Source organism: Lissotriton vulgaris, chromosome 7 (genome assembly GCF_964263255.1).
Source record: "Lissotriton vulgaris chromosome 7, aLisVul1.2, whole genome shotgun sequence".
In the NCBI taxonomy this organism is placed as follows: domain Eukaryota; kingdom Metazoa; phylum Chordata; class Amphibia; order Caudata; family Salamandridae; genus Lissotriton; species Lissotriton vulgaris.
Window position 1 is genome coordinate 657,059,415 of NC_141695.1, and position 72,089 is coordinate 657,131,503.

Consider the following 72,089-nt stretch of genomic DNA (forward strand, 5'->3'; position numbering starts at 1 on the left):
GCACCATCCTTTGTTGGTTTGCCGGGTGTTCAATTTACCCCTCTAACCCTTGACACTGTACCTACTCAGACTAATATGTTATCTGGACCTCCCTCTTCTTTGACAAGACTATCTATGACACCCACAATATTGTCTTCAATATCACCAAGGAACGATATTGTTGAGCAAGAATCCTTAGTTGATAAAGGCTTAGGGCAGGGGAGTGTGACTTACCTTCAAGCCCTATCACTGTATCCCTGCTAAGCTCGGACAGTGACAGTTCACATGTAAAAACTAGAGGTCAAAAGGCGAGGCGAAAGCCAAAGCATATGAACAAGGAAGGGCCTTTTGAAAAAAATACCAAAAAGAATTGTGTGCATAAACAGCGTAAAGTGGTTGTAAATCTAGCTGGAGTAAAAGGCAAAAGCCAGATTGAGAATATCTCAGACTCAACCAGTGCAGGCAACCTGGCAGCAGATGAGAACTTCTGGGGAAGAATGGAGATTTTGCTAACTTCACATCTTGAGCCACTCTATACAAAAATTACCAACATAGAAACTAGGGTATTGAGTTTAGAGGAAATATTTACGACTAAAGATCAGTCTCTGCGAGAAAAATCGCATAAAACAGTTCCCCTATCAACCTTAGTCAAAGTAAGCAATAATCCTAAAGTTACCCCACAGGATTTGGTCATACCAGTCCAGCATAAAAATAAAGAGACTACAAAAAGGTCTGAACCCGCAACCCCAGGGAATAATACTGAAATGGGAGCATCTGACCAAACAGGGTCAGCCCAGGGATGTAGTAACAATAATATCACTACAAGTAATAAAAGAAGAGATCAGCCCTCCCAAGAGGATAATGCGACCACATCGCTACCAACCATAAATTTACCCCTTGAAGCGACACCATACACAGTGTTCTAGCTAATATCCCACCTCTTCCTCCCGGTAATTTTCAACATTGGTCAACTATAAGGAACAAATCTCTTCACTTCTTATCTACAAAGCTTGGTTTAAACAACTCAATATTCTCTGAATTCAAAATGGTCAGAAGGATCAGATGGTTAGGTACGTCAAGCAAATCGTTGGGCGGCGACTGTGTAATTTTAACATTTCGGTCTCCGCCACTGGTACAACACATAACCAAGAGGGGTTTCAATGGGCCAGTTGATAATGAGTACGTTAATATTCTCCCCTTGGATTCTTCTACTCCCCCCCCCCCCCGCATCCGGTCAGGTTTTCAGGTTCTCACTGTCCTGTATGAAATCATGTGGGCCTTATTGGAGGAAGATATTGTGTCCCGACATCTAATTTTTTTGACATTCTTTGCAGTCTAGAGAATAATGATTGACTGCAAACGGTTAATTCTGCAATCTTTCCAGGCGAAGCGATTGACCCTATCCCTGTTTGTAGTTATGGGGATACAGCAGAGGAAGGCGTGGAAAAAGTTGATGATTTGTTTGAAGTGGAGGATAACAAAGAGGGGATAGAGGTCCCTGCAGCTGGACTGGAGGTAGTAAGCCCGAATAGGATTGAGTCATTATCAGCAGGTGCTAGCCCGACCACTCCTGTTTTACCCCCTTCGGTACCCATATGCAATATTACCTTGCTGGTATTAAATCTAAAATTGGCAACCCACTCTGGGAGGACTTTATACAGACACAAGATCTGATTTGTTTACAGGAAACCTGAAGTGGGGAACCGGTCCATTTTAATGGGTTTAAGACCTTTCATACACCAGCAGTGGAAGTTATGCATCGGAGAGCTAAAGGGGGGTTGACTGTTTATCTGTCAAATAAATTGAACACAAAAAGGGTGATAGAGCCTGTTAAAGACATTTACTTCCAGTTCCTGATTTTGGTATTGGATTCTGATATTTCACTTGCCCTGGTTAATTTTTATAATAATATCCCCCTGGGCAAAGTCTCAAAAGTCCTTAATAAGTTGTCTAAAACCCTGTCGCTACAGGGCAAAAATTTTGGGCATGACTTGATGATTCTCCTGGTGGGTGATTTTAATTGTACCTTATGCAGTATGGCGGAGGATAATAGATGCAGAGTTATTAGGGAAGATGGCTTGTGTTCGTCACACTTTAATTATACACAATTGGGTGAACAATTTAATGAAGTCCTTGGTAAATTTGATTTGGGATTTATAAATGAAGTTTGCGTGTTACCGTTCATCCTACACCCAACATTCTCTGGGAGGGGTTGTACTTCTACGATCGATTTTGCCCTCATAACTAATTCACACGCGGGTAGAATTCACTCTTTTAAGGTTTCAGATATTGCATTGAGTGATCACTTTCCCCGCTCTATGACTTTCCTGATTCCAATGAAATCCCTCTTAAAGAGTAATCCGGGAAGAGATAGAGTGGGTGAAAACCTGTCTATCGGTAGCACTAACTTGTTACGATGGGCGATGGCCGATCAAACTGAAATTCTTAGGTCAGTGATTGGGAAATGCATGTCTGAGCTAGTGATTTGTTGGGGGGAAGATTCTATGCCTGAAACTATCCTCTCATCCTTTTTAGTAATTTCTAATGAAATTAGGACCTCCCTTATGAGACAGTCCAAAGGGGATAGAGCAAAGGGAGGTTGGTTTAACTCTAATTGCACTAGAGCCTATGCGCTGTTAAAGAAAGAACTGCATAAGAAACCAAGGTGTGCTATGGAGGTCAGGAGACTCAGGAAAGAATATAAACTCACTGTCACTGACAGAAAGAACACGTTGAAAGTAGAAGCTTGGGAATCCCTGCACTCAGCCTCCAAAAAGAATGACAGTGCAGGCTTCTGGAAGATTATTAGAACCCCCTTTTTCAGGAAAGAAGCTGGCCCTAGACTTGAGATAACAATCCCAGAATCAGATTGGATTGGGCATTTTGGCAAAGTATACGAGGGAGAGGCATTGTTAACATCTCCTTGTATTCCTATTCTTCATCCCGCCTCTAGAAATGTGATGTTCACCCTTGAAGAGGTTAAGACCGCATTAAATAAGAGCCAGGGTGGCAAGGCGGAGTCCCATAGATATCTTTAAAGCTATTATTTCTATATGGGGCCCCCTTTTGGTCCAGGTGTTTAACGCAAGTTGTACTGCAGAATTCTTGCCCACTTGGGTTGAGTCCACAATTGTACCCATTTTTAAAAAAGGGGATCAACACGACCCGGGCTGTTACAGACCCATCTCCCTTTTGGATTCTTTCACTAAAATAGTTGGGCGAATAATTTTGGACCGCCTCCTGATTTGGGCAAATGATAACTCCATATTATCCGATCTGCAGTATGGCTTTCGCTCTGCACTTAGAACAGTTGAACAAGGCTTAAACATCCTAATGCTAGTCGGGAAGTACACAAGGGCAAAAAAGGGGATTTTATTCCTGGCCTTTGTTGACCTCTCGACCGCGTTTTACTGTGTGGTTCATTTCAAACTGTGGATTTTGTTGGGACAACTTGGAATTGATGACAATATTATTTATTTTCTTAAACGTTTTTACAGTGACGCTTCAGCCCGCGTTCGCTACGGCCTGAAGGGGGAAAGCACAAATAAAATCCTAATTAGGAGTGGGGTCAGACAGGGCTGTGTACTGGCTCCATTCCTTTTTAACTTATATATAAATGGTCTAGAGGGAGCTCTGTGTAGTAATAGTCTAGATCCCCCTTATGTAGCCGGCCGTCCAATCCCAGCACTTTTGTACGCAGACAATTCTGTGTTAATGTCTCGTACTCAAGTGGGTCTCCAGCGCGCAGTGGATAGTTTTGCCCTTTTTATGAAGGACTTGGGACTAAGGGTAAGTACCTCAAAAACATTCATCATGCGCTGTAGCAAGGATTGCAAAACCAAGAGGGCCATTTTTATTGCAGGTCAGAAGCTGGAGGTTACCAAGCAATTCTCCTACCTAGGTATTTTATTCACCCATAAGGATACCTGGGGCCAGGCAGTACTAGCTAAAAAACTTGCCATGTTTCGCTCGACCGCTGCCTTGAAAACCTTCGCTAAAAAAATGAGGTACTAGACCGCCTGTTGAGCTAATAAAGATCTATAAAGCCAAATGTGTTTCCGGTGTCACCTATGGTAGTGGGGTATGGGGTTTCTCTGACCCTGCCTCTATCCAGGTAATTGAAAATTCTTTTCTGAAATTTATCCTCGCAGTACCTAAGAGTACTTCTAATTATAATTGTCATGTAGAGCTGGGACTTCCTTTTATATCTGATTTAATCAAGATTGAGCCTGTGCTTTTGTGGCACAGGCAGTGGATCAAAGATGAAACTAAGCTGAACAGAGATATTTTGTCAGATATCTTGAAATTGGAAGAAGCAATAAGGATACCATGGCTGAGCTATGTGTGTAAGTTTTTTACGGATATTGAAAAGCTTGAGTACTTTTTTAGATCCTTGAACCATGTCAGCCATATCACAAAAAGATCTGAGGAAGGAGGGTTTGTCCCTTTTGGAATCCCTAAGAATGTCATCGGGGGTCTTAAAACCTACTGTCCTGCAACATCAATTGCTTTTAATGACTTTTTATATTCAACCCTATTTGGTATATGTCCCTGGCAACTACGATAGATTTTTATTATCCCGTTTCAGATATGGAATTTTCCATAGGCTGGTCAGCTTTCCAACTGTAAATGACTGGTTGCAAGATTTACAGCCCTGTCCCTCTGATAATTCCTCCCTTTAAATCACCATGCATGTCTTTTTATTCTGTAAATTTTATGGATCTCTCAGATCTAGAATCTCACTACCTCTTCTGAGAGTGATGGATTTGCGTCAATGTGGTGTGGCCATGTTAAGTTCCCAATATCTGGACAATCATCGATCTGTTGCTATAATCACAGTATTTCTTAAAAAAGTGATCTTCTGTAGAAATTCAATGATTAAATAGTGTATGTTTTTTAAGAGAAAGGATTTTTAAATGGAATGCTGATATCAATGAATTACTGCAAAAATTGTCTTTTTATCTTTTTCTCAAGACGCTGTAATATCATAATGACACTGTAAATGTATTGAAGCATATTGAAATGTATTAATTATGTTAATTATGTATGCTTTTATGATTGCTTTTAACAATCGAATAAAGCGATATTGAACTTGAGTACACGAAGCTGCAGCACCTAGGTTTGGAGCTGTAGGAATGCAGAGAGCTCAGATTAGCGACCAGGACCAGGGTCATCAAGAATTACAGAGAAGACCTCCTCTGGGCATTAATGAACAGGGCCTGGCACACTAATACCGGAATGGCAATTTCTAGGGTGGCAGTGTCGTAGGTATGATTTAAGCTGCATCTGCATGGCTGCACAAGTCTGGTCCCAGAGTCTGTGTTGAGTGAGAGCCGTAGACACATTGGAAGTCTGTGAGAGGATGAAGAACTGTATCTCTTGTAATTCAAAAGATTCTAGAACAGAAGCCTGTAGTAGCAACAAACTAACAACCCCAAGGGCTAGAAAGAGAGATTTAACCATACAATTCCATCATCTCTTCCATCACAGATATACATCAGTGGCCAAGAATGTCCAACAACTGAGCTAGAGTGCAAAAATGAACCATTCACTCGCTTAAAAATCATCCTCATGGTGTGTAGCTGATCTCTAACAGAGAGACTTCACGACCTGTGTGCAATCTGCACATTTCACCATGCCAGAGGCCCAAAACAACAATTTTTTACATTGCCCTATAGGGGCATTAGCTACATGGAATCCCCGGCTACTTGCACCCACCACTAGTCCACAGATTTTTTGCTCCCAGGCAACTGCTGGTCCACAGTATTAACTATCACAGGACCAGTTTCTTCCCAGAGGGCCCTTGGTATTGCAGATAAGCCCTGGTAGCCTGGTCGGCCACTGGTCTGCACACTTTCAGGCCCAGGTGGACACCCCCAAAGAGACCTGTACTAAATCAGCATCCTCTGACGTCCCTCAACAAAGAGGAGGAGATGCAGATTGCCCACATCTGGATTCTGCCCATTGCCAAGGAGCAACCGCATTCTGGCCCCGGATTGCGGCTGTGAAACCGACGAGACAGCAGCTCATCAGAGATGTGGTATCCCAAACTAATTCTTTGTCTCCTCCACAAGGATCTTCAGAAACCTCAATGGACCTGATCCTCAAAGAGTGGGTTATATGCTGGAGATGATGGACATAAAAATTATGAACCTCACCACCGAAACAAAGTCCATCCATACTGAGGTCTCTGGTTTCCATGACAAGTTGGAGACGCTGGATCACCGCTTGTCAACTTTTGAGGCCAGATTTAAGCTTCAATCAGACAGGGACCTGGAACTTCATGCTTTGTGCAACAAAATAGTGGAACTTGAAGACCAAAGCTGCAGGGATTATGTAAGCTTCTTCAGGATCCCTGAGAAAGCAGAAGGCAGAGATGCCGGATGCTTTCTTCGCAAGTACTTGCCAACCCTCCTTGGGATTGCTGTTTTTCCCCGCTTGAGATGCAAGGAGCACATGTGTTAGACTTGGCATCACTGGCGTGGGTTTCCCCTGTATTTTTTGCCTTTGCCTCCTGTATTTTTTCTGTGTGTTGGACTCTATTTTGCTGGTCTAGATGCTTTGGGTACTTTGCCACTGCTGTTCGGTGCCAAAGTGCAAGTGCTCCCTTTGTAAATTGTTGTTATGGATTGGTGTTTCCATGATTGGCTGATTTGATTTACTAATCAGTCCCTAGTACAGTGCAATGTGTGTGCCCAGGGCCTGTAAATCAAATGCTGCTAGTGGGCTGCACCACTGATTGTGCCACCCACATAAGCAGCCTGTAAATGAAACTCTGGCCTGCTATTGCAGAGCCTGTGCAGTCTGGTACTGCCATGTCAACCTGGCAAGTGCACCCACTTCCCAGGCCCTAACCTTTCCTTTTCTTCCATGTTAGTTACCCATAAGGTAGGCCCAAGGTACCCCTGTGGGCAGGGTGCAGTGTATGTCAAAGGTAGGACATGCCCTGGACTGCCAAGAAAGCCACTTTCTAGGACCGACTAGATAACAACGCCCACAACAGCAAGGAATTATTCAACATCGTCAAGGAATTTACCAACCCCTCAGCCAACTCCAACGACATCACCCCCTCTCAAGCCCTCTGCGACTCCCTAGCCTCATTCTTCCACAACAAAATTGCAGACATCCACAACAGCTTCGACAACCGACCCAAAGACCAACCCACCCAACCCCCTGCAGGACCCCCACTCCCCCTGAATATCCTCAATGACTGGAAGCCAATCTCCACTGAGGACACCATCCGTCTGATGAACTCTATCCACTCAGGATCCCCCACAGACCCATGCCCTCACCACATCTTCAACAAAGCAGACTCCATCATAGCACCACACCTTCGAGACGTCATCAACTGCTCCCTCAACTCCGCAACCTTCCCGGAAAGCTGGAAACACGCCGAACTAAGCGCCCTTCTGAAAAAACCCACAGCGGACCCCACCGAACTCAAAAACTACCGCCCCATCTCGCTCCTTCCTTTCCCGGCCAAAGTCATCGAGAAAGCGGTCAACAACCAGCTCGCCGCATTCCTCGAAACCAACAAATCCCTCGACTCCTCACAATCCGGCTTCCGAGCCAAGCACAGCACTGAAACCGCCCTCATCGCAGCAACAGACGACATTCGAACTCTACTGGACAATGGAGACAGAGTCGCCCTCATCCTCCTCGACCTCTCCGCAGCCTTTGACCTGGTCTGTCATAGCACCCTTCTACAACGCCTCAGAAACGTCGGAATCCAAGGAAAAGCACTGGAATGGATCACCTCGTTCCTCACCGGAAGAACCCAGAGAGTCCGCCTTCCACCATTCAAGTCCGAGGCCACTGAAGTCATCTGCGGCGTACCACAAGGATCTTCACTCAGCCCCACCCTCTTCAACGTATACATGAGCCCCCTCGCGGTCATCGCACGCCAACACAACCTCAACATCATCTCCTACGCCGACGACACTCAACTGATCCTATCACTCACCAGAGACCCTAACACTGCCAAAACCAACCTGCATGAAGGAATGAAAGAGGTAGCCGAATGGATGAAGCACAGCCGTTTGAAACTGAACTCAGACAAAACTGAAGTCCTCATCCTAGGCACCTCCCCCTCCGCCTGGGATGACTCTTGGTGGCCAGAGGCCCTTGGAAAAGCACCCATCCCGACGGACCACGCACGGAACCTGGGCGTCATCCTGGATTCCTCACTCTCGATGAACAGACAAGTCAACGCCGTTTCTTCATCTTGCTTCAACATTCTTCGCATGCTCAAAAAAACATTTCGCTGGATCCCCACCCAAACTAGAAAAACAGTCACCCACGCTCTGGTCACGAGCCGACTGGACTACGGAATCACCCTCTACGCCGGTACCACCGCAAAACTCCAGAAAAAACTCCAACGCATCCAAAACGCTTCAGCCAGGCTCATATTAGACATCCCGCGCAAAGAACACATCTCCGGTCACCTGAAAAGCCTCCACTGGCTCCCCATCAATAAGAGGATGACTTTCCGGCTCCTAACCCATGCACACAAAGCACTCTACGAAATTGGGCCCGAATGCCTCAACACACGACTGTCCTTCTACACCCCCCCCCCCCCCCCGCCAGCTACGATCCTCCAACCAGGCCCTTGCCACTGTACCTCGCATCAACAAAACAACCATGGGAGGTAGATCCTTCTCCTACCTGGCAGCTAAAACCTGGAACTCACTTCCCACTCACCTTCGCCTTACTCAGAACCACCTAGCATTCAGAAAGCAACTTAAAACGTGGATATTTGACAAGTAAGTCCCCACCCTTCTTCAAGCGCCTTGAGACCCTCTGGGTATGTAGCGCGCTATACAAATTTATTGACTTGACTTGACTGGTGTGTGTGGCATGTCCTGATAGTGAATTACTTCCAAATTCGTTTTTCACTATTGCAAGGCTATCTGTTCCCATAGGATAGAATGGGAAGTTTGATTATAACATTCTATAAACATAACTACCAGGTATGAAAATAAAGTTTGATATGCCTGAACTCAGAATGTTAAAATGCATTTTTAGTGAGGGGGATTTTTACATTCTGTGTTTGAAAATACCACTTTTAGAAAGTAGGTATTTTCTTTCTTACCCATCCAGTGTACCTCTGCTAGGTTTGTGTATTGCATGTCTGGCTTTTGGATGACAGGGGCTGGGGAGGAGCAGTGGCTCCAGGGAGCCTGATGAGTCAGTGCTGGGCTGAATAGACCTGAGCTGCATAGGGGGAGGAGATTTGCTTTCACCTGAATGGGCCTGGTCTGCCTTCCACAATGCTATTTGCACCTCCCGCCAGGAAGCTGCACCAGAGAGGACAGAACCGGTTATGACCCAGCACAGGGCTTTTCTGCTACCAAAGATCAAAAGATTTTGTAGTATAAATATTGAGTCTCGGACCAGGGAACTTTAGATCATTTCTGGGAATCAAGAGGAACCTTTGCCAAGGAGAAGAGCCGGAAAAGCTGAGGAGGAATACTGTCCCTGTGCTGTTTGCTGTTTGGGGATGGCCTACATTGGCTACTTGCTGTCAAGAAAAGGAGAAAAGGACTTTGCTGTTTGCTGTGTCCCCAGCTTGAAGAATATATCCAAGGGCTTGAAACTGGACTTGCCTCCTGTTCTGAAGTCTCAGGGACACAAAGACTACACCACCAGCTTCCCTGAACTGCCTTGCTGGGAGTTCTGACCTTCAAAGATGTGCCTGCTGTTGTTTTGGACCTCTAGAGACTGTTTTCAGCTGGGAGCTGGAAAATCAAAGCAACAGTGAGAAGCGTGACGCAGCTGTTTCTGACGCATCGCCGAAGAAACCATCGCAGCGCCTGCCGCTGCTCGAGAAATTGCTGCACGCCGCATTGAGTGCAACGATCTCCGAAGTCTGAGATCACTGCACCGATTCCGACGCAAGCCCTGCTGTGCAGCTGCAAGAATCCACGCATCGACCCGGATCGTCGCACCCCATTGAGGTGCCAAGTCTGTCGCATCATTGGGTGACAAAGTAAGAAACCAACACATCAACTCCCCACGCAGTAAGAAACTGACGCATCACCTCCTCTCCAGTAAGGAACCGACGGATCACCTCCTCTGGAACAAGGAAGTTATGCATCACCTTCCCTGAGTGTAAGGAACCGATGCATCACCTTCACTGTGGCCTGTCTTGTTTGTTTGCGTGACACATCCAAGGTACTCTGTGTGAAAAGTGTTGCATCTGCAATTTGCTTTGAACTGAACTATTTCTACCATCTGAAAGTCTTATCTTTCTACTGTGTTGTGGAAGTTTGTCGTTTTGGGTCTCGTTTAGTTTAGATAAAGATGACTTATTTTTCTAAACTGGTGAGGTGTCAGTTGTAGTGTTTTCACTGTATTTGTTCACAAATGCTTTACACACTGCCTCTGAGATAAGCCTGTCTGCTCGTGCCAAGCTACCAAGGGCGTGAGCAGGGGTTATTTTAGAAGTTTATCCCTCTTACCCTGACTACAAGCAAGGGCCCCTATTTGGACAAAGGTACCTACCTCTGCCAACTAGAGACCCCCATTTCTAAGAAGACAGAATAAGATCATGATGGGTCTCGGCCTCATCTGATCCGAGACCTATTGTTGCCTGCTTTCTCCAGCTCGAGCAGGTATATCAGATTCTGACAGCGGCCAGGACTTAATTGTCACAAGATTCAGGTGGCAGCAGATTTTCCAAAGAGACTAAGCAATCGGAGAAAGGCTTTCCTCTCCTCTGACCCCTCCTTCACAAAAGGGACCTCAAATTTGGCCTCTTTGATTCAGCACATATGTGGATCACCATGGACAGCAAACCTAAGAACTGTTTTGATCATGAGGAACTGTAGGCCTTTTTGGATGGACTACATGGAGGGGCCATGGACACTTTTTAGTGCCCTTATGATCTCTCTGCTGTGCAGGGCGACCGGTTCTCAGAGGAGCTCTGAAGCACTACCACAATGGCTCCAACACCAGGACAAAACTCATTGCATGTGGCATGATAAGGAGAAGACATGAAAAGCGTTGGCGGAACAAACATAGGATAGAGGGTGTAATAATTCCCGCTCACCACTTGCCATCCTGCAATTTGATGGCTGATATATTGGACACAAATTTTGATCCCTCAGAATACCCTGCCTGTAAGGTGAGCATAGTAGAATGCAATGAAAATAAAAACAATTTTTAACGCGCAACTAAGCCCAGGTGGGCGTCAAGGCGCATACCCAAATATTACCAGCTAACAGAGAATAATCCTAATTACGGATATGCCCTAACAAAACACCAGGTCTTGAGCGCTTTTTTAAAGAAGACAGAGAGGTCTTGAGCGCTTTTTTAAAAGAAGACAGAGAGGGTTGCATCTTAATCTCAAGAGGTTGCATCTTAATCTCAAGAGGTATCTTAATCTCAAGAGGTAACAAGTTCCATAGTTTGGGGGCCTGTTTTTTACTGATGGGGTCACATTTCTCACTTGCTCCTTGACACATTTGTTTATTGTAGTTCAATATTAAATGGTTGATTCTCGAGCCCGCCCATGGATAGTTCAGCAAAAACAAATATCTACTTCACCTCCCCTCTCACAGAATCCAAAATTTTGTTATGGTCCTCTTGGTCACACTATTCAAAGATTATGACACAAACAACTCCCCTGCTACAACCCCCAAACGTACACCCTATGAGGTTATGATTCACATGGCTGCATTCCACTCCTCATCCCCACTGGTGCATCATCTCACCTAGTGCTGAGATACACTGTGTCCTATTTTCTCATCAAGGGCCCTTTCACTCAGCTTGTAGACATTGGAGCGGGTCTGCTTGTAGCCTTTCTCTTTGACGTCATTACTCACTCACCAGATGATTTTTGTAATTGCCAATGTTCCGATCTCTTTCTAGGGCTTGCTACAGCAACCCTAGTTTCCTCTCAACTACTGGGTCCGAGGCCTACCAGATATGAAGGCCCCCCCAGTGTAAACCTACTGTCTACAGCTGATAGGACATGCAGTGCAGTGTACTTGACAGCGTGATTGTTTTTTGGTTTGCATAGAATTTTGTTTATTTGTGCATTTTACCCCTAATACTTGTTCCTTTTCTCTTCTTCTCCTCCATCTTTTCTGTTTTTACTTTTTTCCACCTCTCTTGAGTATTCAGTTAGGCTCCCTCACTGTTTTGTGTGTTCTTTCTATAACGTATTTGTCCTCCACCTGCCTGTTCTCATCTGCCCTTTCAACATCCCATAGACTGCCAGAGGGACCTGACTAACCACCTCACCTGCCCAACATTGTTCATGACCCTTCGGACTACCCCCTTGGTTCTTGCAATCTTCATGTCCACCACACATCCTTGCACATTCTTTCCTGGAACATCAATAATCTTACAAAATACATCAAGTAAAAAAAAGTGCTCTCCTATATCAATTCCAAATGCACCAGCAGATCTCTTTTTCAGGACATACACCTCACTCAGACAGAAGCTGAGAAGCTCTGGCAGGATTGGGTGGGAAAAGAAATACACACTTGTTGTCCTCTGCAAGGGGCAGATGACTTACTGGCACACTAGAAACGTGGATAAGCCATCTTTAGTTGGAAGACATTACCCCATGTAGTGCTTAAGACATGGGTTGATCCGGAGAGTCGCAATGTGTTTGCTAAACAAAAGATTAACAAGAAGGTACTATGTGTAGGTTCAGTGTATGTGCCTACAGATTCGAAGCACACCTTTCTTCAACTTAGCCATATATTGCAGGAGATAGGTACAGCTAACTTCCTGATAGGAGGTCAATGGTTCCTTTTTGGTCTTAAATTGTACGGGTCCAATTGAGGTATGCAATAATGAGGACAGAGTCCTCCCAGGAGTTCTTTAGGCTGATCATGACCATCACAATATATGCCGTCTCTTGCATCCGATTGACAGGGAAGGCATATATTTGTCCCTGGTTTATGGCATGCAATGACAGTTGGACCTTTTCCTGATGGCCCACTCCTTGCTCCCCATTCTCTGCGAGGCTTCAATAATAGAGGGTGCACTTTCAGACCACTCTCCTATTGCCCTGCAAGCTGATCTGGGTCTGTCATGGCTGATTCTTAAGCCCTGGTGTCTCATCTTGTCCCGTTACAACTACCCAGTGGGCAAGAACCAGCTTAAAACCCACAGGCATACCTACCAGGAGTTCAATGGTGGCTCGGTTGACTCTGCATTGACAATGTGGATGGCAGCAAAGGCGACCATCAGTGGGTAGCTGATAAGGGATGCTGCCCTGTTCAACAGCCAGACGGAGGAGTGTCAAAAGGTGCGGGAGGTGGATGTATCCCACCTCACATGTGCCTACTTGGCCTCGACTTCCGTAATTACCATGCATATCCTTGAGAAGGTGCACATGAACCTCAATGCCCTCTTAACCTCCTGAGCTGAGTATGCACTTCAGAGGTTGAAGTACCGGCACTATGAACAAGGAGAGAAGAAAGAACAAGGAGAGAAGGCAGGACGGCTCCTGGTGGGTCAGTAATCTGTTGGTAAACAGGGGTGACAAGTTCCTCAAGAATAATATAAAGAGGTATACTAGTGTTCCTGTTCAGTGAGTGTGCTCCAATAGGAGCAAGTGCCCTCACACACCCAGAAGGGTGTCCTACCTCATCATTGGGCTAGTTCCTCATGGGGCCAGCACTGAAATGCCTGAAGGGCACCTACTATGGAGTTCTTTGCCGGAGATCTTTTTATAGCCGTATGATGAAGTGGGGGTGTGTGGGCTTTAATACTCTATGTAGAATGGTGTCAAAGTGACTTAAAATAGGTGTAGTTATGTTCAGTATCAGATACTTTATTGATTGAGCTCACTAACCTAATCAAAAGATATGAGGGCCATCTAGGGTACAATGGTCCTAATAAGCAGGGAAAAATAGTAATTCTAAATTAATTTCAACATGTTTCTCACCTGTGTCTGTCCATTTGGATCAAATGGGGATTCTTCAGGACCTAACATAAATAACCAACACTACATAATTAATAGATACATTAATGGGGTCAGTCATACATAAAGGCACACAGTAAAATTGTACCTTGACCTGGGTAACAACCCTAAGGCAGGTAAAATCTAACACCTTGAGGTGATGGCAGAGGGAAATGCCTATTAGCGTCTCGAACGCAGTGCGGTGTCCACCGTGAGACCTACCCCACCTCTGCTTCCTTGAAGCTCAAAGATTCCAATGATGAAGCATGACCCGCTTCTGGATGCGTAAGGACAATTGCTTCTATTGGAGCACACTCCCTGAACTGGAACACTAGTACACCTCTTTCTTTTAATCTTGAGGAACTGCACACCCCCATTTACCAATAGATTACTGATACAACAGGCAAGTGAGCGGGATCTACATAAGCTCCTGGTTCCGCTTTTTGTAGAGATTCTGGTTGATCAGCTCAGGCAGAGGGAGGTGGGAATGGCCATTCCAGCTATCATCACTGACTGGAAATCATAGATGCATTTCCATCTTACTAAAGGGTCCTCTACTCCCCAGATATTTTCCAGGAACCAATGCATATGAATGCCTTCTTGGATGGTATTCACTTCTGCGCATCTCTGAGGATGGCAAACAGCTGCTTTAAGCCACTATCACCAAGGAGGAGATAGAGAAGGCCATCTCAGATCTACCCCATCCCTAAGCCAGTGTGAGGATGACTTCCTAGCAGGGTCATACAAGTGAACAAAATCCTAGGTGTTGGACCTTCGCCATGATGCCTTTGCTGATGCTGATCGCTTGAGCTCCTTGGGTTTACTGTCCAACAGGGCACTGATTTCTGTCATTCCCAAACAAGGAAGGGACCCTCCTCTTCGTGGCAGTTATCGTCCTAGATCTATGCTCAATCGGGATATCAAGCGATTGGCCAGCATTCTAGATAGCTGCCTAAAGCAAGTCCTCCCCTCTCTTATTCTCCATTTGCAAGTAGGGTTTGTCCAAGGACACTTGTCATGCAACCATCTTTGCATGTTAGCTCATGTGTTCTGGCTAGCAGCGGAACTTCCAGATGAGGCCTTGGCACTGTCGCTGGATGCTGAGAAGGATGTTGCTGTCCTTTTGACAGGATAGAATGGGACTACATATAAACTGTGCTCTGGAAAATTGGCCTTGGTGATGACTTCACCTCCAAAAGTGAGATGGCACTACAACTCCTTGTCAGCATGGGTCAATTGTGGGAACTTTCTTTCTGACCCCTTCCTGTTCCATAGGGGTACCCGTCAGGGTTGCCCACTCTCCCCCCTTCTATTTGCGATGGACCCTTTAGTGGCATCTCTGAGCCAATCAGATCAAAACATAGGGATTCGTATGAACAAAGAGCCCTTGACACTGTATCTATATGCAGATGATATCTTACTTACCTTAACGGCCTTATATTCTTCCATTCCCGTGGTGTTAGAGACCATTGATGTTTTTGCTGCAATATTCGGCTGCAAGGTGAATTTGGGATAGAGCGAGGCCTTGCCACTGTCATGGATCACCACATGCTCTGCTATCACCAACTACCTACTCAAGTGGAGCAATATATACCTCAAATATCTAGATAAATTTTAGGCCTGAGGTTCATGGTGGAGGATAACGTAGACTCACTTATGGAGCCAATGGAATTGGACTTTGCAAAGTGGTCCCAGCCGAATCTCTCACTCAAGGGATGAACTCAAGTGGTGAAAATGATTATAATCCCCCGAGTCATGTATGTGTTGGGCATGTTACCCCAATACCCCTCTTGAATTGCCATCAGATAGACATGACCGTTAAGGCCTTCATCTGTGGTTCGGTGAGATCTTCCCTGTCAATTTGGGAGCTTATCGCTCATAGATCAGCATGGGAACAGGGCCTGCCTTCTTTGGAGCATTACTGTCTAGCCCTACATTTGGCATAAATGGTGTACATGCACCCCCGGGTCAAAGATCTCTCATTATGGGCTCAGATAGAACAGAGACTCTAGGAGGTCTTGTGTGACTACACGCCCTCTATCTGTCTAGCTCCACCAAGACACCCAAACCTATGCTGATAGTCATGTATGCCACCTGGATGCAGGCACACAAACTCTTTTCAGTCGACACACATCACCATTACATAGCACCTTCCTATGGAACAATACTGGTATCTGAATGGGGCCATGCTTGATTGGGGCCCCTGTTGCAGAACTGGGATCCTGATTCTTACACACCTGATCTCCAGTGGCGAGCTCAAGTCCATTGAGATGCTACGAGATTAATTTGACCTGTTTCACACTCATCAGTGGCAGTATACACAACTATGTCATTGCCTGCTGAGCAAACTGGGTCCCCAACCCTTGATCATCCCTTGTTCCCTGGTGCTCTCTTACGTTAATACTTGGAGTCAGTTTAATGGCATGAGGTCCAGATTCTAAAACCTCCTGATTCGCCACCTCTTCTTCCAGCCACAATTGGCTAACCTCAGGAAGACCTGGTAGGCTTGTCTGCAGGTGGAGTATGATGACGAGGATGGGCGTAACTTTTTAAAGTCCTGGAATTGGGACTCCAGAAGGCACAGATGAAGCTCAGTTTTTTTAAGATCCTTCAGGGCTGACACTGGACACCAATATTACTTCAGGTTGCAAGATTGCTTCCTCACTCTGCCTGCTGGTGAAGCAATCACGTGTCCAGTGATATTGTTCACATCTTACTGGACTGTTACACCATTTGCCCCTTCTGGACAGCAGTGGGGTCTATGCTCCTGGCCCGCCAATTCTCCTCCATGACTTATAAGATCTTTCCATGCTGACTCAGTGTAGGACAGTGTTTTTTTTGTTGCAGTTCCCCCTTACCCACTTTTTGCCTGTTTTCTGATGCAGCATTGACTGTAGAGTACTGGGTCCCTACTAACCAAGTTCTCGTTACCAGTGTCCTTTCCCTAAAACTGTACTACAATAGGGACAGTATTAGCAACCCCTGTAAGTCCCTAGTAAATCTTACCCAGGTACCTAGGACATTGGGACTGAAGAGGGTCCACTAGGCCTGCAGCACAAATTGTGCAACCCTAGGGACTCCTCACTAAGATCTTGCACACTATCATTGCAGGTTGCATGTCTTGGTGCAGAGAAAACTGAAGAGTCAATATGGCCCACATCCCTGTGTGCCATGCCCACAGACACTGCATGAGGTATTAGTAAGTCAACCCTAAGACCGGCCTTAATGCCTTAAGACAGGGTACACTACAGCATGTGTGTTCATATCTGCCTGAGCAGATATGACCCTACAATATCTAAGTCCATTCTAGGATATTGTAAGTGTGCAGGGATGCCATAGAGAGTACATGAGCTGGACACCATTCATTACGAGTTCCCCAGCTCCATGATGCCTTCACTGTACTCAGGGATGTCTGGTGCCAAATGTCTCATCTTACTAAATCCACACTGATGCCAGTGTTGGATTAATTCATAAATGTACACAGAGATGCTCCCTGAAAACCTACCGAACACTGATGTAGTCTCTGATTAGTCTTAGCCAGACTACCACCACCAGACATGTTTCTGACCTCATGGGGCAAGAGCCTGGGAATAATGCCTGCTCTGGGAGGTGGTACTTCACACCTCCCCAGGCCAGAATGGCTTTCCAAGGCAGGAAGCTTTAAAGGTGATGCCACCTTTTAAAAATAACCCAGGCATTTCCAGTTAGTGGAAGATGCAACCCCTGTCCTTATTCGCATTTAGCAGGAGGACAAGCAGGAAAATTAGTTCGATTAAGAGGTAGGCCGACATTCAGCCGGCACCACCCTTAAGGCGGGGCAGGTAATGTGAACCCCACTTTACCAATTCCTCCATCTTAAGATGGAGAGAATTAGCCTATCAGGGTCAGGGTTGTGCCCCTTCTTAAAGGATGTGGTCACACAAAGTGTATAGACACCCTAAAGGTAGACAGCCAATTGGCTACTACCTGTCACCCACTTAAATGCCCCTACATTTATTATTTAGGTAGTACCCCAAAGCCCTGAACTTCAGATTCAACAGACCTAGGAAGAGCAATGGACATAGAAGAGGTGCTGACCCGAGAACCGCAGACCTATTCCAGAAAATTGGTAAGAGACCCTGCTGCTGCTTCCAGGACTCACCAATCATGGTGTACTGTCTTGTCCTACAACTGTGAGGCCTCCAAGAATCTGTTAGTACCTCGAGCCTTTGACCAATTTCCGAGAAACTTCATTGGAGTAGAGGAGCTATTCCCCTGTAACCACTGAACCCTGGATTACCAATCTGCTGCTCTACGGCAACTACGACGCAGTATCAAAGCCAGAAGAGGTACATCCATTCCGGAGGGTCATATCTGTCCCCGCACCAAGTGAGAGGACACCAGGAGTTAACGGAGCCATGCCAGTACCTGGGGTACCGGACCACCTACACCAAAGACTGAGAAGAAAGAGTCCAATCCGGACTCCAACTACACAGGACGAAGACACCCCTCAAAGCTATCATTCCAACATTTCTGTAAACTAGCATACATAAAACATTCATGGGCCCATCCACCCCCCGTTCTTCTTACACCTAAAGCATTGATCGGGGAATGATGGAAACACCCTGTGCAATGTATATGGCATATAGTATACCGTGCACCTTGATAAGAAGGCCATCATTTTGAAGTTTGCTGCTCGTAATGCTCTATATCCTATCTTACTAAGTAGCTGCCTTTCTTTAATATTGAATCTACATTCTGTTTCTTTAGAAACGTTTTGAAGTAGGTCATCTGAAAGTTTCTTGTTAACACCATGGCGTAGTACTCTATACCAGTTCCCCACTCCAACTATCTTACATTCATTAATCCACCAGATTATCCACGTGCAGACTCCCTCATTATTACAAAATTAATTTTAAAGAAAGGTAGTCACCTGGTTGAAGCTTAAACACAAAGCTGCATTTTAAATGCCGAATTGCTGTAATACTGATTCCCAGGCAATTAATCATGCATGATCATAAAAATCACTTCTTTGTTCAAAGCCAAGATCTCTCCATGACTAAAATTTCTTCAGAGAATGCTAAACCTTAAACCTTGGAGTCTTGTATTGGAGTAAATACATGACACACTGGTATACTTCATGCTTTACAAAATAACTGCATATGAGATGCTAAAGTTAATAAAAAAGTATATATTATTTTTTTAGGAAATGTAGCTGTTCGCAGACAAACTTGCCGTCTTATAGCACTTTCAGTTAACATACGTTTTAACAGGAAGTTGTCATAGTTTGATGATGCTGCAGTTAATTCCACAATCCTGCTGAGCACTGAGGCCTGATAATATGTTGAGAAATGTGGTAATGCTAAACCCCCCTGTATTGTATCTAATTAGGAGAGTAGACGATTTTACCATGGGTTGTTTATTTGCCCAGGTACACTTGCCAATAACCCTATCCAGCGTTTCAAAATATGAATTGAGGGGAAGATTAAGGAATAAAAATAGAGTAAGGATTGACATTTGAATTAATGATATTCGTCCCACTAATGACAAAGGCAGAATAGACCACTTGTCTAATACCGTTTTTGCTTTCATTAGACTATTACCATAATTTAACAGAAACAATTGTGCATAATCGCTTGCTTCAAAAATTTCCAAATATCTGATGGGTCATTGTGGCATAGACTGTAAACCAACTGGAAGCTGAGAGATCATTACGTTAAATAAAAACATTTCTGGTTTGGCTTGATTTACTCTATACCCTCCATCATGTGTAAAACCCTGAATTTCAACTTTCACATTCTGTATACTAGAACCCTCTGCCTTCAAATATAATTATCTATTCCACAAATATTTAGATTTTTGCCATCCAACTTATTCGAGGAACAATCAATGATTTAGAGCAGATTTTAACTGCAAGTGGTTCAAATAAAAGCGAAAACAAGAGTGGGAATAGCTGACATCCCTGTCGAGTGATGCGCTTTATCTTAACCACTCCCACCTATTCCGTTTTTTATAATGATTTTGGATTCTTCCTCATTATACAACTCTTTCAACACTGCGATAAACACATTTCTCTACACTAATAAACAAAGCATGCCATTCAACGAAGTCAAAGGCCTTTTTCGCATCCGTCATAAGAAAAGCAGCCTTGTCCTTGTTGACTGACAGGTAATCAATTGCTTGAGTTAAAAAATAAGTATGGGCAGTCATTGTCCTTCTCGTCAAAAACTAATTCTGGTCAACATGGACGACCTGTTGGGTGCATGAAGGAATACTAGTCATCCAAATATCATAAACAATGCATAGTCCATATTTAGCCGATTTATAAGGAGGTAAAAATTAGGACCTCTTGGATCTTTATTTTTCTTAAGGAAACGTATAACTACTAACTCCTTATATCTTTTTGGTATGGGAAACCCCCCTTACTTTGCTTAAAAAGGATTGTTAAAAATTAGGGAAGCTCTGCTTGAAAAATCTTGTACAACTCTGTTTGAATAGAAAAACTGAAAAAATGATGGACCCTACCTAGAGTAAGCACCTGACTACCTTTCCCCCGTGAGGTATCTTAACCCTTAAGTTTAATCAAGGGGGTTGTGTGCACACTGAATGGCACCCATCATCACCGTGCCTATTCCCTAGGGAATTCTAATACAGAACAAACAGCAGCAAAGGTGCACCACAAAACATAAAACAGTAAGTGTAAACGACGTTTAAGCAAAATAAGGAGATATTCTTCAGAGTTGTTGGAGTTCTTCTTTGAATCTTTATTTTCAAACGGTAATAAAACACATACAGCCGACGCGTTTCGTCCCAAACTGGGACTTCTTCAGGGCTGTCGGTAAAAAAACATATATACATACAATCAATATTTATGTACAAAACTCTATTTACAATTAAAAAACATTAACAGTGACGAAACATATTAAAAGCATTGCTATCATAGACGTGGAGCCTATACATGCATTTGATGTTGGGGCTTTGGCCCCTCATCTAACTTTTGCAGGGAAATGCAGGATGGCCTGAGAATATGTGCAATTTTTTCAGATCAAATATGTAAAGTTACATTACAAATCTACATAGTCGGAAATTCCATATACATCTTACAGGTTCCAAAAAAAAAGGAAAAAAAGGGAAGCGGAAGTGTATACATGGCATAAGGCCCATGTATCTGACCACAACACTAAGTGACTAGTGAATTGGTGAAAGGGAACTAGTATAAGTATAATATGAATTTAAAGGTATACAAGGGAGCTCAGAACAGGCAGCCCATTTTGAGGAAAAGGTAAATCCATGAAGGCAGTTTGGTGTTATGGATGAAGCTCGCACAAAAAACGTCTTAAATGATGAGGGACCAAGCAAGGTGTATTACCCTAATTTTGCCTGACAAGTCATACCAATGGTCCAATGCCCATTTACCTTTTAAGTCAGATGGACGTCGCATGTGTGGCAGAACATGTGAGGAAGCGGGGTCCAGGGGTCACCTTCCCGGCTAATGTAATCCTGTTCTAGTTGTTCTCTCAGATGCTGATTATACAAAACCAGTTCTTGTCTGGGATATGAAAAGAAGTAGAATATCTATTTAACAACACTATACTGTGTTAGTGTGTTTAATAGACAACAGGTTGACAAAATATAACGACCCTAATAACATCAGCCCGGATAGGGAAATTAGGCTCCCTAACATCAGTCCAGTTCAATATGGGAAATAACTACTTACTATAAGTTTGTTAGCGGTTAACAGAGGAAGAAGTATCATTGGAGTTCTTGGGTGGTATGGAGATTCATGTCACCTTGCTCACAATAAATGCTCAGTCCGTATGCTAAAAGGATATAAAAGCACGAAGAGCCAGCTTATAACCTGTGCTGGGAATGGTAACATTACTGTATACAGACATTGTGGAGCAAGTGGTCAAAGATCACATGCAAAATAGTAAATAACTGCCCCATAGTAGTTACCTGAGTCAAAAAAGGGAACTGGTGTAGGACTGGTGGTCCTGTTAGTCCAATGGAAGAGGGAGTGGGCACTGTATCCCAGTAAGCCTGTTAATGAAACGTGAATGGAATTCTGTTTAGAAGAAGAGTCTGACTCCAAGATAATGAATGAACAAAGTTCTGTATTGATTTCTTTGGATAGGTTCTATGAATAGGTATGACCAGTAAGAGCATGGTCCCAAATTTCTACTGCCCCGGGTTTGGAGTCTGGGTTACAAGAGCCCCATATAGAACCTTAAGTGCTTTAGTACGCTTTTGATAGTTAAAAGTATCTTAAATGAAAAGAAGTTCTGGGTAATAATAGCCTATGGCTAAAAAACGCTGTCATTCAAACAAGGCAGATATGCCCTACCCCTGACCTAATCTGTGGGCCAATAACAATTCTGGCATACCAGAAGGGGTCCACTGGTAACTGGCAGGCAAATGTACTCACCGATCTTGATAAACCGGCCGGCACCCATCCACAGCCCTCGACCTGATGACACACCCGTGGCGACGTCGTGTTCAAGTATTGTGAGCCCTTGCTGCTCATTTTATAGCTAGAGTGAATTGATTAAGGATCTACACCTGTCAAAATTCCCGCCGGCGCGAACGAGCGCTATGCCTAAGGACAGGGGCAAAACGCGATGCCAACTTGTGTAAAGCGGGCGGCCATCTTGGAACGTCTAAAGAGCGCATTGGTCTCTCTAATCCTCCTAGCCCGCTGCCTAAAGTACTCTTGTATTCGCGTCCTCCATGTCGTCCACTATAATTTATTAAGAGATAAAAGAATTCCTAAGCTTAATGACCGCATTAGTTTGAGAAACCGAAGGGCGAACGGTGTCTGGGATAAATATTAGTATCCATTATGCGTGTAGTCCGGTCATTCGTTAGGTTCAGAAACGGATCAGATACCCGTTTTTAAAATAAACAAAGGTTATCGTAAATGTAGAGACGGGGGCTTCTAATTAAGGTACGTGGTCTGTCTATGCAAAGTAATGGCAGCCATCTTAAAGTGTCCAAGATGGGTGCGTTATTCTTTGTTAGGTTCGAGCCATTAAGCCCGATTTGAAGCGAATGTATGACATCCCCACTGCCCCTAGTGTCAAGCTGGATAGTCCGGTAAGCCATAATTAGTATATGCCTTAAAACGTTAACGAACGAAATCGAAGGGGGTATTTGGAAAAACAATAAAAACAAGCAAAAAATGTCAAACAATTGTCGTTTTAGTATCCAAAGTGTCCGGCGGTATAAGCCAGAAGAGAAAACACAAAAAAGCTATCAGTAGTCTCTACGGAGCATATGGTCATGCTCATGTAAGATGTGCCACAAAACACGTGGTCCAATATATGAAGGACGTATTGTAAAGGCGGCAGCCATCTTTGTGTATCGGATTAAGAGAAGGGAGCGGATGGAAAGATCGGTTTAATGCCGCGGGGCTGCACTGAACAAAAAAAAGACCTATGATTTCTATCAGGGGAGTATTGTGCCCGAGAACGGGTGAAGGTGACTGGTCAAACGGAACCATGGTGTTCAGTACCTCATGGGCATCTGCAACATGCGTTTAAGGGCTCCTGGTGCTATACTAAGGGTGCAGTTTTTTTCCCTAATCACACCATTGTTTTCAGAGGAGGGACAGAAATATATACAGATACATGGTTTAATTACAACCAAACCACTATTTGGCCGACAAACAAGTATGAAGACGTGTATTACTAAGTATGATTCCAGTGTTGGGTGGGACAAGAGAAGAAGTCAATGAGGTGACATGGTGTTCAATACCTCATGGGCATCTGCAACATGCGTTTAAAGGCTCCAGATGAAATACAATGTTTTAAGTAATTAACACAAATGTTTACACAAAAAATCCAAGAAAGGACAGAAATAAATACAAAATCACAATTTATACATATGCAAACCACTCTTTTGTTGTCAGAAACGCATGAAGATGGGTCATGCTAGACATGATTTTAATCTTAGGCATGTTTCTAATCTCAGGTGGTCTATGTAGTAAAACCAGAGCAGCACAAGGCTTGGGGTGAACAATTACAACGGGTTACTCAAGGAAATAATGTAACTCATCTTCGGTGTTATGGCCGAGTTCTATACAGCGTAGTCTACATATCCAGCCCGCCTCCCGTTGCCTTAACGCCAGTTCTCTATTGCCTCCCCTTGGGTGTGTAGGTTGGTGATCAATGCCCAAGAACCATAAGTTGTCTGTATCTTTATGGTGTTCCTGCATATGGAAGGTCAAGGGATATCTCATATCTCCATTCCGTCTTGCACGGACATGTTCCTGGATGCGGGTTTTTAAAGCTCTCTTGGTACTACCAACATAGATCTTGTTGCAATCGCAGCCCAAAATGTACACAACGTATTTTGTGTTGCAGTTGATCAGGTGATCTATTGTATAGGTTTTGTTGGTGTTATAACGGAATTCTTTGGTTCTGTTTTTGCCCAGTGCGCACATGTTGCAATCGCTGCATGTGAAGAAGCCTTTAGTGGGAGTGGTTAGCCAATTGGTCCGTTTTTTGGACTCCACATAGCTGGGGCAGAGGATATTCCGAAGATTTCTTCCTCTTCTATAGCATATTTTAGGTGTCCTGGTAACCGAATCTTGGAGGCTCAGTATATCCGCAATCAGATGCCAATGCTTTCTTATGATGTTAAAAATTGTGCTGCTTTGATCGGAGTATTGTGTAGTAAATGATAGGGGTCTGCTAGTGTTTGAGGGCCTGCTTTTGGGGGTCAAGGTGCTTGTTCTAGACACATTTTGGACCTTTTTGTTGGCTTTCTCAAGGGTCTTTCTTGGGTAGCCCCTTTCAAGGAAACGTTTTTCCGTTTCCTGTATGTTGTGTTGAAAAGAGTCATCCGTGCTGCAATTCCTGCGCATCCGGATCATTTCCCCATATGGAATATTCTCGATGACGTGTCGGGGATGGGCGCTCTCATAATGTAGGATGCTATTGCAGGCTGTCGCCTTGCGATGGGTACAACTCTGAATTTTGTTGTTTTCTACAAAAAGATTAACATCCAGAAAGTCAATTGCTTTCTGGTTGTGTGTCATGGTGAAGCAAACATTAAACGGATTGTCATTGAGGTAGCCAAAATAATCCAAAAGGTCCAGGGTAGGTCCATCCCAGATCATGATCACATCATCGATGTACCTACCCCAGAAGATGATGTTATTCATCCAAGCGGCCGCGTGGCGACCCCATGCATGCTCCCGCTCGAACCAGCCCATGAAAAGGCCGGCGTAAGCGGGAGCAAATTTGGAGCCCATGGCGGTCCCCTGTATTTGGTGATACCACATAGAATCATGTAGGAAGTAGTTTTTAGACAGTATAATTTCTGTCATCTCAAGGAGGACACCATTGTGTGACAAGTGGTCTGCTGTACGTTTGTCTAGAAAGGTTTCCAGGGCCCTTAATCCAAATTCTTTTTTAATACAGGTGTAAAGCCCTACTACATCAAGGGTGACCAGGTGTAGGGTATCTGTCCAGGAGAAGCCCTCCAATTTGCCCAATATATCCTTAGTATCTCTTAGGTAGGCAGGAAGGTTCTGCACCATGGGCTGGATGAAAGTGTCTACATACTCAGACAGCCTTTCCGTAGGTGAGTTGACTCCTGAAATAATAGGGCGGCCAGGTGGGAAGGGGCCTCCCTTATGAATCTTGGGGAGTATATATATACAGGGGTAGGAGGGGGTTGTTACTGTTAAGTATTGGCACTCCTCAGCAATATAGGCTCCACGTCTATGATAGCAATGCTTTTAACTCTGTTTGAATACCATCAATTCCACTTGCCTTTGTGCTAGCCATATTTTTTAAGGGCCTCAGCCAATTCCACAAGTTATACTTGCTTGTTAAGGGCATTGATATGGTCCCTAGTGATTTTTGGTAGCTAAAAGGACCCAAAATATTATTCAAATTCTTGCCTATCTATTACCTGCACCTCAGAGTAGATTCTCTTGAAATGGTTAAAAAACTTACCAGCTATCCTCGCCTTGTTATCATCAAAGTTTCCTGTATTTGGATCTCTCGCTTGGATAATTACTTGGCTGCTTATTTAGCTTTTGGTGGTCCATGCCAAGTATTTACCTATCTGCGGACTTCCTTCATACAATGTTTGTTGATACACCTTATTGTATGCAATATCTTCCATTATGAAAAAGTCTCTCAGTTGTTCCTTGGCCCTCGTCAATTCTAGATGTAGTACTGTAGTATTTTGATCCCCTACCAACCTTAAACTAAGTTTGTGTCTAGCCCTCTCTACTGTGGTCTGTAACTAAGTTCCCAGTACCAATATTCTTTCCCTAAAACTGGACCACAATTTGCACAACATCAGCAACCCCTGTAAAATCTCTATGTTTTGCATACGCTGCTTATAAATCCTGGCTTTATAGGAGATTGCCTGCCCCAGAAAGGCCTTATATACTTCCCACACCATAAATATTGGGGCAGTGTTCTCATTAGTTTAAAAAAAGGCCCAAATTAAATGTCTAATTTATTTTACCCAAGTTTGGCCCACAAGAAGAAATTTGTCAAACTGCTATCTGGGTCTGCTTTTCCAAGGTGCTTCTAATAATACTTCAAGAGAGACTATAGAGTGATCTGAGAAGGAATTGGCTAGTTCCTCCGTCACCTCTCTCTCTAATAGCTTATCAACAAGAAAGAAGTCCAAGTGCAAGGCTGTCTTAAATCTAGGAGAATAGCACGTAAACTGGGAATAACTCAGATGATCTAATCGCCATGGATCAATTAAGGTGAACTCCACCTTTAATACATTTATTAATTTAGTAGTTGTTAGTTGCCGCTTGGTTTTATTTGACATATCCAACACTAGGGGGCCCATTAGGAAGTCGGGAGGATTGGCCCAGCCAGGCTGGCGGTTGCCACTGCCAGCCTGGCGGGGCCAATCCGCCCGGCATCCTCACTCGTTCCCCCCCCCCACCATGTTAGTATGGCGGGGGGACCTTGGCAGACAGAAAGACCCTCCGCCGATTTTCCGCCCCGGTCGCCTTGCCGCCGGGGCGAAAAAGGAATAATATGGTGACGGTGTCTATCAGACACCGCCAGCCATATTAAGATGGGCATTTTACAATGCCTTTCCGAGGCGGCAATGCTGCCACAGAACGACATGCGGTCTTCACTTTGGAGGCCCCCTGCGGGCACCCAAAGTGAAGGAGGGGTGGGGGTAACCCCCTGCATTTGCATATATAATGCGGTAGGCACAGCGCGGTGCCTGCCGCATTGTGTATGCAAATACATCCATTCATTTATGCATAGTGGCGGGCGGTGCAGAGAGCACCGCCCTCCACAATGTTATAAATGCAGGATGCAGCCACCACTGTGGCGGCCGCATCCTAATACCACCCACGGGACCCCCTTCCCTTATGGCGGGCGGTTCCAATCCCTGACAGGATGGCAGGCGGGCAAAGTCCGCCCGCCATCCTAATGACCCCCTAGATTTTGTATACAAATAAAATCACCCCTATAATTGAAGATCCATCCGAATTTATAACTAAATAATAGTTTTGCTCCAATGGCTCAGTCTCATCAAAATGGGTCAATAGTAATTTAAAAAAAATTGATTTACTTCTGTAAAGTTAACCTTAATGTGCTTATCCCAGATTGTTTCCTTAACTTCCCAATCTACAATATATGAGAAGAAAATTCCCACCCCGCAGTGCCATGTTGGCTGAGGCAAAATAAACCTGTGAGTACTTCTTCTGCAGAAATACTTAGGGATGTTGGACTTAAAATGGGTTTGCTACAAAAAGATTACCAGAAAGAAAAGGAGACTAGCCACTTCATAAAAGCCCTACGTTTTCACTCGTTCAGTAGGCCATTCACATTTATACATAATTATCTTTATATTCTGTGACATTTCTTAACCTTAATCTTTAAACTTGCCCCTTGTCTCGCCAGAAGGTCAACTTTCTCACCATTTATGCGCTAAACTTGTTTGATTTCCAATTCTTCTTCTATAATCAACTTGCTTCCTATTTTCATCCTCTTATCGTTAGCTAATGCTAAATGCCCTGCTTTCATCTTGCTCCTTTTTATCTGCAGAACCACTCTTAGAGTCCCCCACAACCTGTCTATCCCTCCACCCCTGCCCCAACTCCCTCTGAGAAAGAGGACGGTCCATTTGCCTCTCCCTCAGCCCACCCAAGAAAAGCTAGTGCCCTGACCTGGCACCTGGACAAGCTCTCACACTTCCACCCTGTCATATTTTGGCCCCCCATCATTTCACTAGAGCCACAGCTGTATATAAAGTGTATTGAAAGTATAAAGTGTATATTGTGCTAAAAAGTGCTACAAAGTGTTACTCTAAAAAGTGACTACTGCTTGCCAGAGTATGGGTATACCTACTACGTAACCTCGATACTTTCCCTAGCTTCAAAAACAACATATAAAGTGCTACAATGCATTATATGGTAATTGGCTAGTGCTTCCCAGCATATTAAAGTGACTGTGACACAAAAAGTGATTTAGTGCATGTCACTGTTAACAGTACAATATCTCAGTTCATAATCTGGTACTTTTTCTGATTTGATCAAATTTTCCCCCCTTTTATCTCCTATTGATTACTTTCCTCATTCACCTTCTGTAGCACCTCCTGGGCTTCCTCCCTAGTAGCACAAAGATAGAATTGCCCCTTAAATACATCTTTAAGCTTAGATAGTTGGGCAATAGATGCCTGTGCCACAGCATTTTTTAATTGAACAATGACACCTAGAAAGTCACTATGTTCGGGAGCTGCTAAAGTCGGCATGCCGAAAATACTTTAACTTGGGTCCACATTAGTTAACAAAAAAGATTTTTTCTAGATGGCTTAAGATGGGATGGCCTCTTTTATGCAATAATCTGATCATTCTCCGTGGATATTTAGCGTTAGCTGTGCTGGGACCTGGTGAGCCCGCATTATAGTAAGATCCGCAGGGGCTTTCTTCAGAATATGTTTTTTAATCATAGTTTCCATGTACTACAGCGGGTTTTGCATGTCCATTAAAGAATTATTTTTCTGCAGGAATTCCTATAAAATGCAAATGTTATCTTGTTGCATAGGTCTCCATTTCATCTACCTTGTTTTGTGAAGCCTGTCATTTTTTCTGAGGAGTTTCAATATCTTTGTCCCAGCTATAAGGGCTATCCTCCAAATCCGATACTCTCTGCTCAATCTCCTTAATTCGCTCTGGAGTTCGATGCATCATTCCCTCAATCCTATCCAGTCTTCGATGAACTGAGACACTTTCCTACTCCTTGGAGTTTTTACGGTATACAGTCAAAATATCGAGTTTTTAATATCGATTTACATTAATATCGAATTAAAAATATAGAATAGACACAATATCGAATGGACAGAATATAGACTACAAAAATATCAAATAGAATAGCATTAATATCGAATTAAAAATATAGAATGGACACAATATCGAATGGACAGAATATAGACTACAAAAATATAGAATGGACAGAATATAGAAAACAGAAATATAGAATGGACAGAATATAGACAACAAAAATATAAAATGGACAGAAAATAGACAACAAAAATATTGAATTTGAGGTAAGTAAGTTAATATTAATTTTTTTATATTATCTAATTTTTTAAAGTATTGTTTATGTTAGTATATGTGTGAAAAGTGTATATTTATTTTTTATAATTATTTTTTCATTTATTTTAATTAATTAATGTTATGGTATTTTATTTTTGCGTAATATAATTCTGTAGTGGGCTGTGGGCTTATAGGGGAATAGGGTGGGAAGTAATTTAATTATAATTAATTAAATATTTTTATTTATTTATTGCTATTTATTTTGAATTAATTGTTAATTAATTATTAATTTGTAATTAATTAAAATATAATTGGCAATTAATTTTAAATAATTGATTAATTTATTGATATTTATTTTTAATAATTGATATTAAAAGATGTAATTGGTAATTAAATAAAATATAATTGGTAATTTATTTTAATTAATTGATAATTATGTTAATTTTATTAATTTATTTTACGTTGCGGGTTGTGGGTTTTTAGGGGAATAGGGTGGGAAGTAATTTAATAGTAATTAATTAAATATTTTAGTTTATTTATTGGTTTTTTGTTGTTCAAATTTTAAATTATTTTTAATTGTTAATTAATTAATTGTTAATTGGTAAATAATTTGTATTAATATGTAATACTTTTTAATATTTCATTTTTATTTGTAATTTTAATTGATTAATTATTATATTATATAAGATTGTTAATTACTTTTAATTATTTAGTAATTGGTATTAATATTTAATTTATTTTTATTTATATATGAAGTATTTACTTTCCCTACTGTTGCACTCTCTGGAATTGGAATAGTAATTTTTACCCCTACGCCATTCAACGCTTTCCTTACTGTTGCACTCTGTGGAGTGGGAATAATAATTTCTACCTTTACGCTATCCAACGATTTCCTTACTGTTGCACTCTCTGGAGTGGGAATAGTAAATTTTACCCTGCCGCTATCCAACGTTTTCCCTACTGTTGCACTCTCTGGAGTTGGAATAGTAATTTTTACCCCTACACTATCCAACGCTTTCCCTACTGTTGCACTCTCTGGAGTGGGAATAGTAATTTTTACCCCTACGCTATCCAACGCTTTCCCTACTGTTGCACTCTCTGGAGTGGGAATAGTAATTTTTACCTCTACGCTATCCAACGCTTTCCCTACTTTTGCACTCTCTGAGTAGGAATAGTAAATTTTACCCTGTCACTATCCAACGCTTTCACTACTGTTGCACTCTCTGGTGTGGAAATAGTAAATTTAACCCTGCCACTATCCAACGTTTTCCCTACTGTTGCACTCTCCGGAGTTGGAATAGTAATTTTTACCCCTACGCTAGCCAACGCTTTCCCTACTGTTGCACTCTCTGGATTTGGAAAAGTAATTTTTACCCCTACGCTATCCACCGCTTTCCCAACTGTTGCACTCTCTGGAGTGGGAATAGTAATTTTTACCCCTACGCTATCCAACGCTTTTCCTACTGTTGCACTCTCTGGAGTTGGAATAGTAAATGTTACCCCTACGCTATCCAACGCTTTCCCTACTGTTGCACTCTCTGGAGTTGGAATAGTAAATTTTTCCCTGCCGCTATCCAATGCTTTCCCTACTGTTGCACTCTCTGGAGTGGGAATAGTCATTTTTACCCCTACGCTATCCAAAGCTTTCCCTACTGTTGCACTCTCTGGAGTAGGAATAGAAATTTTTACCCCTACGCTATCCAACGCTTTCCCTACTGTTGCACTCTCTGTAGTGGGAATAATAATGCTTACACCTATTCTATCCAACGCTTTCCCTACTGTTGCACTCACTGGAGTGGTAATAGTAATTTTTGCCCTTTCCGCTATCCTACGGTAAACATATTGTATTTTTTTTATTAATATTACATTTATATATATATATGTATTAATAAATAAATGTGTATGGTTTTGTTTACTTACATAACTTTTTTTTAAGGTTATGTAAGTATTTTAAGTATGTTTAAGTTAATTATATTTATTATTTCATTAATTTTTTATTAATTTAAAGTATTTAAAAAAATTCGATATTTTGACTAACTATATTTTTTACATCGATATTTTGTATTCGATATTATTGTACTTACCTGTTTGGAGATAGGAGGTCGATATTTTGGTATTCTATATTTTTTCCTCGATATTTTTGTAATTCAATATTGTTGACATCAATATTGTTTCAGTAATCCAGTTTTTACATTCTCTGATTTCAGCTAAATTGGTTTAAAGAATATGCAGAAACTGATCAGTTGAAGGCTGACTAGGATTTACCTGGGCAGATCTTTCCCTTGCTGAAATAGTGGGACAGTTTTCAGACTGAGATGCTTCCATACTATTAGACAGTTCCTGGCCAGTTTATCGGAAAATACATTTCCAGCAGCTTGTAATAATAAATCTGGGGCTTCTACTACTCTACCATCCACAGCTAATGCAACATGTGATGATGATAAGAATTCTGTTTGTACTGATCCTACACCAAGCTCGTCTACCATTGATGCTATTACTTGATCTGAATCTTCTAACCATTCAGTCATATTCTCCTAGCCCACTTTTCCATTTTTTACGAATAGGGGATAATCCTTGTGCTCTTTACCAACCTCTTTCATAGATTTTAATTTTTTTCGCCACAGTTTCTGGCTAAATCGATTTGACAGGCCACTCCTCCTAATTCACTACTGTCCTGTTGCAGGGAGTTAAAACCATGATCCACAATATTCATGCTAGAAATAGAAGCAACAACGCCTGTAGTTGTGGTCAGCACCGGGGGGGGGGGGGGGGGGGATTGGGGGAATGTGGCTGAAACCACAGGCGATACCAGTTCCGTAAACTGCCCGATGTGTCGCCTCTATTTAAAAGATTATTTTCCCTTTTGCTGCAAGAATGCGCATTTGGGATGCTTTTCTTTTTGCTTTTTGAATTATCAATCTGGTATTTGTAGCTGGAGCAGCTGCTCACCTTAAGCTCATTTGCCGCATACTCTTTTAACTCAAATCTGGAGAGTTAACTTTTTGCAACTTTTACTTGAACTCTTGAATTTTGTGGCATTAAATCAGTTGTTGCAATAACAAATGTTGAAACTATGAGGGTGGGCAAGGATCATGTACAAGGACCCACTACTGTAAAGGGCTCGCTTCCCATGACGACTCAACACAACGGTCCCCTCGGAGAGGTACCTGACAGTCGCCCACCTTGTCCCTCACTTCGATGCATGCGGCCACAGCCTGGTCTTCACAAACACGTCGAGCAGCTTTGTCTCTGCGGCGTCCTGCTAAGCTGCCCTAACACTCTGAACCAACATAGCAAAAGATCCCAGTTGGTGCAGAACTGCGAGAAGATTACAGCGGAGTATCGGCCCTCCACATCGGCTTCAGCATCCTTGACACAGAAGCTGTGTTGAATGCTCTGAATGTCTGGAGAAGAAGGTGGAGCCTGAGAGCGCTCAGCAGGGTGTCATGCGGGCCACTACCTCAATGCCCAGATTGTTCGTCTTGGATTTATTCTTGAGTGTGTGTCTCATTTACTGCCTCTGTGAGTACAACAAATGCTTAGCACTACACTCTGATAGGCCTAAATGCTCACCCACACTACCGCAAAAAGAGCGTAAGTAATATCTACTTTTGCCTCTGTATACCAGCATGGGATCCACTGGACTCTCTACACAGAGTATTTCATTTTAGTACACTATATAGAGAGCCAGCATCCTGCACCCCCATGCCTGTCGTTTGCTTGTCACAGCCCGGACAGTGGCCAAGATCTGTATTCTGTGACACTGGTGCTATCCACAATTCCCTTTGCATGCAGAATGGCCTGCAGAGATGTACAGAAATGTATCCTATGAATTTGATGGAAAAAGCAGATATTTTTCTTGGTCCCTATTTCTGCAGGATGCCCCTCCCAAGTTGCAGTAAATCTTGATTCTTACTCATCACTATCATTTCATCCAATTGCCACCTTTTTATCTTTCCCCGCATGACTATACTTGGGCTTCGCCTGACCGACCTTATCAACCATGCTTTGTAGTTTTGGCTTCCCTCCCTTCTTTTCTTTTTGCCCTTCTTCCCTTCACTGTCCACTTTCTCTAGCTTATTTTCTTACCCCTCTCTTTCTTATCTCCTTTTCTTTTATATTAGGATTATTTGTTATTAGCGCATGTATTGCAGTCTTCATTTGTATCTCAATATTAGTTGCTGCTGACTTGCAAGTCACTGTATATGCTGGTATTTTTCAGTACGTAATATATGGCAATAAAAATAATTGCTACACAAAAAGAGTGGTCAATGAACACTGCCTCAGAAACACTATATTTGTCTTCACACTGCACACTGTCCCGAAGAAGAAAGATTTTGCATTTCTGCGATACTCGGGAGTCTGACTATGGGGACTGAGATAATGATGATGATAATATGATCTGTGGTACCCAGTGACTTCCTCCACTCAGTGTTGTGGGTGAGTTGTGTGTTTTCTTTGAGACAGTGATGTGCTCTCGTCACACTAGATTTGTTTTGGTTAAAAATCTTCCCATGCCTCTGCTCCTACACATGCTTTGAAAACGGCCCAGTTTACCGCACCTGACGTGCTTTGTGAACCTAGTTACACACCTCAGTGCCGGAGGCAGAAAGCCCCAGGAAGGCCACTTGTGTTTGGGCCCTTCCTTTGCAAGGTGTACACCTTCAGGATGGCGTTGGACTCGTCCATTTGCTTGATTTTGTGCTGACCCACAAACTGACCTTACAAACTATTCTGGCCATTGGGAAGGATATCCTTGGTTTTTGTAGACGCTTCTAGTAGAATGCAGTGGATTATTATCCTGCAATCATTTAAGAGTGAAAAGCTTCTCCACAATTGTAATAATTTCATTTGCTGTGCTGAACACGTTCTTTCAGTCTTCTAACAAAGGAGTCAATTGTAACTCCCAAGTTTTAATTTTAAGTAGAATGAAACAAAGAATGTTCATAGTAGACATTTTTCTTTGGAAGAAAATACGTGATCATACTGTGCTTCAAGCTATCATATGACTCTCTTATCAGCAGACACGAGGTTTCTCCCATTTTTAATCCCCAGTGTGCTATTATATCATCGCTATTATTTTGTTGTGTCATAGTATTACTCAGAGACTGACCTTCTCACATTGTTGAGATCACAGATGTAGGTAAAGATGGCACCCTTGATCTCAGATTCTTATATGGGCCGGGATGCCCGCCACCCCTTCCACCACCAATCCCAATGGGAGGAGACAGACACAGTTTGAACTTTTGGAAGGCAGGGGGGGCCTCACGACCCTCCCGGCTGTATTTATTAAAATATGAAACAAAATTTAAAACTTTAAATTAAAAACGTATCATGTACAAATTCAACTTCCATTACATTTGATGAAGACAGGTATTCAGGCTAACCTTAACAAATCTATAATACAAAGATTTCCTAACCGAGTCTAACATCATGACAAATGCATTGCATACAAATTTGTACATCCTAACGTTAGGGGCCAACTGCAAGGTCTTAACCGGTGTCAGATCCCTATCACCAAATTTTCGCCCTCACGTGTGAGGGGCGCATGCGTAGAGGACTTTACCCTCGTAGCCAACTGTAACTTCCCTTGTCGGGGGGGCCCCCTTTCACTCGACTCCATCTTAAGGTCGTCCGAGTTCCCGTGCGGGGTATCCGTAAGAAGGACAGCGTGGACTCCACCCCTTTCACCGCACTCTCTTCCGCCGGAGCAGATATCCGGCCCCCAGGAAATTCTGGGGAGGGGCATATAGCCGTCTCCCCCTGGGAGGGGGCTATGGCCGTCTCCCCCTGGGCGACCGATCCGTAATGGGTGCCGACCCCCGTGGTAGGGGCCAATGGCTGCCTCCCCCCGGGCGCTCCCATCCATAATGGTTGGCGCCCCCCCTAGGGACCTTGAAATCACTGCTCACCGATCATGACCTTACCGCCACAGGCCAGATAGTTGACCGACTATCTGTCCCCCCCCAAACCTCCTATAGGTCATGTCTCCTCAATCCCACTAGCCAAGCTTTCATGTCTCCTATCAATAAGTCATTCCCCACCCTGGACAGGTGTACCCCATCATCTGAATAACAGTGATCGCCCCAGATGCACCCATGAGATATGCTTTGAAGATGAGCAGACCGAAAAAATTTCTCCATTTTATTGTTGACCCTCTTTACCGAATGGTTCAACGTTGTTGTGGACAAACCACCCCACCATACCCTCCTCGGAATCATGTGAGACCAAGCTATTGTACATCCCGGGAGCGTCTTTGCTATCCAACTAACTGCAGAAAGTATGTGCTCAACTAAAGCTCATCTGCCCAGTCTTACCGAGTCATTGCCCCCAATGTGCACTATGACTACAGATGGCGGTGACCTGTGCCGCCCTAGTAATTCTTCCACAAAACTTTGCAGTCGGTCAATACACAGGCTGCCCTTCCCATGGAAGGACACCCTGAAACCATATTCCTCAGATGTGTGGATCGCATCACCTGTCTTGAATATGTCCCCAGCACGCCTCACGTATGAGTGGCCCACGACCCAGACCACACGTCTTCCATTCCTTGTTCCTGAAGTGGTGGTTAGCTGACACTGGGCCGGTCCCAATTTCCGCCCTGCGTCACAGGCTCGTGAAACTGTAATCCAAACAAAAGACAACAAGCGTGAGTGCACTTCTTCAGTAACTTACAACATGTGCAGCCGCACGTACCTCTTGAAACAATTTGAGGACCAGCGGCCTAACTGTTTAACATTGTCTGCCTGCAGACCTTGAGCCGTTGCTTCTGTAGCGGCCCCTATGCTCAATGAATGGGTCCCAAAATCATTCGGGTTCAAGCCCGCCGCTGCAATCGTGATTGCCAGCACCCTCTGAAACTGAAACTTTGTTAACGGGGTGCCGTACGTATGTCGCAGCAAGGCCCCCCCCCCACATTGTCAACCTTTGTTTTAGGTAGGCCTCAACATGCCTCACAGGACAACAGGGACTACCTGGAGCGCGCTGCAACACTATGCTATTCCCCTGGGCCCCCTGGTCTGTCTTTGACCTGGCTATCGTGATCAGCAGAGAATCCCCCCTTACTTGCGTGTGATCCCTGCGCAGACCCCCTTCTGTATCTCTTTTGTTGGCCGCCACTAGTTCGCTCATCCGCAGGGCCCCATAGAACGCCAAAGCGAACGCTGCCCGGAATAGTACAACCTCGCTAGGTGGGGAGCATGTCTCCTCCAGTTTAGCCAACAAGGTCAACTTGTCAAATCCTATTGGGTGCCTGTTATCCTTTTTGCACCCTTCTAAGCGCCGCCAGCCGCGCAGCGCCTTCCTGACTAGAAAGGAGTCCGTTGGGTCCCTGATCCCATGGAGCTGAGCCATAAATAATATGGCGGCCTTATACCGACTTGCGGTTGCCGCCGACCGGCCCTCCTCATGAAGTGCCACTAAAAATTGGGTAAAGGACCCCTCCTGACCCCATCTATGCTCCCATGCTGGGCCCAAAAAGGCGCAGTACGAGCGGAACGCCCCTTCATAAGCTTTCCTTGTCCTGAGCGCTAAACTGGCTGCCACGAGGTTTTTTTAGTCCGGGGCGCCGGTTTGCCATAATGCTTCGGAAAATGGCGCTGCCACAAGCTCCGCTGAGGGTAAACATTCCCTGAAAGCCTGCATTTTGAAACGAGAGAGCGCATCAGCTGCATTATTCAGTACACCCGGCACATGTTTTGCCCTGCATTGTACGTTTAATCTCAAGCATTTCAACACAATTTCTTTCAACAATCGCAATATCCATTTGCAGCGTGCTGCCTGCTGATTAATGCACTCAACCACAGTCATGTTATCGGACCAAAATACCACCTAGCGGTCACTGAACTCCTCCGGCCATGCCGACAGAGCCACCCAGATGGGGAAGAGCTCTAGAAAGCCAATGTTACTCGTCAAACCGCTTGTTTACCACCATGCTGGCCATCTTTGGGCCGACCAACGGTTTCCAAGGATCACGCCAAACCCCACGCTGCCCGCCGAGTCGGTCCATAAGCCTAGGTCCGCTGACGAGGCCGGGGCTTTGCTCTAGACTACTCGGCCGTTGAAGTCCGCCAGGAATGCCAACCAAATGAGCATGTCCTGGCGAACCTCTGCCAACAGTCTCCTGTGATGGTGCCCTTCCTTGAGGCCAACCATGGCCTGGGCAATGGATCGTGAAAAAGGGCGAGCCATCGGTATCACCCTTAATGCAAAGTTAAGCTGATCCACTGTTTGCTGTAAATGGTGCAGTGTCACTTTCTCGTTCCGAAGACACTGCAACAAGGAAGCCCTGAATTTGGCGATCTTGTCCGCCGGCAAGTGAAAGCAACCCTCCACGGAGTCTAGTTCGATGCCCAGAAACTCCAGGGAGGTAGTCGGCCCCACCGTCTTACCTGGCGCCAACGGTACCCCGAAACCCCGCATGAGCACGCAGAAATCCTGCAATGCCCGTGCACAGTCCCGAGAGCCCGCTGGGCCGAGAAACAGGAAGTCATCAAGATAATGCATCACATGTTGGTGCCCTGTGGCCTTCGAGAACACCCACTCCAGAAACGAGCTAAACATTTCAAAATAGGCACACGAAATTGAACAACCCATTGGCATGCACATATCCATGTAGTATTTCCCCTGAAACGTAAAACCCAGAAAGTGCTGATCTTGGGGATGCACCGGAAGCAACCTAAATGCAGATTCAATATCCGATTTTGCTAACAATGCACCGGGGCCTAAGCGATTCAACATTACCACTGCGTCATCGAAAGATGTATACCTCACACTGCAAATGTCAGGATCGATCGCCTCATTGACGGAAGCCCCCCTTGGTGCCGACAAATTATGGATGAGCCTGTACTCCCCCGGGTCCTTTTTAGGCACTATCCCTAATGGGAAACACACAAAATCAGCCATTAGTGGGTCACTAAAAGGTCCTGCAACCCGCCCCAAGCCAACCTCCTTGGCGATCTTTGTGGCGGCAACCGTTGGGTTGTGCTGAACTGACAGTTGGTTCTTACATGAGGGGGCCCCCCGAAAATCACCCGCCGGGATCCTGAAGCCATATGAGAAGCCATCTCGCAGGATCCCAGCGGACGCATGATCAGGGTATTTCTTCAGCCATGGGGTCAAAGCCAGGATATCTACGGGCGATGGTGTGGACTTCCGCGGCACCGTATCAATCCTGCTTGGTACCCCCTTTTCCTCCGGTACCATTGGCTCTGGATCGGCAGCTAGTTACGGGGTGTGAGGTGTTACCACAACTAGAGCACGCATGCCTGAACCTATACGTTCCTTGCGGCCTGTTACACGTTCCCTTATTGAAACCCCAACACACTCCTCGCTTATTTCCGTTCCCGCCCAATCTAGGATTAGACTCCCCCCCGTAGTTTGGTCGAAAGGGCTGAGGCTGCTTCTGTGGAAAGGCCCCGGAGCCGTTTGTGCTCGACCCTGAACCACCCGCTGATCCCAGCAAGAGCTGCGCATGCCATGATACAGTATCCAAACAATCCCAAGTCAGTGTTTCATTAAACTCTTTCGCTTTTCTAAAAGCCATGTCATACCCTTTCCATTCTTCTCCTCCATACTTCTCATGGAAGCCCGTGATCCTGCTCTGGTAGCAAGCCAGGTCACTCGACAGTTCCGGTGTTCGTTCAGCGATAATCGCTACAAAAATAGAAAAGGCCCTGATCCAGTTCATCATAGACTCTTCAACCATGAATTCTGCCATTTTTGCCCGCCATACACTGGGGTGCTTTAAGTCCTTCTGAGTCTTGGAATATTCTAACTCTCGATGATCAGTCAACAATGAAAACATGTTTATGTATTTATTAGCCCACACCAGTTCCTTAGTTGCTATGGGAATATGTTGCGCCAAGCTTTCCCGCCTTGAGGGTACTGCGCCCTCCCCCATCATTGGGAGTGATCTCTTACCGGCTTCCGCCGCACCTCCAGACGTGTCCGTCGACTTATTCTGGTTTTCGACAACGACCACCTTCGCCACCTGTGGAGAAATAGAAGGCACGTTCGCTGTCCCAGCACCCCTTGTCTGCCTTAGCTGCTCTATAATCAGCCTCGCTTCTTCGGCCGGGTCTTTCACAGCCGCGGATCCCCCCGCTCCCTTCTTCAACCAGGGTAACACAGCCGCCAACTGAAGCGCTAGTTCGGGAGGCATTTGGTTGTCATCCAGCGGTGTGATAACCACAGGGATTGGCAATCCCCCATCCGGTGTGGGTACCGGGCTGGACACTGGTGCTACTGGGACCAGTGGGACCTCCATCGGGACTGGGGCCTCGCTAGGACCCGCTTTCTACTTCCTCTTTTTCCCCTTATCCCCCCCTGGGGTAATGTTTGGCAAAGCAGGCCCCACAATCCTCTTAGGTCGCCCTGAGGGCCCCGCTTGGGCCTCCACTTGTTTCCGGAGGGCTGCTAAGCCGCGACCCAGCTGGTCTACTTTACCGAATTTTCTGTCCATCGCCGACACTTGGTTCACCAATGTGCGCAGCATTCGTTCCATCTCGGAGCTCTTTCCACTCTTCTTGCCAGGCATATCTGCGTTCTGCTTTATCTCTGCCTGCTTTCCAGTAGCTACTCGGACTCCAGCTACGCCTTGATGACTGAAACAGAAAAAACAACGATTACACATTCAAAAAACTGCAGCTTGTTCCCTTGAGGGCTCACGAGCGACGAGTGGTGCAGCCTTCAGAGCGCAGGAACAAGAGGACGCTTCCCTGGATTCCCGCACCTTTTATCCAGCAGCAGGAAGGCGGGGCCACTACCCCATCCTGCCCATAGGTGCTTGGACTTCCGGGCGGGTGTTTAGGACAACCTTTTTAGGCCGCCGGGGCGTGCTCCGGCCACGCCGCTATGGGCATACCGGCCGGGATACGCCCACCGCCCGCAACGGCTTCCCGGGGGATCGGGGCACCCATCCATACGTTTGGGGTGACCGAGTGGTCTCCCCTTTCCAGTCATCGTGATTTGGAGATGGGTAGGGGATTCACATGGGGCACAGATAGGACAGCACAGAGTGCAGTGTCCTCCGCATCCTCTTGCCTACTGGACCCTGGCTTTCTCTACATCTTGTCTTCCCTCAGTACACCTCCTCTCCAGCATAGACAAAATAAGGTAACCAGGTAGGACGTAGGAAACGCAACAGTCGAGTGAACAGCCTAGGAGGATAGAGGCACGCGCTTCCTCCTGTTTACCTTAGTGTTTCGTCTTCTTAATTCTTGCAATCACAGAATGTCACCGAAAGCATTCTGGAACCAAAGCATCTCACTGTAAGGCTGGTATCTGTAGCAGAAAGGTTTGCATGAACGAAAGTGATAATATTTTTGCGATGACCGCAGGTCTAAATCCTCTCCTTGCCTCTTCTAGTTCGATAGACATGAAGGTACATAGCCTCAAAATCCGGCCTTGGACCCTTTCCTGAAAGGCCCTCCAGTTGGCCCAGCCAGTCGTATCTGTCGGATAGCGGTATTTTAACAAGTAAGTAACATAAGTCTGATTTTCTTTCCACTCACTTAAATTAACTTATCAGCTGGAAATTGTAGGGAAGTAAAATACATAAATGAAAGAGTCTGAACCCAAAAATCCAACTAATTCACACAACTGTAGAACATATTTATTTTGATGAAGAATTCGATCCCCACGTTTTTTCTTAAAATGAAAGATGAGTTATACAGTTCCTTCTTCAAGGCTCCTTATTTAGCACCAGATGTACAATGAAAGGGACAACCCTAGTCTATTTGAAAATAACAAATTGATGTATTGTGGTGGCATGTGGCTACATGGGTCAGCTTCCCATTTGAAAACGTGTCTGCAACCTCATGAAGAGTAGACACTGATAGACCCCTGTCTCCAACCCTGTATTTTTCCCGAAGGGGAAAAACTTTTTAAAAAGAAAAAGCTGCACTTGTCCCTTTAATGGACATAATCACCTTAAAAAAAATTCTAGTTTGGAAAAGTAAATGCAGTAATGAGGTTTACTGACCCTTGCTGGCCTTTATTCCTGGATTTTCAGCCACTTACACGGAATTGCAAATTGCGAACTGCCTAATTAAAGTTCATTAGGCTGATTGCTTAGTGAGCCCCTGCAAATAGACACTTTTGAAATGCAACTTATTAGTACATAGGACACATAATCATTGCATTCCCAAGACCAAATAAGTCATGTACAAATTGCATATTCCTGGTTTACGAATGGGAACAGTACATCAGAGGCCATATTATGGATGCAGGGCATTTTCCTGGATTGCATGAGGGCAGCTTTCAAAAGGTGCCGCCACAACAATCCAGGAAATGGCCACATTATGGTGAAAGTGCAGGCCCCCGGGGCAGCTGCTAAAGCACGGTGCCCCAGGGCAGCTGCGAACTTGGGGTTCCCCCAGGGCAGTGCATTCGTGTGAAAACTTTAAAGCCGCTCCGTGTTTTCACACTGCAGGCGGGGTTGCTGCCTGCGCTTTTAAAGGGGATTAGAGAACACCCTAGCAGGCAGGTGTAGTCAGTGACTGCATCTGCCTGCAAGTGAACGTCTGGGGGTCCAAGGGATACCCTTTTCCGCCCACCAGAGGGTTGTAATCAGGAAGTGCACTCCCTCCTGGTAGATTTTATTGCCTATGCGCCCACATCTTTAATAATGCGTGGGTGCAGAGGCAAAGTGATTGCCCCATTTACATGGGATCACACTCCCATGTAAATGAGGAACAGCCTCTTGAGAAAGCTTTGTATGTGCACCTGCACTTTCAGTATTACAGAAGGGCACACACAAGCGGCTGTGTCCCCTTCTGTAATACCAAAGTGCCCCGGTGGCACGCAAAGCATGCTCAGGCGCCCGTTGTACCCCTAGGGCACTTCCATATTAGGACCCCAGGAAAAAGTACATCCGGCCCAAGATTTTTCTTCACAGTTTCCCAGTAATTGTTTGAATGAGCTGTCCTGATTTTAAGACAGTCTAACATCTACTGAGACAATTCATTCAGAATAGACTCGGCTCTACCCCAAATGCTGCATGTAACCAGGCCTTGCTGAGGTACCGGACTAACCGATTAGTAGGTAACAGAGCTATGCATAATTGTTAGCACAAAGATCTGATTCGCTCAGATCCCGACCACTGATATATCTGTGGCTCGCATGATTTCTCTCTTCGGTGTGCCTACCCCAGCCACATGGTTTCTCTTGTGGGAAAGTCTACTCGAGCAGATATGCCTTGTGAACCGTGAAGCCGAATATATGTAGTTCTAGAGTGCTATGTGAGAAAAAAACAACACAACTTTGCGTGTGTTGATACCTCAGTGTTAAATAAAATTGTGAATATAATTGAAATGTGCCCAAATAAAAATGTCTTTTGGAAACACTGCGTTCCCCTCGCCGTCCGTTTGGTGCAACTGTTTATAGAACGAAAGAGACAAAGTTCAGAGGAAATTTCAAAATGCACATTTGTTTTCATTGGATTTGCTATTCGTTTCTTTCTTGCAACAAGGTTCGATCAGTCTGCCTGATAATCTGATCTGTTCTTGCTGGAAGTAACACGCCATCCGGAACAGAAACCTGGCTCGCAATCTCAACAGTACCACGAACAAGACGCCGAGTGGGGGAAGGTTTCAGCCTCTGGGGAACGTGTCAGACTCGTATATCGAGAACCAGACAAGAGAGAACAGTACAGCACATACAAATTCTCTCGTATAGATTTCAAAACAGTTTTTAGCTGTAGGGTTGCCCTGAGCGAAAATATTTCGTGGAAAGTATGGTATGTTTGCTTTTAGTTTATTGACAGCGTTACTGGTAAAATAAGGCCATTCGGGAATGAAGCAGGATGGTGAGAATTTTGCTAAAAAGCTTCATATAAATTGATTTTAAAACTGCAGGCATTTGTTCCAGACCATTTCAGAAAACAGGGTCTATTCAAAACTGCATTTTGTAGTATGTGGAGCAGTACTATCAGGGCAGGGTTTTGTGCTGGTGGCGCCCAGTAGGACAATTTTCGTTGGTGACCCCCACACGGTAAAGAAAACACTCCTTCACCACGGATTACCCCACTACCACGCTCCACCACTGCCCTCATCTCTCCATAGATCCATTATTTTGTTTAAAGCGATGCTTGTACCAGTGTAGGGTGTCAGAGCCTTTTACATCACAAACACATTAAAAAGACACAATGAATCATAAGTGTGTAAACCAGTCTATAGGAAATCTTACATAAGAAAATGAAGATTACAAGATGTAGGAATTACATATCATCCACACTAGTAGGCAGTATATATTAAGAGTTTTTGATCTGGAGAAGCACAAACTCTTGATTTAATAGGTGCCATAGTGGTTGGCTTTACTGATAAGAATGCATTTCTACTCTTTTTTGCAAAATTAGGATAATGACAGGTGGAGTGTGGTTTGACACTCAAGGAAGATGGCAGCATCCAAGTGACTCTCCTCTGGATGGTACAGGGAGGTAGAGGTGCAGCACTTTAATTACCTCATAGAGGCTAGCTATCTTGGTGCGCATTCCTCCATTTCCGCTAAAGGCCTGTTTTCATTCTGTTTGCGATGCCAAGACAAGTGCATAACATACTTTAGTGGTAGCGGCATGACTCTCCTCATTGCAGGGGTCGCCATTTTGAGAAGACAAAATGCTGAGGAAAGTGGAATGAGTCATGAAATCTCTGAACCAGAGATCAAGAGCCTAGCTATGGTACTATAGTCAATTTCACAACACTCATTGGGGTTGGAATAATGTGTTTAGTAGAAGAAAAAGAAAAACATTTCTTTTTCTTAGTGTCCCCTCATTCACCAGGGTTTCCCCACGGTGACATGCTTCATCATTGGGGCCATCCCAGTCCTCTACGGGCTGGGGCGTGCTTCGACTTGCGAACTACGTAGGAGCACTTAAATTAGACTATGTGTGGTGCGAGAACTGTGATGTGGTGGAGTGGGATATGTGTAAGTGATTAAAAATACCTGCCTAGTAAGCTATAAATTATTTATTCTTGCTCCTAGGTGGCAGAACTAAAAACGGGGTAGAATAGATAGGGTGCCTAAAGAACAATGAGTTTAGGTGTACCTATTAGTTCCTATCTGTCAACATGTTTCGAGCGTCCCCCAAGTTCTTCCTCAGGACTACACAGGGACCAGCCCAGTGTTCGCCACTCCTAATAATGCCCAAATGAGCTAATAATGAAAAAATTAGAAAATAAATTAAAGTAATGCTGCAAGGGAATAAAGCATGCATCCAGTACCTCCGTAAGAAAATAATCACGTGGTATCTGTAAGAAAGAACACAACATTGTGGTTATGGGGTAGCAAGACACTTCAGGATATGCACATATTTTTCACACACAACACACAAAACATATAATATATGCGCCTTCTTGTCCATAGTAGCCCAATGGCGTGTGTAATTTAAAAACGTTTTTCTGAAAAAAAATGTGGTTAGCACCTCGTGAAACTACATACATACTTCATACACACAGAGCTGTTTTATTTACATACATGTAGCAGGGCCTAACTTTGCCCCATGGACTCGGAGGGTTTGTATCCCATCAATCTGGTGGTTAAAAAGAAATGAGTAAAAGTTGGAATAATGCTGAGTTAGTGGAAAAGGGCTAATTATCAAGGCAGCGGTCCCCCGGGACCTCCTGGGTCAGCAAAATCACTTACTTGATTACAGGATACTAGTGGCCGATTCACCTACTCTCACGCCTCCGGACTGAATGTTAGAGAAACGGTTCCGGGAGGTTGCTTTTGTACTTCATTTCCACATTGTCATTGTAATGGAGTAGACCGTATGAGTAGCTAACTGTTCGTGTCTCTTTTGGCGGCCATGTTGGGTGTATACCGGCCTCGCTGAAGTCATAACTGGGCAGAAACTGGACCGAAAAATATAATAATTATTCTGTCACTTATTTCTCTTGAGGCACAATTCAAACGGATAATTTAGGAAAAAAGTTTTTCCCATGTGCTTTTGAAAGTTTAGATCTGGGTAGCTGGGTGCAGTGTCGGCCATTTTGGTAGTTTTTTGTGCAAAAACCAGAACATCAATATTAGTTCATAACTGGTATGCTGCCCTCGTAGAATTTCAAAATACATATTGCTTTCTACTGTGTTTGTATGATATTTACCCTGGACAAACTCATATTTGATTTCTAGCAGCCAGCGAGTTTTGAACATTGGGGTTGTATTTACAGACATGTTGTCGGGTGGTGCTTTTATTGTGTGAAATGCCCCCATGGTATATCATCATTCAGGCCATGGCTGTGAGAACGCAATTTAAAAACCCAGCGTTGCTCTTTCTCAAACAATTTCTTTTCCTTTTTACTGTGATTCTGCATGGTTTCTTGAACCACCCACCGCATGTCATTGGGAGTATGACCTTTTCCCCAAAAATGTGTTGTCATTTTTGTGTTGGAATGTTTACACCTGATGTTACTACGGTGTTCCACATTACGTGTGCTGACCTTCCTTGTGGTCATACCAATATAGTGCAAATTGCATGTACAGGTAATCATGTAAACCACACCTGTTGTGTTACAATTAGAAAAGGATCTAAGATCCCAGGTCACTCCATTATTACAGAGTACTTGTTCTGTTGCTGTGGTCAAATGACAGACACTGCAATTTGTGCATGGGTAGTGACCTAATGGTAGGGGGTGTACCACAAAATCCCTGAGATTTTTACCTTTTCGGTGACTGAACATAGGCTGCGCAAAATTGGGACCACCACTATTCAGTGTTCTCCAATTTTTTTTACAATTTTGGCTACTTGATCAGAGGCTACATAAGTTGTATATAGATTGGTCTCCTGTTCTCTTTGTCAGTTTGATCTGTGGTCTTTTGTTCCAAAAGGGCGTCTCTGTTATTATTAGTTGCCCTTTTTTTTTGTTGCTTTTGATACAATGTGTTGGGGATAATTTCTCTGTAGTAGTTTGGTACTCAGGTCTTTTGCTTGTATGTTGAAATCTTGTTTCTCTGAGCAATTGCGCCTAAGGCGCAAAAACTACCCAAAGGGCAAATTTTCCCTCAGTTGTCTAGGATGAAAACTGTCGAATCTAAGTAGACAGTTACTGGCTGTAGGCTTAAAGTTTGTTGTTGTAGTTAATTTACCATCTTTGGCTTGAATGTTAAGATCAAGAAATACAAGCCGGGGTCTGCTCTGTGCGGATGTAAATCTCAGGAAAGGGTCTTCCTCCACCCTGACAACCCCCATGTAGGGCATATCCACATGTGGAAACGTTACATAGATGATGTGCTACTCATTTGGGAAGGTGATAAGAGTGAAGTCAACCAATTCCTACTCTGGTTAAACTTACAAGACCCTTTCCTGAGATTTACATCCACACAGAGCAGATCCCAGCTTGTATTTCTTGATCTTAACATTCAAGCCAAAGATGGCAAATTAACTGCAACTACACACTTTAAGCCTACAGCCACAAACTGTCTACTTAGATTCAACAGTCCCTAAACTTCCCTTTTCTGCAGATTAGTCACCCCAATGGAAGGCCCAAGGTCAGGGTGCATTGTAAGTAAAAGGTAGGACATGCCCAGATGTGTATGGCATGTCCTAAAAGTGAATTACAGCCATTTTTGTTTTTCACTCTTACAAGGCTACCTGTTCCCCTTAGTCCAGGATGGGCAGTTTGATTATAACATCCTATAATCCTAACTGACTCGGGGAACTAGGTAGAAATTCGAGTTTAGTATGCCTGAACTCAGAATGATAAAGTGCATCTTTTAGTGAAGTTGGTTTTAACATTCTGTGTTTGAAAATACCACTTTTAGAAAGTAGGTATTTCCTTGCCTAACTATCCAAGCCTGCATCTGCTAGGTTGTGTATTGTTTGTCTGGAGTTTGAGTGACAGGGGCTGGGGGATTCAAGGAGACAGGGTAAGTCAGCACAGGGCTGAATAGAGAGATCTACATGCAGAGTGGTGGGAGGAGTTGCACCTGGGACCTGAATAGGGCTGTGCCTTTCCTAAATAATGCTGGCTCCACCTCCTGTGGTGTGTCTGATGTCCCTAGATTACAACATGAAAGAAAAGAAGGAATCGTGTAAATAGAAGGCTCCAGGACTGAAAATAATTGGTTTGGGCTTGGCAAGGGCCTCTCTGCCCTCATAGAACAAAGAGAAAATGAGTATAAAATGGGAGACCCAAACCCCAGAACTTTAGATCACTTTTCGGAAACAAGAAGAACGATTGCTGAGGAGAGGAACCAGAGAAAAAGAGGAAGAGACTATCCCTAAGCCGAGTGCTGTTTGGGGAATTGACCTGCAGTGGTTTCCTGACTGACTTGTAAAGGATCTCCAAGGGCTTGAGATAGAGCTTGCCTCCTGCTGAAGTCTCAGGGACAACAGACTTCACCAACCAGCTCCCTGCCTTCCCTTGCTGGGAATTGAAGTGCCTGCTGTTGAGCTGGGCCTTCTGAGACACTGCGTGTCGCTGCGAGCTGGAAGTGCGACTCAAAATGAAGAAGCATGTAACTATTGCAGTCATTGTTGTTGATTCACCGTAGAAGAGTGTCGCCGTCGCAGCAGATGCCGTCACATCACCGGAGCAGCGTGCCGCCGCTGTCGCAGCAGACGTCATTGCATCACCGGAGAAGCGTGTTGCAGGTCCTGTTGCGGCTCAGCAGAATCATTGAGTCACTGCACGGTTTCCTGACTGCCAAATAAAAGAGAAAGGACTTTGTGCTACTTTAAAATCAACTTGTAAAGGATCTCCACGGGCTTGAGATAGAGCTTGCCTCCTGCTGAAATCTCAGGGACAACAGACTTCACCAACCAGCTCCGTCCTTTCCCTTGCTGGGAATTGAAGCGCCTGCTGTTGAGCGGGTCTTCTGAGAGACTGCGTGTCGCTGGGAGCTGGAAGCGCGAATCAAGACAAAGAAGCATGTCACTGCCACAGCCGTTGTCACATCACCGGAGAAGAGTGTCACTGTTGCAGCAGACGCCGTCGCATCACAGGAGCAGCGTGCTGCCACTGTCGCCATCGCATCACTGTAGAAAAGTGTCGCTGTCGCAGCAGATGCCGTCGTATCACCGGAGAAGCAGGTTGCAGGACCTGTTGCGGTTCAGAAGAATCATTGGGTCGACGCACGGCTGTTGGGCTTGCACTCATCATTATCGCATCAAGAAGAAGACATCATTTTGTTTCATTGCACCGGATGTTCATCGCATCACAGTGCTGCTGGTCGCATCCCCACAGAAGCGCAGTAAGAAACCAACACATCACCTCCCCACGCGGAGAAGAACCAACGCATCCCCCAGGCAGCAGTAGGTACCCGACGCATCACAGTTCTTGCGTGCAAGGAACCGATGCATCAACTTCCCTGCAACACTTTTGTTGTATAGCGTTACGCATCCAAATGTACATTGAACTCAAAGAGTTGCATTTTACTTCTAAAGAAAACGAAGTTATTTCTACCATTTTTGAAGTTAAGTCTATATAAAAATACTTATTTTTATGCTACAACTTGTGTGATGTCCATCTGTACTGTTGTCACTGGGTTACTGTATGTGTTCCACAATGCTTTACACACTGCCTCTGAGATAAGCCTGCCTGCTCGCACCAAGCTACCAGGGGGGTGAGAAGGGGTTATTTTAGGAGTGTACCCCCTTACCCTGACTAGACACAAGGGTCCCTATTTGGTCAAAGGTACCTACGTCTGAAAACTAGATACCCCCAAATCTAACACACAACAAAAGAGGTTCACCAGCTCACCAGCTCCAGAGGGTCAGATCAATTTCCTCACCAAGTGTGGAGACACCAGGTTCTACCAGAGCGACACCATTCCAATACATTGGAAAACAGACCTACAACAGCATACAGCGAGACAAAGAATCTGTGGCAGACTCCACCAATACCAGAAGCAAGCATCCATCGAGGGATGTCAAGACTCCTGAGACCCATATCGTAGCTGGCCCAGCTAGCCCGAGATCACCACTCAAAGTTGCCTGCTCCTGACCACGAGGACTTCTTGAAGCACATTGCCCGGCTGATCTATCTACTCCGCACCTGGCACCATCGGCTCCAACAACTATGAACCAGCTGTGCTTCCATGTCCTGCACCCCTTGTCACTTCCCTCCAGTGGAACCCATCAGAATTACCTCTAAGTCCTCCTGTGCAGTGTCTTTCTAGGTGGCTCCCTCAGTAGTAGCGCACCAGCTTCGTGCACCTTCAGAATCGGAATACTCCCAAACTTCTGCTGCTGAAATTTTGGAACTGGCCCTGCTGTCAACCTTAAATGTGAAGATGGTCTTCATGAAACAATTTCCTGATTTTATATGTATTTTTCTGCTTTTTTCCATTGACTTCAAATGGTGTGTAATTGCACACAAAAGTGATATATTTTTCTGAACTCTGAAAAATCGTAACTCCTAAAGTACCTACTTTAGATGGAAGATTGTGATCTTAAGATATACATACAAAGTGATATTATTTTTATTTATTAGCCTCAGATTTATTTTTGACTGTGTTTGTTATCTATTGCCCTTGTGAGTACAACAATTGCTTAGTACAACTCTCTGATAAGCCTAACTGCTTGTCCACACTACAACAAAAATAGCATTTGTATTATCTACTTTGACCTCCGGGTACCAGTAAGGGATCCATTGGGCTCTCTGCACAGTGTACTTAATTTTAGTACAATATATAGAAAGCCAGCTCCCTACAATACTTGTTTATTTTTTTACATTACATTGACATCCTATGCAGACGACACCCAACTGGTGCTGGCGATCCATAAGGACGGCCCAGTGGTGGCAGCCAAATTCCAGGAGGCCATGCTTGATGTCAGTACTTGGATGTCCTCCAACTGTCTGAGGCTTAACTCGGACAAAACCGAGGTTATGACCTTTGGCAATCTCTCCCCTCAATGGTCCTCCATCTGGTGGCCCGACCAGCTGGGATCTCCACCGGTCCCAGTGGAAAAGGCGAGAAACTTGGGAGTTATTTTTGACAGCAAGCTGACATTCAACCTTCACGTCAACAAGGTTGTGTCATCTGCCTTCTTTACCCTAAAGAAAATTAAGAAACTGCTGCCTTACCTCCCTATCTCAGCTGGGAAGACCCTAGTTACCACCCTGGTGTTCTCCAAAATCGACTACGCAAATGCCCTATTTCTCAACTCTCAGAAACTCGTTCTGTCTAAGCTACAGTCTATACAGAACGCGGCTGCTAGAATTCTTTTAGACATTCCCCGCCGCCAGCCTACTACTCTCGCCATTCGCCAGCTTCATTGGCTCAGAGTAGAGAGCCGAATTAAATTCAAGGCCCTCTGCATTGCCTATAAGGCAGTGCATGGCGTCGGACCCAAGTTTCTGACCGAGGCATTTCAGTTATACACCGCTAAAAGGCTACTGAGATCTGCCAACACCTGCCTCCTACCAATACCCCGCACAAGAACAGCAACTTGGGGAGACAGACGCTTTCTGGTTGCTACGCCAAAACTCTGGAATCTTCTACCACTTACTATCAAAAACGCCCCCAACTTGATGAGCTTTCGTAGGCTCTTAAAGACATGGCTGTTTAACCAGTGAATCTCTGTCCCAGTTCCCCGCTAGCCCAACATGCGCCGAGACACCTTCGGGTATTTGTTTGCGCAATAAAAAATCTCATAAATTAAATTAAAATTAAAATTAAATTATCAAAATCCTCCCACCTCTCTGAATCTTTAGCAGCAATCGCCCTAGATGCTGAGGAAACGTTTGACCTAGTCTTTTGGCCTTTGATCTTTCATACCCTCAAGTGGTTGGAATTTGGCCCAACAAATATCTCTATGATTTCCCTTCTTTATATATATCCCACACTTCATCTTAGGCATGGGTCTTAGATGGAGATGTCCTCTCTATCCCTATCTCTTTAACTTGGCATTGGAGCCATTTTTATCTAAAATATGACACAATAAAGTCATAGATGGGTATACCTACAACAGTAAACAAACTATACTAGCAGTATATTCTGATGATGTGTTGTTATTCATCTCACAACCGTAATGCTTGATTCTGACTTTTTTACTTGAATGTCGTGGTGGGCCTCAGCAAGGCCTACCAGTGCTAGGGGTTCGCCCTTCTCTGCACAAGTACTCAGGCCAATAGAATAGAAGTTGGCACAGAAACTGGAATATAAAACAAAGAGTTTATTAAACTTCATGTGGTGGAACTACATTCACAAAACACCCTTCGGTAGTGTATGAAGTAGTACACTGAACAGAAGGAACATGGACCTTTTATACCCACACAGGGGCTCAGAAGAAGGCGGCACAAGTACAGAAAGGAGGTTTTAGGTACATATAAGGTCATACATAACATGCACAATCAACAAGTGGGAGGAGCTAACAGTTGCTAATTCTAGTAAACACATCCTGACAGTTACAGACTAATGACAGCTGCATGGACAGCTGCAAGCTCAACTGAGCATGTGCAGAGTAGAAGGGGATAAATATAACCTGTCTCTAGGCAGACAACAGAAAGGTAGGACAGAGCACATGGTGAGCACATGGTAGCACATGGCTGCCGAAAACAAGTTGGCTTCAGCTAGATGCTAACCCCGCTGCCAAATTACAACAGATGACCCTTTTAGTATTAGCTGAAGACATTCCTTTATTTGGGGTAATCCAAATATGCGTCCTGTCTATTAATTTGCATAATTTCAGCAATTTCTTTATTCAGCATTTGTTGGGCTTTCATTTCTGCAGCATTTCACTTAGCAGGTGTACAAGCAGTAATGCAAACAGAGCAAAGCATTGGACCTCATTGTATACATACACAGCATGTAAATAGTATCACCTGTAGTATACATAGGATAGTCAGTAGCTTCCAGCCCCAAGTGACAAAGAGTGTCCAGGACCAACTAGAAAAAGTGCAGGTACCAGTCTCTGGGTAAATTTCTGCAGTAATCTAATGCAGTTTAGATATTGCATCAAATACTGAAGGTGAGTGATCGGGAATGTAAACACAGCAGCTGCTGCCGATGATGCGACATGCACCACCTCGATCAGCTAGAACTACGTAAAGAACCATACTATTTTGGAGTGCTACAATTCCTGCAACTTGCAGCTCTTCTGTAATGTTCCCAAGTGCCATAGCTGTCTGATTGGTAACAGCCTCCACAACACAAGTCACTTGTCGTATCTTTCTGTTGTTTAATGCTGCACCCACAAAGAAAAACAAGCCCAAATTGAAATTGACATATTGTTGCAAAGTGGTTTCAGTCTGATCAACCTTATCAGTACTTGTTGTCCTTTATATCTGTTCTTTTAGATATTGTTGTACAGCTTAAAGTCTCGATGATACGATGAAGGTGCCAGAAACACAGGGGCAACAGAAAGGACACATAGCATAATCCAGACCATCCAACTGGGAGTTGGTAATATCCCTTGTTATCACACACAAAATAAGTATTATGTGATGATATGAAACTGCTGTCATTGGCACCTTCAATAGTCAGAACCACAGTACACTCACTCTTTCCTACTGGAATTTGCCCAACACTACTTATACACAAATCTGCTTTAGCCCTGGTAACAGATATCACAAATGGTCCACTGTTCTTTATACTTCTCGTATTTGTGAAAACATATGGTGCAGAAATATTGTCAGGTCGATACTCCTCCCATTCCTATTTAGTCCCTTTAGCTTGAGGGTAACTATCTTCATCTGGATAACACACTTTATTAAGGTGATAATTAATCCTTCCAACTGCTGCTTTCCTTGAAGCAATCAAAAGCGCAAACCAAGCTTGACAAGAACCATTGTGCGAGAAAGGAAGAGGAATAAAAGGTGTTCCCCCTTTCTTCTGGTGGGCAGGTATGATCCCACACACCAAACAGTCTGTAGAATTCGTGGCATTATGAGTGTGATGCAGCATCTGAATGAACGTGTTGTTCAGGTAGGATTGTCGATGCTTCTGCTCCTGGAAGGGAAGTGTAAAATAATGATGCTCAACTGGTACTGGAGTAGTGGCAATTAGCAATTGGCGAGGCAGGAGCCACTTTCTGAACAAACCAAGTTATCACTGCTATAGCCACCATAGTAACAACAAACCCTACAGCACAAACAATCTTTTTATTACTGATTTTAGCAACAGCAACAGTTGATCTCTCTGCAGACATGATTAGTTTGTCGTTGAAGACAATCGTTGGGGCAGCCGTTGATTTCTTCACCAAGGGTCAAGACGGGTGTCACTGTGTAGTACTGATATCCCCCCCTTGCCACATCAGCGCTGTTTTACCAACCCAGGATAGTTGCTCAACCAGTCTTTTTCAACAAGGCAGACTCTTTCCTCAGTCTCAGTTGGTATCGGGATACTCCAGGTATCGTGTGGTCCGGAAAGACTCCCTCAGATTCGTCAGGTGAAATAGCGTGGCCTTTCTCCGGTACCAGAATCTCTCAATGGTCAGTCAACACAGCAGGTTCCACCAAGGTGGGCAACACTCGCTTGCAGTGAGTGCTATGGACCCAGTTCTTTCTGTTCGTCACTCGAACCCCTATCCTCGTCGCTAGGAGCACCTGCTCCGGTACTCGTCATCTCGGTTCCAAGCTGTTCAACCTCTCGAAGACCTTTACCATCACATAATCTCCGGGCCGGAGTTCGTGGACCTCACCTGTAGATCTGTCAGGAAGAGCTTCTCGAACCTGTTGAGGAATAGAGATCAAACTATCAGTCAACTGTGCTAAGTAATCATTCATCAGGACACATGGTACACCATGTATGGGGCGTGGCTTAGAAATGAAAAAGGATTTGTAGAGTGCATGGCTGCCCGGGAGCGTCCCAGCGCTAGTGAGTGAACTGGTGGGAAGGAAGGGGATTTTAAGGGAATAACCAGGTTTTTAAAAGTTTACGGAAGGAGAGAAGGTTGGGTTGGGCACTGATAGCAAGCGCTAGGGAGTTCCACAGCTTGGGGGCGTTGTAGGAAAAGAGGAGACCCCCAGTGCCGGCCTTCTTAATCCTGGGGATGGAGGCAAGATGAAGGTGAGTCGACCGAAGGGTTCTATTGGCTTTGTAGGGCACAATGAGGTCTTTTAAGACAGGGGGACCTTTGCCATGGAGAATTTTGTGGGTGGTGCATAGTGTTTTAAAGGGTATTCTTTCCTGTATGGGTAACCAGTGGAGTGATCTAAGAGCAGGTTTTGCTGAGCACCGGTTATTGGTGCCTGTGAGGAGCCTGGCAGCTGTATTTTGAACAACCTGTAGTTTGGCAATTACTTTCCTCGGGGTGCCGAGGTACAGGGCATTGCCATAGTCTAGTCTGGACAGTATGAGGTCCTGAATCATGAGCTTCCTAGACTCAGGGGGAAGGAGAGGTAGGATTTTGCGGGAAGTTCAAAGGAGGCCAAAACAGGCCCCTGCGGTTTTCCCTTCTTGGGTGCTGAGCGTGAGTCCTTGGTCAAGCCAGATTCCCAGGCTTTTAATGTCAGGTTTAGGGATTGGAGACGGTCCATGCAGGGTGGCCACCTGGTCTCGGGTCGAATGTAGGACTGATTGGCCATGACCAGAATCTCAGTTTTATCACTGTTTAATTTGAGGTGGGAGCTATCCATCCAGCTAGTTATGTCTTTAAGGCAGGAGCAGAGGTCGGTGGGGGTACGATCCAGCTAGCTCAGTGATACAATGAGCTGGGTGTCGTCGGTGTAGGTCAGATGTTTAACAACATGTGGGGTGACAATTTTCTCAAGGGGAGACATGTACACGTTAAAGAGTGTCGGGCTCAGGGAAGAGCCCTGGGGGACACTGCAGTGCACAGTAGTTATGTTGGATATGGAGTTGCCCTCAAGCACTTGGAAGAATCGGTTGTAGAGGAAGGATTTCAGCCAGGACAGGGCAGACCTGGTGATTCCCAGACCCACGAGCCAGCGAACCAGGGTGAGATGGTTAACAGTATCAAAGGCTGCGCTCAGATCCAGGAGTATCAACCACTGATCCTCCTGAATCGAGGATCATTCTGACCTCTTCTACCACAGCAATCATAGGGCTTTCAGTGCCTTGGCCCGGGCGGAAGCCTGTCTAGGAGGGTTGGAGTAAGTCACCTGATTCGAGGAAGTCGGAAAGCTGGCGATTGACAAATTTTTCTGCCACTTTGCTGATTCCGGGCAGAAGAGAGATGGGCCGGTAGTTACACAGCTCCGAGGGGGTCAAGATTGTTTTTTTAGGAGTTCTTTTACTATGGCCATCTTCCAGTTCGGGGGGACGATGCCCTGTGAGAGGGAGGTGTTGATTAATTTGGCCATCGGAGAACGTATGGTAGGGGTGACTAATTTTACAATATTAAGTAGAGCTGGATCCCGCGGGGAGCCGCTTTTGATTGATTGAAGGATGGGACGAAGTGGGTCTTCTGTAATGGGGATAATGATTCTAGGCTAAGATATGATTGCTGAGAGCCTGAGACACTGAGGAGGGTGGTTCTGAAGGGTAGTTAGGTTTATGGGAAGGGAGGAGCTTAAGAATATTTTGGATTTTGTTGTCAAAGAATTCGGCTAGCTCGTTGCAGCGATGATTGGAGGGATCCAAGGGAGGGGGTAGATTTTTTTGGGAGAACTAAGTCCACGGAGTTCTCAATCCATGCCGAGAACTTGGTGTCTGCTAGTACAGGGTCGGGGTCAAGTGTAGGGAAGGAGAGCTCCAGGAGTTGTCTCCACTCTTCTGAGGCAAGTTTCGTCCGGGGGCATACGAGCATGCTTGGCGCAGGTCTAGAGCGGGGAATGGCAGGAGTCCGCCAGTTGAACGGGACTAAGAAGTGGTCTGACCAGGGCACGAGGATAGGTGCCAGAACTTTAAGATCAGAAATGTTAGAGAAAATAGTGTCTAAGAGGTGACCCAATGTATGAGTGGGTAGGCGATTTCCGAGGTGGAGCTGGTATGCAGCGAGATCGGTTGCTAAGTTGTCTTCGGGGCTGTCAAAATGGATGTTCAGGTCTCCTAGGATAGTGAAGTTGGGTAGAGTACTGGACAAGGCGAGGGAGGTTTCGAGGAGAGATTTGCAGAATTGCCCAAAGGTGCCTGGAGGACGGTAGATGAGGATCCCAGAAAGGGAGTTCAGAGGGGAGAGTGGAATGGCAAAATGGACGCTTTCGCAGTCTGAGATGGGGCTGTCGCGGAGGCGGCAGGTAAAATGGTCTTTATATATTATTGCTATTCCTCCTCCCTTTCCCTTCGGCCGGTCAAGGCGTTGGATCAGGAAGCCCGGGGGCAGAGCCTGGACGATGTATGGGTCAGAGTCTGGAGAGAAGCCACGTTTCTGTCAGAAACAGAACCTCGAGGTGGTGATTTTGGAGGAGCATGGATATTTCAAGAGCATGTTTGGGCAGGGACCTGCAGTTCAGCAGGGCCATGTTGGTTGCAAGGTGAGTGGGGTTGAGGGGCTTATGAGTTGAGAGCGTGTACGAGCAGTGGAGGCAGTGGCTGCGAGATTCCCCAATGGAGATGGAATGAGAGCAGGGAGGCAGAGGAGCCTGTCTCAATTGAAGCAGTGTCCCTAGAGTAAAATGGGGAGATCAAAGGTTTGGGGGCCGCATTTCTGGGCCCTGGGCCTGATCCGCGTGGACGGGCGCAGACAGGCTTAACTTTGGTGCATCTTTGGTGCCCCAGCTGCGCGCCCGCTGCGCGGTCGGTTCATGGCAATTAAATACTGCTCCTCCTGCCGCCTAGCCGAAGCGTCGGGCGTGCCAGGGGGAGTGTCAGGCCGTGTGTGTCCGCCCTCCACTCAAGCAGTGTCAGCTGTGGTGGACTGGTATCGGAGCACATGAGCCTGGAGCAAGTGCCTAGTGAAAGGACCAAGTAAGTTTTAAACAGTGCGAAATAGGCAGCGTTGTTTTAAAATCAACAACAGTGCAGGACAAGGTTATTTTTAAAAATCAAATATTCGCACTAGCAGCACTCACAACTCGGCTGCGCACTCTCTGCTTGCCGATTAAACTCCCCAAATGTTCATCGGTCTTTCAAATACCACTTCATATGGTGTAAGCCCAGATCGTGAATGTGGCACTGATCAATGGACAATAATGCCAAGAGTAGTGCATCAGGTCATTTCAAGGACGTGGAAGCCAGTATTTTTGCTAATTTCAATTTCAACATAGCGTTATACATTGGTAATGTAAGCCTTTGGCTTAAATGTCCAGTAGTTAGAATGTGTCATGAAGTCACTGAAGCTCTGCATTCTGATTGTTAGTAGTTGCTCCAGTGCGCCTTCATGAAGTGATCTATCTCCTTGAATAAATCTACAAGAACCACCTTTGACTGACTGAATTCATCTTTATCAGATTGGCGATGATCTGGGATCATTTGGATGCCCTTCACACAAACTGAATGCTGAATTATTAATGAAAGGAGCCAGAGAGCAAGCCGGTAACTATTCTACTTTAAAGGCATTGCTGTTCACCAGCAATGCCTTTTACTACAAGAACCACCTTTGACTGCCTGAATTCATCTTTATCAGATATACCTCTCCACTAATCCTGCTGATTGTGGGTGGAAGACTGCATGGAACTTCTGTTTGATCCCTAATCCTTTCAGGACATGCTCAACAACTTGCCCAATAAAATGATGTCCATTGTCACTCCATAAAAGTTTACAAACACTGTATCTAGAGAAGAATTCCCTTAAAAGCACCTTTGCTGTAGTAAGAGCTGTATTATCCTTTGTAGGGTATGCCTCTTTCCATTTACTGAAGGCACATACCACCACTCAAATCAAAATCAAATCAGAAATTTGTAAAGCGCGCTACTCACCCGTTAGGGTCTCAAGGCGCTGGGAGGGGGGATGGGGGGGGTTGTTACCGCTCGAACAGCCAGGTCTTCAGTTGTCTCCTGAAGGAGAGGTTGTCCTAGGTCCAAATTAGGGGAGTGGGGAGGGAGTTCCATGTCTTGGCCGCCAGGTAGGAGAAGGATCTTCCTCCAGCGGTGGCTTTGCGAATTTCGTGGGACGGTGGCGAGGGCGAGGCTAGCGGATCAGAGCTGGCGGGTGGGTTTGTAGAATGTGAGGCGGCTGTTGAGGTATTTGGGGCCTGTGTCATGGAGAGCTTTGTGTGCATGGGTGAGGAGTCTGAACGTGATCCTCTTGCTGACGGGGAGCCAGTGCAGGTCTTTCAGATGGGCCGAGATGTGGCTGTGATGAGGGATGTCCAGGATGAGTCGTGCAGCAGCGTTCTGTATGCCCTGGAGTCTTTTCTGGAGTTTGGCTGTGGTTCCAGCTTAGAGGGTGTTCTCGTAGTCCAGTCGGCTGGTGACGAGGGCCTGGGTGACCGTCTTCCTGGTTTCGGTGGGGATCCATCGGAAGATCTTTCGGAGCACGCGCAGGGTGTGGAAACAGGATGATGAGCCGGCGTTGACTTGCTTGGTCATCGTGAGGGATGAGTCCAGGATGAAGCCCAGGTTGCGTGCGTGGTCCATGGGCTTGGGGGCGGTGCCCAGTGCAGAGGGCCACCAGGAGTCGTCCCAGGCAGAGGGGGAAGGCCCCAGGATGAGGACTTCCGTCTTGTCTGAGTTCAGTCTCAGACGGCTGAGTTTCATCCATTCCGCAATGTCTCTCATTCCTTCCTGGAGGCTGGCTCTTGCGGTGGCGGGGTCGTTGGTGAGGGAGAGGATCACCTGGGTGTCATCATCGTAGGAGATAATTTTAAGGTTGTGTTGGCGTGCGATGGCTGCGAGAGGGCTCATGTAGACGTTGAAGAGGGTGGGGATGAGTGAGGATCCTTGAGTGACGCCGCAGATGACCACGAGAACATACTTCAAGTTATGGCAATGCTCAAGTTGGATGTAATCCATTTGCAAAACTTCAAAAAGTGCAGTTGGTGTAGCAAACCCTCCTGTAGGAGTTTGTGTTCCTTTTCCAGGATTGTACTGCCAACAGATCAAACAGGATTGTACTATCCTTTTAGCTGTACCAGCAATTTCTGGATGCTCCCAAACTTGCGTAAGCAATTTTGTTACCTCTAGAGGTCCAACATGTACCGACCCATGTGCCATTTTAATCAGAGGCTGTAAATAAGCAGCAGGCAATTTCCAATTATTCATCTCTTTACTGCGCCAACAGCCCTCATCATCCAACATTCCATCTTTAGACCATTGCTCAAGCTCTTCCACAGAGGCAGAACTCTGTATATCTAGTACTTCTTGTCTAGCATCATGCCATCGCTCAGCTTGTGACTTCACTACGTTAATGGATGTAGTACTTAGTTGCATCGCAGTCTCACGAGCTACGCGATCTGCAAGGGCGTTGCCTTGTCCTGTCTCATCAGTCACTTTCTTATGCGAGCTACACTCAACAATAGCTATTTTCTTTGGATATGTCAGTGCAGTCAAAAGATTATACACTCATTCTCCGTGCATTATCTGCATCCCATGGGATGTAAGAAAGCCTCTTTCCTTCCAAAGTAGGCCACAATCATGGGCCACTCCAAAAGCATAGAGGCTATCTGTATAGATGTTCACACACAAACCAGTGCTAAGTTCACACGCTCATGTCAAAGCTATTAGCTCAGCTGCTTGAGCTGACTTCTGTCGTATACAATCTGTCTCCAGTACTGTCTCAAGTGTTGTAATTGCATATGCAGCTGAAGTTGTGCCATCTGGTAACTTCAAACAGGACCCATCAACCCACAATTCCCGATCTACATCATTGTTGTGTGTTTGGTGTGTTTGGAGAAAGCAAAAATGGACATGGAGCAGTAAACTTATCAACATGGAATGCAAGTGGTTGTGACAGTGGGCTAAGGGAAGGTGTTCCATCAAAACCTTTCAATGTAATGGTTAAACCAGACAGGGGATCCCTCGGAACCAAGTGTTTAGATAAGGCTCTATGAGTAGCTCCTCTATCAACCAGAAATTGATCATTAGAACCCAAAACATGTGCTGTAATGTAGGGACCCTTCTGATCTCCTGGAACGTCAACTGATTCCTTACCCCATCCTAGTCAATCCTATGCATAAGCAGAAACTGTCGAATCAGATGGCACATAATCGGACAGATACTGATTTCGTCTGTAAAAAGTGTTAAACCCATCCTGTCCACGCATATTAGAACCAAACCTAGCCCGATCTTCCGTGCTCCCTCTAGGCCCTGAATATCCTGAGCAATTTCTCGTTTGTCCCCATCCACGTGGATACTGCTGAGCACGTAGTACCGGACAATCGGAAGCCGAATGTCCAAATTTCCTGCAGTACGCACACTGGTCAACAAACAAATTCGAACAAGTATAAGAAGGAAAAGACTAACCATATGACCCACGTCCACCCCTATCATTATCTCCAGAAGGCGGGCCATAAGCCTGAGCCAACATAACCGTTGTTTTTAACTCTTAGTCTTTTTATCCTCATTGCCCTTCGCATTTAACTCCTGTTGTTCATAATACTGAGCCATAGTCAAAAGAGAAACCGGAGAAGAGGTAGTCCATGAACTCTCACTGGCCTTTAGGCGACTAGCTATTCCTGGCAACAGGTTGGCGCCATATTTATCGACGAACAGACGCCTGCCTGTGTCATGCATCAATGACTGGCCACTAAATTCGTGGAGTGCCCCCTCAAAGCGTGTAAAGAAGTCAGAAACCGGTTTGTCTGCTTTTTGCTTTCAAGATGCTAAAACAGTCTAGTCTATCCTTTTAGGAGGAATAATCATCTTTAACTTTACTAATATAGATGCGGGAAGATCTAAAATTAACTGACATGGTTTCTGAGCGGGTTCCCTTTCTACATCCAATCGTTTAAAATCTTTCCATTCCGCCCCAAAATTCGCACAATCATCAACTTTACGGACAGTTCTTCACATATCAGGGGGTGATATCAATCCAAAAAACATGTCAATATCAGGCAGAGTCATAGTACAAGAGCTAATAGCACCCTCAACTTCCTCATAAAAAGCTGCTGGATTCTTCCGCGGATCAGGTGATGCAGTTTTAAGAGCCCTGACATCCGCTCTATTCCAAGGAGTGTAAACCCAATTATAGACAAAATAACCCTTTGCATCAGTAGAATCCTTATCATCACTAGTTCCCCTGCCTCTAGGAGGAACATACCAAGGTGCAGCTTCCCTTATAAGTTTCGCATCAACTATCATAGTCTTATCTGTTCAGAAGATAGAAGCTTGTGCCACGCCGGTCTGAGATGTTTGTGCAGATGCTTCTGCTGCCTTTTTCTCCTCTAGCAAACGGATTGCACCAGCACGCAGTTTAACCAAAAGACTGATCATATCAGCCACCTGAGAGAAGACAAAAAGACCATCACGCATTTGCTTACAGTCATTTGCTACATCATTGTGCTCCAATTCCTCAGAATGTCTCCTAAACCGCTCAATGACCTCTGCAGCAAATGTCTATGTAAAATATATCTGTTCCCTTTCCTGACAATCTTTCATGTCATCTAAAAGTTCAGAAGCAGGGACAACACTACGAACTGCTTTACAAGCAGCAGATCTAAGCTCAGACGCACGCTCAGCGGACAACATGAAACGAGTTTCCTGTGCTTTCTCCTGCTCTGTATAAGAGTCTTCATCTGACTCATGAGGAGCAGAAGGAAGAGTATACGGAGGCGCAGAACGATCTAACAACAAAAAATCATCTTGTTGTTTATTAAGGATAGGATAGGGAGGTCGACAAACAGCATATCGGCCATTTACCTGTAAATGACGCTCCCTATCTTCTCTTTAATTTTTTTAAATTTCTTTATTTTTAATTTCTAATGCTTTCGCACAAATCTTCTTACGCTGTTCCTTTTCAATCAAGGCTTGCTCATGCTTCATTCGTTCACGCACTTCTTTCTCCCACATTCGTACACACTCAAACATGTCTTGCCTAGCCTTTTGCTTAAACATACGTTGTTCTACATACTGAATCTTTCACAAATCAAATGACTCATGCATAGGCCAACAAAACTGAGGATCCTTACGAGTATATTTATTCCATAACGTGCTGTACATTATAGAAGAAATACCATACTTAATATACATGTCCCTATTAGGCGTCCCCTCCGGCGATTGTGCTTCATCAAGTCTCAAACATTCTGCGAAGTGTGCTAGAAACCGGCATGCCAAAAATAGTACAGAATATGCAGTATTATAGCCAAAGTAGCACTTTTTATTTTTTTATTTTTTTTATTTTTATAGCGCACAGCTGCCCCAGCAAAGGGGCGTCCTGGCGCTTAGACAGGTACTATAACATAACACACAGAAAGAGAAAAGAAGGGGGGAGCAGCTACTCAGAAACAGGGAACAAAAAAGTTTTAATAGCGCGCCTGAAGGCGGACAGATCGTTCAGAGCTCGGATGTGCACCGGGAGCGAGTTCCACAGCCCCGCAGCAAGCACCCGGTAGGAGCGGCCACCCATTCTACTGAGTTTGAAACGGGGGCAGACTGCCAGATGAAGAGCCTCTGATCTTAAAGATCTCGCAGGGATGTAGGGGATAAGCAAGTTGGCAAGAGCCGGCGGCGAAGAGAGTTTCATGATTTTAAAGGCCAGACAGAGCGCTTTAAACTTAATCCTCTGTCTGACCGGTAACCAATGGAGGGCAGAGATGGTGCCCGAAACAGAACAATGTCTGGGAAGACCAACAATGGCCCGCGCCGCGGCGTTTTGTACCCTTTGAAGCCTGGATGCCTCAGCCTGGTTTACCCCTAACATCAGCGCACTTCCGTAGTCCAACCGGGATAAAACCGAGGCTTGGACCACGAGCTGCCGGGTGGGAGGGTCGAAGTATTTCAGGACCGGCCTTATGCCTCGCAAGATACCGTAACAGGTGGCTGCAACCTTCTTCGTGTGACCTGTGAAGGTGAGCACGGAATCGAGCCAGATCCCTAAGTTTTTCACTTCGGAAGCTGGGATGGGAGTAATGCCCAGCTCTGGAGGCCACCACTGGTCTCCCCATAGCTCAACATGTTTCCCCAAGACAAACACTTCAGTTTTAGTGGCATTCAACTGTAAGCAATTGGTGCGAAGCCAACTCGCTACTGCCACAAGTCCAGCTCGGAATCTGGGGGCCTCCACTTCAGGGTCTCCACTCAGTGTCACCGCCAGCTGCGTATCGTCAGCATATGAGGTCATCGTCAAACCCCACTGTTTGACAACTGCAGCTAGCGGTTTCACATAGAGGTTGAACAAGGTGGGGCTCAACGAGGAGCCCTGTGGGACCCCCAGATCCAAGGGATGAATAGTGGATTGGCAGGGTGGTATTGCCACTTTAAAGGCTTGATCTGAAAGTAAAGATCGAAACCACTGAAGAGCGGTTCCTGCTACTCCAGCTTCCTCGAGGCGCTGAATCAGTATACGGTGGGACACGGTATCGAAAGCAGCGCTCAGATCTAATAGCAGGAGCGCTGCCGTACGTCCGGAGTCAAGCACCAGGCGTAGATGCTCGATAATATGGAGCAAAGCGGTCTCGGTACTGTGTCCTGGCCGGAAGCCATTTTGGCTGGAGTCCAATATCTGATTACGGGCAAGGTGATCAGACAAGATCGAGTTAACATGGGCCTCGGTAACTTTAGCAGTCCAAGGCAGAAGAGATATGGGGCGGTAGTTCTCAGGCAAGAGGGGGTCAGAATTTGCCTTCTTCAAGATTGGGGTAACTACCGCCTGCTTCCATGAGGAAGGGACCGTCCCAGTTGACAACGACAGGTTGATTAAAGTGAGTATTGGAACTCGACACAGCGGGGAAAGCGTACTGATAAGAGCAGGCTTCAGCGGGTCCAGAGTAGGGGTGGGCGGCCAGCTACGCTCCGTGCACGGAGTGTGCGTAGTGCCGCCCACTCCGCATTTTGCGGAGCTGGCGGAGCCAGGCGGCACTACGCACGCTCCGCAGACGGAGCGTAGCTGGCCGCCACCCGCCTCCCTCCCGCCCTCCCTCCCGCCCTCCCTAAATACTTTAAAATAAAGGAATGCAATAATTTAAAAAGCACTTACCTTGCCGCCACTGCCCGCCGCGTCCCTGGGGCTCGTTATCTTCTGTCTTCCGTCTTCTTCAGTAATGCGCATGCGCGGGCGGCCGCGCATGCGCATTTTCACGAGAAAATGCGCATGCGCGGCCGCCCGCGCATGCGCATTACTAAAGAAGACGGAAGATAGCGAGCCCCGGGGACGCGGCGGGCAGCGGCGGCAAGGTAAGTGCTTTTTAAATTATTTCATTCCTTTATTTTAAAGTATTTAGGGAGGGCGGGAGGGAGGCGGGTGGCGGGGCTGGCGGCCAGTGGTTTTGCGGAGTGGGGCTACGCGGAGTGCGGAGGTGGCCGTAGTTTCTCGCCCACTTCGCGTAGCTCCGCGAAGCCCCACTCCGCCAACTCCGCCCAGGGCTAGTCCAGAGGAGAGCCTGATTTAACGCTGAGGCTAAGTTTGTCAAAAGCCTCAGTAGACAGATCAGGTAAGAAGGTCAAAATCTCATAAGCCAAGGAATTAGGGTCAACTAACTCTGGATCCGGCCGACACGGGTCAAATCCTGGGTATATATTCTGCACTTTCTCCAGAAAGAAGGCTGCCAAGTTCTCGCAATGGGAGTCAGTGCAGATCTCTGCCGAAGTAGCTCTTTTATTCATAAGGTCTTTCAAGACCTTGAATATTAATTTGGAGGGGTTGGTGCTGGCTTGAAATTCCTGAGCATAGAATGCGGCCCGAGTTCTGCAAATTGCCCTGTGATAGAACTTGAGTTTGGCAAAGTACAAGGTTTTCAAGACGGGATCATAAGATCTTCTCCAGTCCCTCTCCGCTTTCCGGCAGGTTTTTTTAAGCTCGGCAAGGGAGTCATTATACCATGGGCTGGGTACCTTCGAATGACCTTTTGACCAGCGCATGGGTATAAGGGAATCAAGAGCGTCTGAAATCCATGTGCAAAACAGTTGGTAACCATGATCCACATTCAGAAAGGCGCTCAGGGGTTTCTGCTCCAGTAGTCTATAAAACTCCTCAAGTTTAAGCTTATGCCAATGTCTTTTAAGAATAAGCCTATCCACAGGTTTAAATGGCTTATCGTGGATAGGACAGAAGACTTCCACCAGCAGATGATAAGTCCATCCCATCGACACCGGGTCAGACACCTTCACCCTCTCAAGAGTGGAAAAAAAGGGATCGAGAATATGACCTCCAGTATGAGTGGTAAGTGTAACTAGCTGGACAAGTTGAAGTGCTTCGAGATCCGCGAGCAAGGTGTTAATGGCTGTGGACGACCTGTTGTCAAAATGAATATTAAGCTCACCCATGATGTTAAAATTCGCACAGCCGGGCGCTAAAGAGCTTACCATATCGGCAAGAGCGGACTTGAAGACTATGTCATTGCCAGGTGGGCGGTAGATGAGAATACCGCTGAACATAAAATGATGGCTGAAAGCCACTTTGAAGAGGGCGCTTTCACAAGCAGGCAGCCCAAGAGCTTTCCATTCAGCAGGGAAGCAGGATTTAACTGCCATGGCAATGCCACCTCCTCTTGTGGTCCGATTCAAAGTAAAGATCGTGTAACCCGATGGGAAAGTAAGATTCAGGATAGCGACATCCGAATCCTGAAGCCAGGTTTCGGTAAGGAGAAAAAGATCAGGGTCATCTTTTTCAATGAGGTCATGTATGAACTGGTGATGTTTCACCAGTGACCTCACATTCAAACTCCAGATCTGAAGGCCCCGGTCTGCGATGATATTGCGCTTGATCGGGGTGATATCTTCCAGAGAGCGGATCTTAGTCGGGCTATCTAGCGACCAACCCTTATAGGCGCAGACATATGGGCCAGATAGGGGGTCCACAGGGTCACATAAGCAGACCGCAACCCTATTCCCAATAGATAGCAAATCTGCCCGAGAGTAATTGAGCATTGGTAAAGCGTGCATCATAAGAATAGCAACTAGTGAACAGAGCCCTACCACGTCTCGCGCTTCCTTGTCGCTGACAGGCGCAGACGGGCAGGACTCTGGCACGACTCAGGCTAAGCGAGGGCGCCCCACCTGCGCGTCCCGCTGCGCGGGAGAGGAAAGCTTTAAATAGGCGATCCAAGCCCAGCGCGAGCGCGAGGACGCTCCAAGATGGCGCCCGTTGATGGAATTAGGAGCCCAAAGCAAGATGGCGCCTACACAGGACCACCCCCGGGACCCGGACCCGCCAAAGCGGCGGTGATATAACCTTTTAAATGCGGTGAGAGGGAGGGGAGCGAAGCCCAGCCTAATCCCGCTAAAAACAGGGAAAAAGTGAAAAATTAAGAATTAAATAAAATACAAAACCAGGGCCAGTAAAATGCAAAAGCGCCAGCAGCAGCGCATGCGCAGCAGTGCCAGTACCTGTCAAGGCTGCATGAAAGGTGAATCCGCCTTAAATAGGCGATCCAAGCCCAGCGCGAGGACGCTCCAAGATGGCACCCGTTGATGGAACGTACTCTTGTACGCTGTGCAGTTCAAATCAATTCAAAACATAGAACATTCTTCTCATTACCTGCCTATATCAATTGCAATTCATATATCAACTACTCACAAATCCCAAATTGGTCAATACAAATTCCAAAACCAACAGTAAGTCGCATAAACGTTCTTGCCAATCACTGGTATCAAACCAACAGCAAGTGTCGCATAAGGACCCTTACCAATCCCTTGGTGTCCAGATTCCAACTGCCAAATTCTTGAATCTACCAAATGGTCACTGCACGGCGAATCAACAGAAGAGATCGAGGACCGGCACCACCCGGATGATCTGATCAGAAAGAGAGGAAAAACGCTGTGGTTGCCAAGACGCGGGTCTCCTCGAGCAGCGATCTTCTGCAGCGAGATTCCAGTCCTTCGTTTTGACCACTCCTTCGGGCATCCGAGTCGACGATGAGCCTCACTGTTTGGGCGCCAATTTGTCGTGGTGGGCCTCAGCAAGGCCTACCAGTGCTAGTGGTTCGCCCTTCTCTGCACAAGTCCTCAGACCACTAGATTGTAAATTGGCACAGAAACTGGATTATAAATCAAAGAGTTTATTAAACCTCATAAGGTGGAACTACATTCACACAACACCCTTCGGTAGTGTATGAAGTAGCACACTAAACAGAAGGAACATGGACCTTTTATACCCACACAGGGACTCAAAGGCGGTACAAGTACAGAAAGAAAGTTTTAGGTACATATAAGGTCATACAGAAAATGCACAATCAACAAGTGGGAGGAGCTAGCAGTTGCTAATTCTAGTAAACACATACTGACAGTTACAGACTAATGACAGCTGCATGGACAGCTGCAAGCTCAACTGAGCATGTGCAGAGTAGAAGAGGCTAAATATAACCTGTCTCTAGGCAGAGTACAAGAGCAGACAACACAAAGGTAGGACAGAGCACATGGTGAGCACATGTTAGTACATGGCAGACAAGATGTCTGCTGAAAACAAGATGGCTTCAGCTAGATGCTAACCCCTCTGCCAAATTACAACATGAGGTTTCATCATATGGATTAGTATCTGCTTACAAATTGAATATTGATAAATGGGAAATATTACCTCTGAATACATTTACTTTTAAACATGACTACTTACCATCTAACTTTGTGTGGAATCCTCAACATAATAAATGTCTTGGCTTGTGGTTTATTCAATCAATCAAAACTTCTATATCATTGAACATAGAAAAATATGTTCATAAGTTAACAGCACTAACTAGTATATGGTGGGGAGGCCTCCACACTTTTAAGATGATTCTGGTATCCATTATCCTATATACTCTAAGATTTTAAGAAAATTAACTCTGTGCTCTCTTCTTTCCTTTGGAACATGAAGAAAACCTTGTATGTCTGTGCTAAAGTTAACAATTCCTAAGTCTGAGGGTGGTGTTAACTCCCGAATCTTCTCATAATACCATACGGTCTTTTTACTATGACAATCTACTTATTGGATGTCTGACTCCTCAACTAATTGTCCACTATGGCTGGATGGTAAAAGAGATTTTCTTTTCAGGAATATTTGTCATTCACTCACAAATCACAAGACTTTCCACTCCTATTCTAATGCATTCATGTAAGTTATTAGAACCTATATTATCCTGTTCCCCTACGGATCTTACTACTATTCTCTGCTAACTATCTGGCATAATAAATTCAACCAAATTAATAACAAACCTATTTATTGGTGATCCTAGAGTAAAGACCTAGAGGCCGATTAGGATTGCTGTGAATCTGCATCCTCCGGGCCAGCGGAAGCCACCGCCGGGCTGGAGGATGTGGATTCACAGCCTTGGTGAGGGAAATTACCAACCGCCACAATACGATGGTGTTGGGATCAGGGGCAGATGGCAAGTCCATTCGCCGCTGATCCGCGGTGGGTTGGACGCAAATATGGTGGCGGTGTCTGCAAGACACTGCCAGCCATATTACTATGCAGGCGGAAACATGCTTTTCCAGGGTAGCTTTTTAGTCGTGGAAAAGCATGTGGTCTTTTGTTTTTGGGGGCCCCAGGGTGTTGGGGGTTGGGGGGTGCGCATGAGGGGTACCTGCCGCTTTGTGCATGCAAATGCACAGCATGCATATTTGACTTTGCGGCGGGTGCTGCTTAAAGCAGCACCCGCCCCAATGTTATATATACAGGATGTGACCGCTAGGTTGGCGGTCACATCCTAATTCCAACGGAGGGACGGTCCCTCCACCTCGGGGTGGCGGACAGACGAAGGTCCGTCCGCCATCCTAATAGGCCTCTTAATTTGGGTCCATCAACTGTTCCATCCCAATACTCATAATTTACTCAAGCTCAGAATCTTTTTTTCCTCCCATTGTCTTTTCAGCATAAGTTTCGTATTCTACAAAAACGCCGTGTCCATTGCTTACACCCATTTTCAGTCCTGTCCTCATACTTTCTTATCCGCACATTTCTACCCATGACTCCCAAAGCTTCTGCAATCTGTTCTCATCTGCAAGCTCTCACTACTGATAGAGAATAAACTGACACAGAGATATCTTGGCAACATGATTTAGGCATCACATCGCTCGTCCCTTTCTGGATAGAATTTGGGTGAAAATCAGAAAATCCTCTAGAGTAGCAAGTGCCACATAAATGTTGTTCTTCATACACAGCAGACACTTTTTTTCTCCTCTGTTTCTGCACAACCCATACCCAGAAATGTATCACACACGTTCGCTATGCTCTTCAGAATGTATTGACTTAAAACATATACTTTTCACATGCTGCATTGTTCATGATTTTTGGACATAGAATTGGACACAGCTTTGGGCTCAGATTAGCATGATTTTTTATTCTACAGTACCTTTCTCGATGATCAATATCAGCACATAACAAACAATCTCACCAAATCTCACCAAAATATCATTCCATGCATATTGGTATGCAATTTGTCATAATCATAAGCTCGATACTGCCTACTTGCACCATATACTGATTGTTTTAAGCCGCTTAAACCTGCGCTCCCTTTACAAAATGTTTAGACAAACATGCAAAGTGGACTCTCACAGGCACTCCTTATCAACAAGAAGTTCTTCAACCTCTCTGTCTTTCATTTTAGTAACAATAACAATACCCTTATTTGCTTAATTTTTTTTGTTGCAAGTTATCAACATTTTCAACATAAACACCAGACTGTTGATATTCAAAACCTTGTATCCTTCTTTTCCTTCCTTCCTGAATATTGTACTATGTTTAATAGTTTTAATGATATGCTTTTTTGAACCGTAATGCATTATTTACTTGTGCTGTAGCTCATATCTCATGAATTTACTTTTTAACCTGAAAAAGGTTCATAAAAGAATCTGGAAAATCCACTAAGCTATCCACAGAAAATACAGTTCTGTGATCTGCATAGTGAATGTTCTTTACAGCAGGCACGTTAACCCTCTGCACTACTTTATCATGAGTGTAAACTGCCACTAGACAAAACTCCAAACTTTCTCCTGTAGGAACATTACTCACCAGAGTTATTGTGACATTTTAATTGTTGCCTAAAAATTGCTGGTTGTTGTCGATCATTAAGACACCGGAGCAGGGTACCAGATAGGCATCAGCCAAATGATGTGAGAGAAAGTCCTGAAATAGAACTGAAGTGGTTAGTAGTATTTTTACCGCTGTCTAAATATCCCTTATGATTGCTTGGCATTGAGAAGTAACATTATCACGCTCACCGTGCAGCCATGAGCATTTAATGACATTTCATTTTATATGACTATTATGGTTGATTTGAGCTATAAAGGGGGAATATTTTTTCTTTGTTAATGAAATGGATATTAGCATAAATAGAGTGATTGTAATGGAGACCTTCAAAAGATTGAGAAAGGATGGTGGTTCTGAAATACTTCTCTTTGATCAGTAGAGTGGAATGGATAAAGATTGGAACGCTCTCTTTCCTGAGTGCATGGTCTCTTTTTAAGAAAGGAGTAGTGACTATACATAAGGTGGCAGCTATCAACTTTGCACCCCCTTCTATTTGGCAGCAAGCCAGCATACCACAACTGTGGAGTGAGGTGTAGTGGCCGGTGTGTCCCTAGAGTTGGTATGAACTGAGATTGAGCAAGAGATGAGGAGGGAACACAGGTCCAAGGCTGAGAGTGGATTGACTTTCATGGCGATGACCTTGGAACTCGGGATTGGAGCTCATCCCTGTTGTGGATCATTATGACATCGGAGCAGGGTACCACATAGGCATCGGCCACACAGTGTGGGAGAGAATCATTAAATAGAGCTGAAGTGCTGAGAAGTACTACGCTATCCATTATGATATGTTGGCGATGACAAGTAACATTATAATGCTTACCATGCAATCATCAGCCTTTAATAACATTTCATTTAATATGACGAATATGGTTGATTTTAACTATAACCGAGGAGTATTTCATCCATATAATGGAATGGAGATTTACATAGATAGCACGATTGTAATGGAGACCTACAAAGATTGAAAAAAGCAAAAATATGTCTCTTTGACATTGAGAGCAAAATGGAATAAAGAGTGGAACTCTCTCCTTCCTGAGGGCAAGGTCTACTTTTATAAAAGAAGTAGAGGCTATACATAAGCACCAGGAGGCAAACGTGTTTCAGCATTGTGCCTTCTTCTGTGTGGTAAAGTCATTATCAAAAATGCACAGTGATCAATATATTTAAAACATACAACAGACATTTTCATTGATGGATGTCTAGCCAATGGTAGTGCTGCAATGCTCTTACTCCCGGCCGACATGTGTGAGTAATATAGTTTTTGGAATGCATGATGACAATTTTCAATATCCTCTATACATCTTTCATAAATTCCGAGAGGCCACTCCAGGGAGCTGCATGTTCATCAGCTCCCTAAATCTGAAAGCAATGCCCAGGCTCTCAACATTTCAAAAGTGGGTTTACTTTGGGTGGGATCAGGGTACCCACACTACAGGCCGGGCCTCAGAGGATGGAGTACATGCATTCCCCTCCCATTTTTTAAGAAATTGTTTTGCAAGGGGTGGCCTCTCAGGATTGTGTCTCTGGGACCCAAATGGTCCAGGGTAAAGCGAAAAAGAAAAAGAAAGCCGGCATCTCACCAGAGACCCCAACCCCTTTCTCCATCACCCTGCAAATACGCCTCCTGGTGCACTGCTGGTTGGGGGATGAAGTCAGCTGAGGGTCCCTAGTGGCCAACAAGACCTCCTGTTACCTCCAGTAAGCCCCACACACTGGGATTGCTGAGAGGTGGTAGGAGGCCACGTCCCCTTTCTCCACCACTCTGCAAACGTGCCTCTCGGTGCACTGCTGGTGGAGGCATGTTTTAAAAACATGACCCAAAGATCTGGCCCACTTGGGGCCTCATGAAAAAGA